Raw genomic sequence first — 72,089 nt, forward strand, 5'->3', positions numbered from 1 at the left:
TTTCTTGTATATTCTGTATTCACGATATCTGTGATCAAGATTGTGGAAATCCAGAGTTTTGTCAGCCTTGTGATAACTCAAGGGTTGAGTGGTGTGAGTGTCCCTCCTAATGATGTCATAGCGGTTGTTGCATGCCAAGCCCGCTATTCGAAGAGTGATAGTAGCAACCCCTAGAAATTCCGATCCTGATGAAGATCGATGGTAATCATGTTCCAATCATGTTCTCAGGATTGGTATCCCCTTGCACTTTATGGTAATCATCTTCTAGAGATGAGCATGAGGTGCATCTGTGGAAAGCCCATCGCCATTGGCAAGGACACCATTATGATGCCGGAGGCAGCGAAGCTTGCATCGTTGATGGGTGATAACTGGTGGATAACGACCAAAACAAATATTAATAAATGTAAAAAATACTAATATAATTGTAACATTGCAACTTAGAATGAATTAATTTCAATAATTTCAGTTCATAAATAAATAGGAAATTTTTTAAAAAAAAGTTCAAAAATGAATATCAAGTTCAAAAAATTTGTGAATGGACTCCCAAACATTGTTACCATTACAAATTTCTAAAATTTTCAATACCTTTAAAAATTAAAAAGCATATTCCACGCCCTCAGGAATAGCCTCCGTGAGCCACATAAGATACGTGTTGCAAGTGTTGCCCTTATACCACACAGATGACATTCCCACCTGGTGCTTCTTCATGTCCTCATCCAATAAACCTACACCATAGAAGACAATTTGCAATCTACCTTACAATTTTGGTTTTGATGGGTGACAAATAGAATATGGAATTCATGAAAGAGAGAAGTAGAATAAAATAAGGAAGAATTCTAGATGATCACAAGAGATAAAAAGAAGAAACTTCGATTACACACATAACATAATATCATACCTCAAATGAAATATAAATAGACTCCATATCATCCTAATAAATAAATAAAAAGAGACAATAATAAATAAAAACTTATTAAGCAGTTACAACTAACTCCTAGATCTAAACAACTAACTCCCACTTTAAACTTGTCATGTCAATACCCTCCCATCTCATTACTGCTAATTCCCACTCATTTCCTTATCCATGAGGAAAATTGGGAAAGCGGGCTTGGATCTCATCAACCCATTCCCATGTAGCTTCTGATGGCGATGTGTTCTTCCAGTGAATGAGACACTGGGTAGTAACCTGATTCCGTCACTTGACCATTCTCTTGTCAATTACTTCTAAAAGTTGAGGTTGTAATTACTTGAAGGAAGCAATTACCATTGTTAAAATAAGATTGGAGTGATAGGGACAAAGTTGGGAAACATGGAACAGATTATGGATTTGAATTTCAGGCGACAACCTTATCTTGTAGGAAACTGGACCAATTTTATTCTCCAAAACAAATGACGCATAATAATGGGGCTGCATCTTCTGATTGCCTTAGTGGGTTGTGGTATGCTTATATGCTTGAGTAAAACTTGGTCCCCAATATTGAAAATCCTCTTAGATTGTTTCCAATCAACCATCTTCTTCATTCAGTGCTAGGCTTTGAGTAAACATTTCTTACGGAGTTGATTAATTGACTCCCTTTCAGGCAATAACTGGTCCACTACAGTAATCCTAGATTCCCTTGGAAAATAGGATAGTTGCAGTGGTGGCGTATAGCCATACAAGGATTTAAAGGGACTTGTCTTGATAGAACTATGAGAAGTGGTATTATGCCATAATTCTGCTAATGACAACCATTTCATCCATTGCTTAGACAAGTCCCTTGTCATACATCTCAAGTAATTTTCAAGGCATCAATTCACCACTTCAGTCTATTTGTCTATTTGAAAGTGGTAGGTTGAAGATAATTGTAAACCCACTCCCTAAAACTTAAATAATTCAAGCCAAAACCCGCTAATAGAGATGGAATCGATGTTTGAAGTAATGGTATTCGGCAATAGATAGAGTTTATAGACAAAGTCTAAAGACACCTGAGCGATCAAATGGGCCGAGTAAGGATGTGAAAGCCCCGATGAAGACCCATATTTAGTGAAGCAATCCAATACTACCAAAATAATAGTCTTGCCATGAGACCTCAAAAGACCTTCTATAAATTCTATAGTAATATTTGTGAAAACACCTTATAGAATAGGCAATGGTTGTAATAAGCCAGGTGTAGAATTGGCAAGTGCTACACTCTCGAATATACTCCAACACATTTTTCCATAACCTTTTCCAATAAACAACTTGAACAAGCTTCTACCTGGTCGTGAGAACTCCAGAATGACCACCAACGGTTGAACCATGAAAGTGTTGAAGCAGTTATTATCTAACGTCAGCAATATTGCCTACTACCAATTTTCCGTTTCAGCATAATCCCGCATTATACCAAATATATTTAGGAAATTTTTAAGAGTCTTATTCTTTGGCATCACAGATGTGCTTCAATTGTGCATCTTCTTTTCCTGTATGCTTGATGCGTGTTATGATTGTTATGCATTAATCCGCAAGTGTACGGGTCATCAGCTACTGAAGATCACTAGTACTGACTGTATCTTTGTTACCTAACTAAGAATCAAGTTGTCAAGGAGTGAATTGCTAAACTAAAATTCAAGATCACTAAGAACTAAGGTCGAGGTCTCAAAAACATGATTAACCAATTAAGAGAAGGAGGCATAAAGATAAGATTTCACTTGGGATCTAAAGTAATTGTAATTAACATAGATTGAACCCTAGTAGTGTTGGACCAAGGGGATTCAAAAACGTACCGAGTACTCTCAGGAGATGCCTCAATATCTAATCCTCTACTATGGTAGAATTGAATATCTTCTAATTCTAATTTAATACAATTGCAATGACATCTAGGAGACCTCTATGTAGAAATAGGAGCTCTCGTTAGAATAATTGTAATTAGGGGAATCTATGTGGTCAATCTCTAGTGCACCCTATTGATTCCCTTGATCTATGGATGATTATAAAGTAATGAATCTCTCGATGTCAATCTCACAATCATAATAAAATAGCCACTCTCGTTATGCTAAATCAACAAGATAAGAACATAGATGAACCCAACAAACCGAAGGAAATCTATATTAAAAGTAATATGAAAATAAAATTATCCCAAGATACACCAAATCCAAACACCCAAGGAAGTTATCCCTCCATTGCGATGATGTTCATCTAAAACAAAGAAAGTAATGCCCTAGAACAAACTCCATGAAAGAAAAATACCCCTCTCTATATCCTTAATAATGGAATCGATGTGAGCTGATATAGTCACCAAAGATTGTCATTCCAACGACTCCTTCAAACTCCCTCTTCTTCATTGACCTTGCTCCAAAACCCTAGCCTCATCGAGAAATCTCCCAAGAGGCAGCCTTTCCATTACCTTCTTCAGCTTTCTTTTTATACCCCCAGGAATCAGGTAATTACACGGGCAAGTATATGGGTGTGTACTTTGTCCGTGCAATTCTATGCAAAACTTCAAAATACCGGCCATGTAAATCAGCATCTGCCCATGTAATTTTCTAGAAAATCTTGCTACTAAGCTCTGAAGTTTACACTAGCGTATAGTTTGCCCATGTATTTCTCTGGATTCTTGTTGAACTTGAGCTTGGGGAGTACATGGCCATGTTCACCGGTAGTTCTTCGCCTATGTATTTCTGTGGAATTCTCCTAGAAGATGCTTGAGAGGTACACGGGCAAGTACACACCATGTACTTTGCCTGTGTATACATCTGAATGGTAAATTTGGCTCCTTTTAACTCTCGATTTCATGCTTTGGTTCAAGTTGTGTTTATAATGGCCTGAAAGTATAAATGGAATAAATTGAATATAAAATCATTCTTAAAAATAATTTTTAGGACAACTTAAGTGCAAAAGATAGCATTAGAATTTATATGATATACCCCCTTGATACACCCCTTGCGTGTGTGTACCGCAAGTGTATGGGTCATTGAAGTAATAAAATACCCCGGTGAGTGGGTAGTCGAATCCCCAGGGAAAAGTTGTTCAGAAACAAGAAGTGTTGCTATTTAGCTAGAGTGAAAACCAATTTGTGATTTGATTCAAGATATTAATGCAAAAAAAAGTAAAAGAGAAATGAGAGCAAGCACGAGTAATCGGAAAGGACAATCAATGGTAAAATGGGTTGCCCAGACAATGCTCGCCTTAGGACTAATGTTTCTTGCAAGATTAATATTATGTCTCCTAATTGAAGTTTAATGAGTCGTAGAGATCCAAAGACACATGGTCCCAAACCTAAGGTCAACCATGACTAGCCCTCTATACTGTATGGGACTGCTTGAAGCTCTAGAGATTCCAAGTGATAAACCCAATTTCGTAACCTAGATCTAACCCTTTGGTTCAGTCGAAAGTCCCCTAATTACGATTAAGCCCCAGCACTAAGGATTACTCAACACTTCACTTTGTTACTCGCGCAACAAAACCCCAGTGGAGTTTGTCCCTTAGCACTTCACTCTATCATGATTGTAAAGAACTCTTGGAATGTGCAGGTAGGATAAATCACGTTGGAGGGAAAAGGGGACATTCCGCTACCTCTCGACTCACCCTCTCAACCCTCTTCAATCTTACTAAGTCTAACCTTAATGAAGTGTCACTCATTCAAAAGGATTACCTAGATAGATTCTCAACCCTAGTGTTACTCTAAGGGAAAATAAAATCAATAAACACACAAGATTTAAACTCAATTAAAACATCAATTAAGAGAAACATAATAGAAGTCAATGAAACATAATCATCCTAGGGTTTACAAGTCCAAGCACCCACTATGGTTTTAGCTCTCCATGGAGCAATAAAAAGTCAAATATGAAATTAAAAATAAGTGCAAGCAATTAATTGAGATAACCCCCTTGCTAAAGTAAACTGCTACAGTGCTTTCACTACAATACTCCCGACTTCAATTTCTTCATCGAGGCCGCATTATTGGGCACACATCCATGCGATAAATCATGCCGCATCTTCACTTTCGAACACATTGACGAAGCTCTTGGCAATGTTACACAAGTTGGAACATATGAGTGTAACTGCCTTTGTGCCCCTCCAATTTGTGTATTCTTTTGAATATTTTGAAGGTTGGCACACACCCACATGTTTGGTCTAAGAGTTTCCTCAACAATTGCGTCCATGATTTATTTTTTCTTCCTTTCTTCCAAACTTGACTCCACAACCTTAAATGCACAAAAAAACACAAATACACACGAAGGAGCCATAAAATCTGATAAAAGTGATTCTCAATGCAAGAAAAGTATACTTAGTAATACTTATACACAAGCATTTATCACCCTTTATCAATGTTTTATGACCTCATATTAGGAAGAGGGAAGTACCTTGCTAATAATTGTGTGGTAAGAGATTGTAGGCTTCCAAGACAGCATCTGTCACAATATTTTGTTTCCCTTGTTTGAACTGTATCTCATGATCAAATAGCATCAACTCAGCAACCCAAGCTTGTTAAGAAGGAGTACTAAGTCTTTGTTCTAGCAAGTGCTTTAAACTTTGATGGTCTATTTTGATGATGAAGTGAGTGTTAGTTAGATAAATCTCCTACTTCTTTCTAGCAAACAAGTTGGCCAACATCTCTTTTTCATGAACTGATAGAAGCTGATACTTAGGAGCTAATACTTTATTGATAAAAGATAGCGGATGTCCTCATTGCTAAGGACTGCACCAATGTCGTCACCTGAAGCATTTGTTTCCACAATAAAAGCCTCATTAAAATCAGGAAGCCCTAATGGCGGAGTAGTAACCACTGCTTCTTTGAGACGATCAAAGGGATCTTGGGCAGTAGTTTTTTAATTGAATATTTCTTTCTTCATTAAATTAGTCAGGGATTGGGCTAATTGTCCGTAGTGAGCCACAAATCACCTATCGTATCCAGTGAGGCCCAAATATCCTCGGAGTTACTTCAGAATTTTGGGAATCGCCCAAGATTGAATAACGTCAATTTAATTGGGATCTGTTTGTATGCCGGCCTCATTGATGAGATGGCCCAAGTACTCAATTTGTAAATACAAAAACTAGCATTTCTTCATCTTAGCAAAGAGTTGATGCTGCTGTAATGCTTCCAATACTACTATCAAGTGTCGTATATGCTCTTCCCTTAACCTGCTATAAGTATATCATCAAATAACACAAGAAGAACTCATGTAAGTAAGCTTGGAATACAACATTCATGAGTTGTTGGGATGTTGATGGAGCATTTGTGAGGCCAAACTGCATCACAAGGAATTCATAATGACCCTCGTGCATATGGAAGATCATTTTATGAACATCACATAGATTAATACAAATATCCCAATATCCTGACTAAAGATCAATTTTTCAAAAATATGCTAGAACATCCCAATTCATCCAATAGTTCTTCAATTATTGGTATGGGAAAATTATTTTTGATAGTTGTCTAGTTAAGGGTCTTATAATCCACACACAACCTCTACGACCCATCTTTCTCCTTTACTAGAACAATAGGACTTGCAAAGAGACTGAGACTCGTTCGAATGATACCTGCATCAAGCATTTCCTAAGTTATTTTCTCAATCTCAACTTTCTACAACCCAATATGTCGAGAAGGCCTAATATTAATGGGCTTGGTTCCTCCTTTTAGTTTAATGCAATGGGCATATTCTCTATGGGGAGGAAGTAATATCTTAACATCAAAAACATGGGAGAATTCTTTAAGTGCTGCAACTCAGGCCAAGAGTCATCAAAACATGAGTTAGTCCCCATGATAGTATACAGCTCAGGAATGACCAATAGATGATTGAAGGCAATTTCTAATGTATGGGATAGCAACTTCTCCAAACGATGGTAAGTAATGAATTGTAGAGGGGGGTTCTTGTTTGCTTGCAACAAATATTTGAGATCATTAGTTAAAACTCCATCTTAAGGTCATTGAAATTCCACAAGATATCTCCTAAAGAAGAAAGCCATTGAACTCCAAGGATGAGATTAGAAGAGTCAAGGCGAAGAATGAAAACATCGATTGTAAATTTTTGCCCTTGTACTCGCCATGTAAAGTTCAAACAGACTAACGCGCAGCATAAGAACTGACCATTAGTCGCATATACCTCAATATTCAAAATTGGCTCCACATTACATGTAAGTCTTTAAGCCATCATGGAACTCAAGAAGTTGTGGGTACTTTCTAAATCAACCAGAATATAGGGTTTGTGCCTACCATTGGTTCCTTCCAATCTCATGGTCTCTGGGCTTTTATTCCTACATAGGGCATGAAGAGATAGTTGCATAGTATCATCTGTAGTGCTTCGTTTCCTAGGTCCTTCATTAAAATCACCTTCATCAGTGTTCACCTACAGCTACACTATAAAAAATTTTGCTCAGGTACAATTTTTTTATTGCATTAAAAGCAAAGTTCTTTGGCCCTCTTCTCTTCAAGTGTTTTAGCTGTCATGGATTTGAGGTTTTCTAGGGGATGGAATATATGGTTTGGTTGTTTCAAAAGGTGTTTGGGTAGAAAGTACGTAGGGAGAAGTCCTGCATATGGTGTAATTGTTTTAGGTGGAGGTAGGCTAGTGAGGCTAGGATTAGCAGAGATAGTTTTCCTAGTAGAAGCATTAGGTGGTATCGTGTTATGGAATAATTGGGTAGGAATTTGGCTAGTGGGATTCCGTAAGGCTTCGATGGTTAATTCTTGTAAACCAGCTAAAGAATACACCTCAGCCAAGGCCACCAATTTAAACATACGAACAACCATTTGGAGGATAACCATCAAACTAGATATAAAAAAAACAAATAGCTTGGTGTTCCTGAATCTCCACTCGTGGGTATAGCACATCAAATGTATCAATACATTCTTCCAAAGTACCAGTCTACTTCAAATTATAGAGATCTGATAGGAGTCATCATGAATGGGAGCACCAAAATATGGTCCCATGTTTTCCTTATCTAATTCCCAATTATCATAGGCCCCCACTCCACAAGTTCAAACATATTTTTGATGCCATTATAAGGCTCTCCCTCGCAGTTGAGAGACTGCAACCTTAACCTTAATTTGTGGCGAAGTCGCTTTAACTTCAAAGAAACACTCAGCTTGCATCATCCACCAGTGGAAATCATCTCTTTCAAACATAGGAACTTCAAGTTTATGAGAAGATCGCAGATTAGTTGTCGTAGACCTACTTGGCCCTTTTTGATCCATTGTATTACTGGTGGACACTAGTTCATGATATTGGATACTGAGCCCACAAATCAAATCTTGAGTTCTACGATAGATTTGCTCAGTTTGTCCTCTTGATGCAGTTCCACTTCCTCTCCCATATCTAGGAACTCTTGATGCAATTCCTCAGAGCGTGTGCCTTCTGTAATGGTTAAAGGATCGAAAGGATCGTAGCTCCGATACCAATTGATGAGTGATAAATAGAATGGGGAGTTTATGAGAGAAATAGAATAGAATAAGGAAGAATTCCAGATAAACACAAGAGATAGAGAGAAGAAACTTCAATTTCTTACATAAGATAATATCATCTTTCACATGACATATCAATAGACTCCATAACATCCTAACAAATAAATAAAAAGAGATAATAATAAATAAAAACTAACTAATTAAGCAGTTACACTTGACTTCTATACCTAAACAAGTGACTACCAATCTAAATGTCTCATATCAAGTTCCGTGACGTGGGAGTTATAGGGATTGAGCTTAAGAGGTGACACAGGCTGTGGTGGTGATGAATTGACCTAGCTTTGGTTTGGTGATCGAGACACAGATGGAGGAATGACGATGGAGAAAACAAGGGTGACCAAGGTTGGAATGTGAGGCGGCTAAGGTTAAAACCAAAGAAGTAGAGCAAATAAATTAATCGTTCATTTCAGTTAATTTTTTTAAAAAGATGGAGATTAAAAAAATACCAAATCAAAGAAAGATAGAATTTAATTATGATCCCAAAAACTTAGAATGAACCAATACGCATGTGACATTTGTGATAATTATAAGGATACTTTAAATATATTGTATTTTTCGTTAGTTATGTGTGGCGTTGTGTTTCTTAGTTGTTATATAAATTAATATTAAGATTTAAAATAATCAAATAATTAAAAAATAATATATTGAGAATGGCACACTTGTTCCAATTTTAAATTTTTATAATCTAACAACTTTAACCATTTAATCATTGAATCTTTTTATGAAATTCAATATTGATGAATAAGTTATAAGAAATAGAGTTAGACCCACATCCCTTCAGTCATGGGTCATCAATCAATTTTAAAACAATAAATCATGTAAACATACACACCCAAAAAACAGTAAATAAATAAATCAATAGCCATGCAGCAAATGACGTTTGGAGAAAGCCTGAGCAACTATTAACCAAAATTAATAATATGTATATATATTTACAATATATAGAATAATAATAATTAACAAAAATAGTTACTTTTATTTAAATGCGTACAAAACAAAAATATAGTTATGAGTGGAAGTGAAATTAAAAAAAAAAATTACATCCAGTATATATTATAAAAATAAAATAGATATTTTAAATAAATTAAAATACATGAGCCTTATATATACTCTAAAAAACTTAAAGTTTTAGCAAAAATAATATTTACAAAATTTTATTGTTTGGCTCTTTACATTATACAATGGGTTATATGGTAATAATTTTTTTTTACAAAAATTTATTATTTGGCCTTTGATTTTTTTTAAGTCAGTATATACACCAAAATATTTCTAGAAAAATATTTGTGAAAATATATTGTTTGCCTCCTTCACTTTTACTTATCCCCAGATATAATTTTTTGACCCCTCTCACCAAATTTCTAGCTCCACCCTTGATTCCTCAATTTTGAGTTGGTGATTGGCAAGGGAGCTCCCACATTCGCCCTAGCTCACCTTGCTTTTCTACGTTTAGTTGTACTTTGTCCAGATTCTATTCATTTGATTTAGTTTGTGTTTTTTTTTTGTTGCAGATATTTTTGTCTAGTTGGATCCACTCTTAGGGTGTGCTTGAATAGAGGTGATAAATTCTGTTGGAATTGAAATTATTGTCAGTAGTAATTTATACCCATGTTCACAATTGCTAGGATGAGAATGGAGTGGGTAACGAATGAAAAGTGGTAATAGAAGAATATTTATTCCGCCCAAAATTTTGGGGATGACACTATTTGTGGAGGAATGAATAGTATTAATTATTGAAATGACACTTTTGCCCCTTTCAATATTTAACTAAATAAGAATAATATAATTAATACTTAACTATAATAATTAAATTAAATAATAATTAAAATAAAAATTATTATATATATAATTATAATAATGAAAATAAAATGATATTTTTGACCATAAAATTACACTTTTATAATAATAAAGTTAAGTTGATAATGAATTTTATAATACTAAATTTTATTTAAGTGATAGTTACATACCAATTTTTCCGAGTTTATCTCCATGATATTAAAACACACACCAAAAAGGGTTTTAATGACAATTATATGATGATTTTTTTATTCAATAACATTAAGATTATAAATAAATTGGTGCAAAATATTTATAAAAAAACAATAGATTATAAAAAATAGATTATATAATTAAATCTCAATAAGAGGAAATATTACTACACTTTAATTATTATAATTAATAAATAAAATTTAGTATTATAAAATTTATTATGAACTTAACTTTATTATTATAAAAATTAAATCTGTGTGACATTTGTTCATCTTAAACTAAAAACTTTAATTTTAAATTTGGTTAGTGCAATTTGTGTTTCATAATCTCAGGCGGATATCTTTTGCTTGTTGCTGGGTACATAAAGGATTTACCCATATTTTAATGGAATTTTCATCACTTTTTATTGTGTTTATTCTTTCTCTCAGCTATTTATTATTTAGAGGTAGATATATTTAGTGATTTTAGAATTTGTATTATATATATATATTATATGACATATTCAAGTTAAAGAGACTTTGATGAGTGGACACTATTTTTAGGATCTTTACTCTAGGTAATTAAATTTTTATTATAAAGCTATCATATCTATGTTTACAAAACAATTAGATCATTACTCAAATGATGTTTCACATTTTTTATTATGATTTTTCAATTCTAGTAGATAATTCACATCTATTATCATTATTTCAATTTTAATTCCTCAATTTATGGATAAGACGTGGATGAATCTTACATCAAGAGCAAGTAAAAAGTACATAAATAGGGTTGCAAAATTTTAGACTAATCATTTTCTAGATCATCCCGAGATAATAAAATTTGGTGTCTTTGTGTTAAGAGTGTCAACATATATTGGGCATTCAAAAAAGATGAATTTGATCACGTTAGTTATTACTTGTGATGGCTTTGTCGAAGGATATGCTAATTGAATTTTTCATGGAAAATCCTTTTTTGCAACTACTAAATTGAGTGCCATCTATTTGCTATATATTTGTTAAATATTAAGTGTTTTAATGGATGGACAAATCAATCTTTCAATGCATGGTGAAACTCATTCTAACAAAAGGTAATACATTGCTAGGATCCTATTAAGAGATGAAAAAAATGTTTATACCTTGAGTTTGGGTTATTAAAAAAGTCATGCTTGCCACAATTATTGCATGCTATTTTGGAAGGATAATGCAAATGAAGAAAATGCACCAAATGTGGTGTATCACGGTGGAAAGAGAGCTAGAAAGATGGAGCAAGTGACGCTATGATATTTTTGCAAAGAAAAAAAAATTGGTATGTTATTATGATGGTGTCCTTTAATTTCAAGATTGCAAAGGTTATTTATGTCTTCAAAGACTACTACTCTGATAACTATTGTCACGCCCCGAATCCAGTTTTATGGACCAGGGACTCTGACAAACGGCCGTACACCTATAAGGCCGAAACCAAGTAGGCATATAAGGCCTCAAATCCTGATCCAAAACAGAACAAAAATCAAACTCAGTGGATTGCAAAAAACAATATAAACTTATTCAAATAAAACCTAGGCCCCACAACAATCGGGACTTATTACAAGCTAAATAAAACGACGATGACCCAACGATCCTTGCTAAGCTATCCGCCCATCGACCTCTACTCCCGATCCGAAAAAAATATCAACAAAAATTTATGAGCTTGACATCGAGAAGAACTCACTAAAAAAATATTGGGATCATTTACACAAAAATCATAATTTATCAAAATGAGAAAAATCGGTAACCGAATTATTTCGAGTAAACAAAAGATGTCAAAACCGAACATATAGGTCCCCCAAGCAACTACTGCCAAAAAACAAAAATCACAAAAATTCATATGTTTACCCTCGGTGACCCTAGACAAAATTTAACAAAAGTCATATTTTTACCCTTGGTGACCCCGAGCCAAAATTATCAGAGGCCGTTATTCTTCAACCACAGAAAGCGGTGGGAAACTATAGTTTCTAGAATAAAATACGTGTCGACACAGTCAGTGTTTAACCCCCAGTGACAGGGTTATTGCAAAGTAATTTGGGAACTAGTTTCTATGTCAAAATACTTTTCATTCACAAAAGCGATGAACTAACAAAAATTCAAAAACAAGCAAAGTACAAGAATTTACTGATAACATGATCCCATTTTTTTGTCATATCAAAAATACACCGAGTTAATGGAGTACAAACATGAACAGATAATAAAAATAATAATATTCTTTAATAAAAAATTAACTAAAAACATATATAAAATTCATAATTGGAATAATACATATTTAGATAAACTATCTAAAATTTTATAAATTAAATAATCCGAATAGAAAATAAATACTTAAACCTTTCAGATAATTCTAATCCAAAATAAAATATCATTAACTCAAAATTTCAAATAATTTAAAGTGATTTCAAAAATAATAATAAATAAATAATTCAAAATATATATGTCAAAATAATCAGTAATTTTCTTTAAAAATTCCAAAGTTCACAAAACATGAATTTTCAAGTATATACATATAATAGGGTTTATATGTGGGATACTTACCTGATTAACGCCCAAAAATACTCTCAAATTTTCAAGTATATACACCTTTGGCATGTCCTATTAGCTTTAAATAACAAAATCGATGCTAACAATCAATAGTATATATATATATATAAAGATTTTTAGAAAGGTACAAATGCAAAAATTTCAAACTATTATTCTACACCCCCAAATATTGATTATTGTGAGGGTACAATAGCAATTACCCACTCTAAGAGCCAAATCAATAATTCCAACATGATCAATGAGTACTAAAACCCTCAAAACTTCACTCACACTTTTCCAAATCACAAATTTAAAAATTCTGGGAATAATAGACACCTAAAACTATGACATAGCCGAAATTCACATAATTTAGAGTACTACTCAATTTATAACATTCAATTGAATCTCTAACTATTTCTGCAAAATTATAATTCAGACATATACTATTAAAATATGCATATCTCTTAACCTACAACTTCAAACTTAATGACATTTTACTGACAATCAGAAAACTCAAAAAGGAACGACTTTCTTATTTTTCACCTTATCTAATTCAATCTTCCTGATCATCAAAATTGGCCATGATTCTTCAAGTTCTGTACAGAAATATCATCCGAGACAATTATACTAATGAGGCTATATCTCACAAACTACAGATGCATAAAATCTGCAATTTTGCAATTATTTAGATAACATAAAAATCTACAACTTTAATATTTTACTCTCCTTCAAATTCTTCCTCTAAGATCTCTAAAATTGGAGAGGGATTTCTGCTATTGTCAAAAACGAAAATCTGAAACCTCTCAAATTAAATCAACTAACAATTCCTTTCTCATGGCGAAAGATTATACCTCAATCAACTATACTTCACATTACATCAAATATATCATGCAAAATCTCATCCTTGAGACGTGATTAAATCCATACAAGCATCACGGTCAAAGATCCTAAGAATATGCTTAGGTGCATACATCAAAAGAGAAACAAAACTCCTTCAAGCTACAAATTGGGAACAAACCCTAGAAACTCAAGGGCTAAATCTAAGGATTAAAGGTGAATCACAAATAAGAACAAATTTTAGGGTTTCAGAAAGAAAGAAATCTAGAGCCAACCGGTATTAATAATCATTAATATTATGCACAAAGCTCTAGGATCCTACCTTGAAAGAAGCGAACAAACTCTCGAAAAGAAGATCCACTAGTCCTTGCCGGTGGCACCACCATGAAGGGAATGGAAATGAGGGCTAGGGTTTTTTTTTTATAAGAGGTCGTGGTGGTGGAGCTGCAATCAGATCGTGATATATGGTAACCGTAAGGATAAGAGCAAGGGTTTTAAAATCTTATAAATCAATGGCTCTGATTGAAAAAGCTTGCATTGACGGCTAGGATCTAATTTAAGGGGTAGGGCTCACAATCTCCCCTCCTTTAAAAGAGTTTAGTCCTCTAAACTCAAATCTGATCAATCAAAGCAGACTTCCAGTATGATTCGGACCATATAAAGGTTTGTGTGTCATCAGATTAGCTGATAAGATTCAAGACCAATGGATTTAACAAAACTTGATTGATGATACTTCTAAGGATGATGGTCACAACAAGTAAACAATAAACCAACCTTAGGTTTGTCTCAAACTAATATCAAACATAAAATAGAATTCAATACCCTTGGCATCCTCTATTAAACATCAATCTGAGCATATATTATCATGTGTTTGTTGCCATTTGACTTCAAAAGAAATTAAAACCGCAAATTCATTGCCATCATCGCAATCTATCAAACCTCAATTAAAATCCCTAATTCCTGGATATGATGGCTAAATCAAACAAGTTTAGAAAATATTAAAATGCCATTAGTTTCTTTCTCATCCACTGGAAACCATGTTGCCTACTAAAATCGCTTGACATGATTCTTATAGATCAAACTTACACCCATTAAACATCAGAACATCAAAATTATACATATACTCCAGTCCAAAACAATATTTGAACACTCTAAAATTTTCTCATTGATTAAAAAAAAAACATAAGCAGATTAAAACCAACTAAGAGCCACCAAGTATCTACCAAGCTTAAACTTTCTTGAATTATCCACAATCAAATATTTGGAGTCTAATCATCAAAATTGCTTAAATCTTCCTAAACACTATAGTATGATCCTTTACATCTTTTTGCTTGTAGCATTACATCAATGGAGCTTAATTCACCTTCCAAGTACATAATGATTCTCTAAATTGACCATTAATTCACTAAAATCAATACAAATGAACACACAAAGATGTCAAATATATCATTCAGAGCCTCTTCTTAGTTTCAAGAAAACCAAAGAAAAGTATCGAATTATAAGAATTTTTTTTTCTCCTCAAATAAATTTCAATCATTATCTTGCCACTCAAAGCACCAAATACTACCCAACAAAACAAGCAAAGGGCAGGAACATGCACACATTAACATCTGGGAAATTTTTCTTTTCTTAATATAGCAATATTTAACTTGTCAAACATCATAATTCCTCTTCAAATAAATTTAGACTCACCAACCTACAATTTGATCAAGTTCCATAATATTCCTAGCCCATCTCAAATTATAGCATCAACATGAAATTCACCAAATTTTTGTACATTTAAACTTCAGCCAGCTTTTACCAAATCATGAATATCATCCAACACATACATCAAATTATAGAGAAATTTTACAGACATGTGGCTAAGATCACAACAAACTTTCTTTGTATTCCGTAATTTGGCCAATTAAACCTCAAAAATCATAAAAATACAATTCTCTCCTCGTGTCCTGCACAATAACAACATCCAAGAAGGGTCTACTTAAGCGAACATATTTCATCGGTTGCGAATCCCATAACTTCAAAAATTTGCAGGTTATGAGCTATGAAAAGTGATAAAATTTTTCTAGTTGTAACCTTCTCCAAATTCTATTTCTATGTCTTTGAATTTAGGGCATAATTTCAGGAAACTCAAATCAAAATCTTGAAAGTTACAACTCCGATGTTCTTTATATAACAATACAAGAACTCAACTATAATCATTTTTTTTAATCATCATAATGAAAATTTGAAATTATCCACGCCCGTGTGGAAATTCCGCACGGGCGCGTGTATCGTCCACGCCGGTGGAGTTGCCCGATTCCAGCCCTATTTAAAACCGATTCAGCCCCGATTTTGGTATTCTTTTCTCCATCTTTTCCCCAACTTGCGAGAGGGCTTCGGCTAGGGTTTTGAGGGGTATTGGCCAAGGTTTTGGAGAGGTTCTACAGCTCCGACATCGTGATTCCATTAGGAAGAAGGTTGGTAGGGGAGCTTCAATCGAGGCGTATCCTATACCGGACGAAGGAATCCTTGGACGACGAGTAGAGGACTTTCCACAAGACCATCGACACGACCATCGAGGGGGTTTCTTTATGGATTCATTGCTTTTACATTCAATTTCTTTGATTGTACTTAGCTCCATGGAGAGCTAAACCCCTAGTGGGTACTTGGGTGATTATGAACCCTAGGATGTATTCGTTTCACTGAACTTCTTTATTATGCTTTCAATAAATTGATGTTTATTATGAGTTCCAACCTTGAATGCTTGATTGTATGAACATTTCCCCTAGAGTGACACTAGGTTGAGAGTTCTTGTTGGTAACCTTGTGAGTGAGTGACACACCACGAGCGTTAGACAAAGCTAGGTTGGAAAGGGTTGAGAGGGTGAGTCGAGAGGTACAGGAGCGTCCCCTTTCTCCTCCGACGTGATAGATTCTACCTCCGTTCCTTGAGTTCTTTGCGGCCATAATAGAGTGAATGGTCTAAGGTATGAACCTCCGCTGGGGCCTAGTTGCGCGTGCAATGGAGTGAAGCGTTGAGGTGATCTTAGGGCCTATTTGGTTCAGAAGTGTCTGACCGAAGTGGTGGTAGTGTGGAAGTGGCACTTCAGTGGAAGTGAGGTTTTCAGTTGAAGATGTCACTTCTGTGTGTTTGGTTCAGAATGGAAGTAAGCCAACAGTGATCACTTTCTTGTGTTTGGGTTGGGGAAGTGAGCATCCTGTAAACCTGACTTCAGCAGTTCCTAATGTTTGGTTGGCAAGGAAGTGCAATTCCACTCACCACTATTTTACCATGGTGAGATTACCTCCCTAAACTTGATAGTGAGGATATTGTAAAGTTGGACATGAATTTAGTTTAGTTTTTATTTTTTTATAAACAATTAGATAATATGATTATTAATAATTTTTAAAAGTTTATCATGATATATTTTATTTTTTAGGTGTTGTGAACATGAAAGAACAGATATAGTAAAATTTTGTTTATTAAAAAAAAATAACTGAAATGAGAATCAAAATCCATAAATTTGAATTCCAAAAATTGAAGTATCCATTACAATATTACAAATTCTAGTTTTTACAACTCCAGCTTTACAACTTCCTATATAACTTCTAGTTTTACATATTAGTGCCAGGCAAAAGACTGTTCAATAATAAAAAAACAAAAATAGAGCGTGAAGTTGAATCCTTCATGCTAACATGGTCGCCGAGCGATGAAGACTGCAGTATGCTCCGACTTTTTACAAACCTTGGCTCGGTGGCAAATCAGTATGAAGCACTTCATGGGAAATAATATATATATATATATATATATATATACAATACATAAACACCAAACTGAATTTCACGAAGAAATGCAATGAGTAGGTCTGCAATGGAGACAAGTAATGCTCCATTGCCCCGCCCATACTAGTTACATGATAAGGGACACACGTGTGAACTGAACCCTCAAGAGACTTCATTTCAATTGGGCAACAACCATGGCTGAAAAAATTTTGCCCTCGAGTGCATCCAACTAAATGGAAGCACACATCGAGGATACATTCATATGAATAGTTACATTGCCTCAGTGCTTGTTAAAAACATTGCCTCATCATTGCCAAAATACCTGTACCTGCAGCTAGAAAACAAACATAAAGAAAATACAAAATATGAATACATGAACCACAAAAGCATGACAGAAGTAAATCAAAGAAACATTGGTGAAGAACATAAACAAATTAAACAAGACAAACCAAATAGGAAATAACCTGCAGAGGCAAATAAATCAAAACACAGCAGATTATGTCTACATATGTCTAGATAGCTGCATCATAGATAGTGTCATAGATAGAATACCATAGAACGAGGCCACATGCTACAGCCATGTCCACAAATAGTCAGTTGCATGCTAGGTCATCAGCAAACAAAATGTAACATGATTGTTTGACCAAGTGCATGGGATGAAACTAGTGCAAGATGCTTCCGAACCCAGGCCTCCCTCATATGGATGCAGATAATGCATAAAGCAGTGCAGATATTGCATAAAGCAGTCATGTCCCAAACAACCTTTTAGCTAAACAAGGTCCAGTAATCCCCTGCAGCAACCAACATTTAAGCAAGGTTGGCGAGATACTTCCGAACCCAGGCCTCCCTCATCTCTAACCGTTTAACCATGAACTTTCTCGCTTCAGCTTCTCTCTCCTGGAGATAATCAAACACATCTTCCAGCACATGCTCAGTGAAGCCCTCAACTTCCATAACCCTTGAATACAGTGTTTCTGACCAATGTGTAGGGTTTCTAATTGTCGCTGCCATTTCCCCGACAACTGTCACCAGATCAGCCATCATTGGAATGTCTTTGCTCCCCTTTGTTCGTTGGGACCTCATGCTCGATGACATTGCAGGACTACGCGCAATTGGAGGTGCTGAATTCCCAGTGCCATCATCATCACTATTACGTTGATCGACTGGTGAGTCCGAGTTCTCATTCTCATTATTTTCATCTCCAATAGTTTTCTCTCCAAAATCCGAATACAGAGATGTCGCATATGACCCTGTCGCACTATCCTCGCCACAAATAATCCGTAACCCTTCATAGTTTTCAATAGGTTTGTTGATGAAAGCTTTTGCAGCTGGATGTGCGCGCATACAAAATCCAAAAAAAAAAAACAACATGACTATGGTGAACACGAGATAACAAAGCATGCGAAAAAAACTAACCAACAAACAAAAAGAAATATACCTCCGTATAAGTGAATGCAACGATTGGGTCAAGGGTAATCATTTTCGTTTCGTTGTCCCATCCCGCCCCACTCAAGTCTCTTGCCTTTTTAATCTCCACGTATCGAGCCTTCAGTGTCCGGTAGTGGTTCTCAACATTTTCCGCTGTAAAGTCAGTGTTAAATTTGGTGTTCACTGCCGATGCAGCATGGGCAAAAGCAACTCTTTTGAAAGATTTGTCACACTTCAGCCCTTTGTTGGCTTGCTCAACCAACACCGGAATCAGAAAATTATCAAATTCTGCCTTCCATCTCTTATTGGGAGTTCCGCGTTTTCCTTTGGCAGCCCTCGCATTCGCACTGTCGTTTGCGCAATTTCCAACTTCCATGCTCGATGAAATTCTAATTATGAAAACTAATGATGCATGTCAGATGGTTCATGCAAGATACTAGATTGAACAAGATGGTATATGCTATATGATGCAGGAATATTCATAAATAATGAAAATGTTCATGCATGACAAAGAAAAAAACTACACAAACTCATGAAAACCCAAAACCCAAAACACAAAAAAACAAATACCCAATAAAGTGTTGAAGATAGCATAGCATGAATAACATTTGAAAAGAGCAGACATACATTGCAGTAATATAAAGCAATTGATAATTCTAGAAAAAGTAGTTAATACAATTCATCCGAACAACCATTGCTAGCATGTCTAATACAGTCAAATGCATGCTTGTACCGCATAAATTTAATACATGCAAGATATGAAGATGTTCATGGAAATCATTCTGGGAAAGCAAATTAAGCAGGCAAAGAAACACATCAACTAAAAATAGCATTCAGATACTGCCAGAATATTGACACCACATCTCATTAGCGATTTTATCTCTTAACTTGACCCACTGTCTGTTCTCTTCACGTTGTTCTCGCTGTGAACGCGGCTGCGATGAAAGAACCTCATCATCCTGCAATCTTCTGTCATGGAAGATTTGATCGCTTGGATCAACACCTTCTATGTAATTATGAATGATACAACACGCAAGAACCAACAAAACTTGAGTCTTAAAAGGGAAAAACGGGTGGGAGGTCAAAATTTTGAATCGATTCTTTAATGTGGCAAACGCACGCTCAACATGTGACCGCAACATAGAATGCCTTAAGTTGAATAATTCCTTTGGGTTCATTGGAGCCCTTCCGTTATGTTCTTTTAAATGGTATCGAACACCTCGATAAGGCGCAATGAACCCATTCATGGTAGTATATCCCGCATCAATCAAGTAATATTTCCCTACAAGAGTTTACTACGATGAATCATAATTTAATTGCAAAAAGTTGAGGATCTAAAAGGTAAAGACAAGATTGGCAACCTTCTATTATCTTGAGGCCCTCAGGTTGTGGTTGTGATATTGCGTCTCTTAATACGGTGAAATCATTTGCAGATCCTTCCCAACCAGCAAGTACATAGGTGAACTTGAGGTCTGGGTTGACTACCGCTAGCACATTTTGCGTTGGTCCTTTCCGACCACGAAAACGTGGTAACTCTAACGGGGGAACGGACGCATCAACATGCGTACCATCCAACAACCCCACACAGTCCTACAGGACAAGTAAGCGTTATGGACATATCAATTGGATGTAGTAATTATCTTCAAAATTTCTATAGGATTATGACATACTTACTTTGAAGTGAGGATACCAATTTGGGTTAGCTTCAATCTCGGGGTGACAGATCCCACTAGGAGGTTGTACTAAAGTCATCACGTAGTGCACATACCGCATGATTAGAACATTATTAAAATATCCGCTAATTGTTTCCCCGACCCGGAGAAACTCTATTCGCATTGTTCTATTCTTCAGTATTGTGCCCAACTATGTGTAGGAAAATTGCTAGTTGCTCCTCAATGGACACATGTCTTGTATCCACAAGTAAGTGCCTATCACGCATAATGGAGGATAAATGCATGAGCGACCCTACATCCATCCTAAGGTAACTAACACGATGAGTCTTGTCCACCCCTTAATATATGTTCCATGTGGCGCTTCCTAGTTAGGGTCTCTCGAAAAGAGAAGGTCGTCGAGACCTTGACACCCTAGGTTGGTGCATTTCTTCAAACAAAAAAACAACTACTACAACAATTGTTGTGAATGCGGCTGTGAGGGGTATGGCATGCTTATTATGAACCCAACTATCCATTTACTCAAATTTGTACACCCTAGCATTACATAAGAAGGAAAAATTAAAGCAGGCAAATAATTGTACATCATTCCAAAGGAGCATTGCATATATAAGAATAACAAAGCTGAGACACACTAGCATTGTATAAGGACAAAAATTAGACAGACATTCCAAACGAAAGCACACAATGAAAAAAAGCATAGTAGAATTATAGCATGCGAGTAAGGACATAGGAAAAATATCCCACATAGGCAATGGTTTTCGGAATGAAATTACCAAAAACCTGCATAAATATGGACCTCCTTGGCCACACATGCATAAATATGTATGGTAGTAGCACCAAAAAAAATAAATAATTTCATCACCTCAGAAATCTTATAGAGGAATAAATTACATAATAACTAAAGGCATATGATTGAATAACAAAGCGGTTTCATAACTAGCATTGTTTTAAAAACTTTTACTAAGCAAGAGATCTTAGACATGATAACTAAAAGCCATTGAAAAATCAAACAGGTTTCATAACTATTAGAGAATGAAAATACCAAAAGAAATATGATTGAATTAAACAACTAATTGCAACATTCTGCAGGGTTAAAAAGGATTATAAATCTGACATTAACTCATAACTATTAGAAAATGAAAATACCAAAAGAAATGTGAATGAATAACACAACTAATTGCAACATTCGCGGGTTTTTGACATTAACTCATAACTAGTCATGAATGAAAATACCAAAAGAAATGTGAATGAATAACACAACTAATTGCAACATTCTGCAGGTTTTGACATTAACCCATAACTATTAGAGAATGAAAATACCAAAAGAAATGTGAATGAATTAAACAACTAATTGAAACATTCTGGAGGTTAAAAGTATTCTAAATTTGACATTAACTCATAACTATTAGAGCATGAAAATACCAAAAGAAATGTGAATCAAGTAAACAACTAATTACAACATTACATGAGGTTAAAAAGGATTATAAATTTGTCATTAACTCATAACTATTAGAGAATGAAAAATACCAAAAAGAAATGTGAATGAATTAGACAACTAATTGCAACATTCTGCGAGGTTGAAAAGGATTATAAATTTGGCATTAACTCATAACTATTAGAGAATGAAAAACGCTAAAAAGAAATGTGAATGAATTGAACAACTAATTGCAACATTATGCAGATTATAAGGATTATGAATTTGACATTAACATACAGAAAATTCGAAGTCAACCACAATGTTAATCAACAAATCTAGTGTCATTAACTCATGAAGGTAATACTATTGCATGCAGCTTGCTAACAACCATAGTTTCAAAAAAATTTTTTTACTAAGCGACAGAAAACATAATATTAAACAAATATTAATCATAGATCTACCATGAAGAAAAACCCCAAAGAATATGGACTAAAAACATGGACATACATTGCGAGCGGAAGGAAAAAAATTAAACAAATATTAATCAAGCAACATAACATAGATCCGGTTTGCAAAAGCAGGGTGATTCGAGCAACATGTTATGAATAATTGTGTCCAAGCACACCGAAAAAAAGAACAAACAAATCAAAAATCCATGAAGAAAAGAGAAGATCACAAAAATTTTGCACGAACCACGATGTAAGACAACCATAGATCGGCCATGAAAAAACCACAAATTGAAGAGCATAACATCAACCCGTAGGGTTATAATCACATATGAGTTAGTAGTCAACTAAAAAAAGCAAATAAAAAAACAAAAAGGAAAAATAAAGATTGAGGCAAAAAAATCATAAACTCATCATCCAAATCAATGGAAAAAAATTAACAAATATAAAAATGCAAAAGCACGGCCCGATGAAGATATCAAAACCCTACCAAAAAAACCATGAAGCCAGCGACTTGACTTCCAAATTTAGTATCAAACAACATATCAGGGGCCTCCGAGTTAATGGCCGGGAAAGTGGAAAAATGAAAAAAACACCGAAAGATTGAAAATATGGTGAAAAATCTGAAGACGTAGATAAAAAACAGGGCTATAAATGATCCGAACGACAAAAAAAACCCCAACCCTGGAAAACCACATATTTCTCTATGAGAATGAGGATGTCGGAGATGCGAGGATGCATTACCTCAGGTGTGCCTCGGCTATGAGAAAACCCCCGACCGGAAAACCACGACAAATGAGAAAACTCCGGACTGTAAAACCACGGCAAACTGAAGAAGCGGTGGGAGACAGAAGAGCCTCTCAACGGGAAAATGAAAACCCTAATGTAGAAGTGACGATGCCATTACAAAGGGGAAAGTGAGGATTCGAAGCGATGGGAAAGACGAGAGGCCGAAGTGATGGATAAAAGCGGTGATCCGAGCGAGGGCCCCGACAATCACGTGGTACGTAAAGTCCACTTCACTACTGATGAAAAAAACCCGGAAAAATCCCACTTCCCCTTTTTTTTCTCTAAAGTGGAATGGGTGAAGTGGATGGATAATGGAGGTGTCACATCACCACTTCGGGCTCTTAACCGGTGAAACAAACAGGTTGAAGTGGGTTAGAAGTCACCACTTCGGTCACTTCGGGCTCCACCCCTGTGAAACAAACAGACCCTTAGTATCTAGGGCTTAATTGTGGCTAGGGACCTTCTGCCTGGACCAAAGGGTTAGGTCTAAATCTAGGAAGAGATTTATCACTTGGAATCCCTAGAGCTCATTGCAACTCTATGCGAGTGCGAGGTGTTGAGATTGTTCGATTTCTCCTCCGGGACATGTATAGAGTTAGGCATAGTTGACCTTAGATTTGGGATTATGTACATAAGGATTTCCATAACTCACCATTGCATTGATTAGGAAGCATAATAGAGAGTTCTTGCACTTGAAGCGATTATCCTAGGTGAAGCATCATCCGAGTACCCCATCTTTATCGATTGCCTTGCCTCCTCCTTACTTTTGCTCTCTTACTTGTTGCTTTTAATTTCTGAGAATTGAATCATTACCACACTTATCATTGTTGATACTCCACATAGCTAAGAATCAAATTAAGTGTCTTTACTCCCTACTCCCTATAGATTCGACCCCGCTCATCCGGGATTATTACTTCGACAAACCCGTGCACTTGCGGGATATATGCAAGGAGACCTTGTCAATATCGATTCAAGAAAACCCCTTATAGTTTATTAATGATCTAGTACATGTGAGTAGGTCACATTTACAAGTACAACTCAATAAAGAACTAAGGATCTCTCTATGTTATAGTTCTAGACATGAAGAATAATGAGCCAAACCATAAATCACACCAATGCACTCTAAATAGAAGTATGGCATCCACAATACATGATGAACCCCCTAAGGTTCACCTACATCAAGTCGCCTTGAGGGTCTAGTGTGCCATCATACAAACAAGTATCACAAACTCAAGAAAAACAAGAGACAAATGCATAAATCGCACTCCCTAGTTCGAATGATGATGAAGAAGAACAATGCCGGCCGAATGACGCTTCCTCTAGCCCAAGGAATGCCGAATGCTCCTCCTCCCTTGATGATGAAACTTTCCCCTTGAGATCCAAGCTCTTGATCACCTCCAAGCTTCAAGCCAAGCTCTAACAAGATGATGTCTTCATTTCTCCTCTTCTCCCCCAAGTGTTGGCTGCCAAAAGTCCAAAAGTCCCCAAAAGAAGAGCCTCTAAATGCCCTCATATGCCCCGATATATCCTCTCTCAAAAACAGCCCGTATGCCCATCAAAATAGACTCAAAAACCCCAAAATGGCCTCCATACTGGCTCCATACTGGCTTAATGAGGACCTCCATACTGTCTTAATGACCGGTGCATTGAGGCAGTATGAAGTAGGAAAACTCTATTTTAGCTCTAGTAACAGTATCCATACAGGCTCAATGAACATCTCATTAACCCAGTATGCCTTCAAACAAACTCTCCTCTTCTCTAGCTACAGTATTTATCCCGGGGTCAATCCAGGGCAGCATTAAGGCCGTATGGCCTAGATCAAATCCGGACTTGAAAACACTCCAGGTGCTACAGTGGCAGCTATATTGTTCTTGCTACAGCACCACTGCTACAGTACTCAATCTGCAGTATCTGCTACAATGAATATGCTACAGTACCTCGATCTGGTTTTCTTCTCTTTTTCACCCAAATCATATCTTCGTGTCCTCCATGGCTCTCTCATGCCCTGCAAAGCAAATAATACATGATTAAGCATGTAATAGGCATCAATTCTTATGAAAATACATGCTAGAGGTAACAAATACTTATACTAAAATATGTACATTTAGAAACTTATCACCATAGCACTTGCAAATCCATCTTCTCTATATTTTTGGAAAAAGAGATAAGACCTTTTATTTGATCTATAGCAACATCAATGCACATATCTTTTGACTGTAAATTTTTGCTAATTGAATTAATAGCAAACAATATATCATACCAAATAGTCATACCCAATAAAACTAAAAATTTTCAAGCTCATATATTACTAAACAATTAGCTTCACTTTTAGTTTTTGGATCCTCCCTAACTTCTACTAATTTCAATAAAGCATTTATTATTTGTGGAGTTTGAAACCTTATAGCTTTAACACTTTCAATACGACTTTCCCAACGTGTTTATGATAATGGTTTAAGAGTTAAATTGGGTATAGTATCTTTTAAAATTTTCCATCTTTTAGTAGAAGAAGCAAATAATGAATAAATATGTTGTATTACTCCAAAAAATGAGATAGCTTTAGTGCAAGAACTAGCCATATCACATAGCACCAAATTTAGATTATGACAACCACATGGTGCATAAAATAACCTAGGATTTATATCTATAATTCTCTTTTGCACTCCTTGGTGTTTTCCCTTCATATTTGATCCGTTATCATACCCTTGTCCTCTTAAGTTGTTAATATCAAGACCTATATTTTTTATTTCATCCACAATAATTTCGAAAAGACTTTTTCCACTAGTATCATGTACTTCTAAAAACTCTAAGAAATGTTCTTCTGTTTTTATTGGAGTTGATGAAACATCCACAATTCTCACAATGAAAGACATTTGCTCTTGATGACTTATATCTGGAGTACAATCAAGCATAATCGAAAAATATTTTGCTTCTAAATTTTTTTTAATAATTTTATCTTTAATTTCATTTGCCAACAAATTTATTAATTCATTTTGTATGTTATACCCAAGATAACGGTTATGAATTTTATCATGTTTAATGCACCGAATATGTTCTTGCATCACAAGATCAAATTCTGCAATCATTTCAGTTAGACTTAAAAAATTTCCATTACTTTCTTGATTGATTTTTTCATTTTTTTCCTCTAATGCCAAATTATTTTTACCAAGAGTTTTTATCACAGCAATAATTCTTAATAATACATTTTTCCAATGTTCCCTCTCTCTATTAATTTGTTCTTGGGCAAGCTTATCGATTGTTTTGTTTTTAAATAGCCTAATTTCTAAATCAATCCATGAACTCATATTAATAACATGCTCATCGCTTGTTTCATGATTTTTAAGCTTAATACTTAGATTTCTCCAATCATTAGTACCTTCATTGGCTAGTTTACCAGTACTTAAATAGAGCTAAACAATGTGCAACAAAAACAAAATACTTTAAACTTTGGAATAAACCAACCATCGTCTTTCATGCTTCTCTCCATTTGCCAAATTTTGAATATAATGTGTTGCAGAAAAATGTCTTGATAATTTATCTGTTGGAAAATCTATATCAGTAACTCTAATTGGCTCCTTTTCAACTAATAAATCTCTCAATTTCGCATTAATATTTTTCCATTAACTAGGATCATATATATTCTTAGAAATGCAATCATTAGATTCATTCACAAGTTAGTCCTCATAAGGATCTATGTTAGATTTTTTCGCTAGCTTTTCCTTGTATTTGAATATCATTTAACTCAACTAGATTACTAACTTGTTCATTCATTCCATTTAAAGAACATTCTTCAGTTTCTTCTATGTTTTCTAACTCTGTTTTTGCATTGCTTGTTAAAAATTTATTAATAGCACCTTTTTGAGACTGTATTAAAGTTTCCATTCCTTTCTTTTCTTGAGTTTGGCATAACCATATTCAGACTTTCGAGTAGACATATTTAAAAACAATATAAATTAAAATAACATTAGAAGGTTAAAACAATATAATCTATTAACTTGAGTAGTATATATGGATAAATTGCATTTGCCTCAGAGAAAATATATGCATGGAACTCCTTGTCGCCTATCAGTTGTCACTTGTGAGTCAGCGAGTGATGAGTATCGCAAACAAGAACTCAATAGCAATTAGCAAAGATAAAAAAGTATAAAAAATTATAATCTTAATTTATAATAGAAATTAGAAAATTTGACCGTTAGTCACTCATGCCTATATATATTTTTTTTTATTTTTTTATTTTTGGAATAGATTGGTTAGCTGGGAAAAGATATAGCATTAATTATATTTTTTTGGAAATAGGTTTGTTTGTTGGGAGAAGAAGAGAAGTAGTTATACATTAAAGTAAAAAAAATTAATTTATTAGTTTTTATTTTAAAAAGCGAGTTGGTGAAAGATTTGAAATAGGTGAAATATTAAATAAAAAAAATTCAAATATTAATTATACAATAAAAAATTATTATAATTACAAAAGATAGGATTTTAAAATTTTTAAAAATTTAAAGTTAATGATGAGGCCTCAAATTAAATTCATAAGTTGTTGTGGACTTCGAGTTATTATAATCATCTTGATAATTAAGATTTTAAAAATTATAGTGGTTTAAATTAAGATGAGGCCCTTAATTTTTGGGGCCTAAAGCGATTGCTTGTTTAGCTTTACCCTTGAGCCGGCCCTGGGTTAAAATGCTAAGGACCAAGACAGTTGTGCAACTCCCTCCAAAGAGACCAAAGGGAAAGAGTTCTTCTATATAGACTTTACCAGAGTTATAGTTTACGGCCTCAACCTATCTAGAGCAGTGCCAATGGCTACAGACTAGGCTATTTATGGAAAGTTGACAGATTAACTATGCCATATTAGAGTAGATAGAGCTAGTCTAGAGGTGCAGGACCTTATTAAGTTCCAAGTATAAGAGTAATTTTCTAGATTGAGGAACCCATGTACTAAAAACAATTACACTAGAGGGGGACCACCTCAGCTAGAGTCGGGAGGACACTATCTAGTTTCAATTCTATTGAGAGATATGGTAAATGAGCTACACATAATTTTCTTTATATTTTTCTACCATGAAGGGTTTGTAGCCTCCGTCAAGTTCTCTATATTGAGGATGGATATACCTTTAGGGATGCCCATGGAGATGTATTGGAGGTGCATCACCCGTAACACACACTATGACTTGACTAGTTCAAAGACATCCACAATAAGATCTCCTGGTTTGTGCTTTATCTACCTTCTCAACTAGGGTACTGGAGATAGCAATAGCATTGTCAACATGCAAATTTCTTATACCTTCTCAACATGACTAAGAGGTTCTTTACTCATTTGGGACACATGCTTGGTTGGTTCATTCACAACTAGGCCCACTATGCTCAAGTCAGAGTTTTCTTTAACGGTTCATACATCACTTAGCTGGTGTGAGGGATTTGGGTCCTTATGAGAACAAGGTATATGCAGATGGTAAGTGGGATTGTGTCAATATCAATTGAGACCCTATGGGCTATAGGGATGGTACAGACACGATAGACCGCAAAAGGAGCTCTTCATATGCATCTGAAAGCACTAGAGTCTGAGTTTTTAGAAGAGAGCTATTTAGAAAATCCCACCTTACCTCAAGAGGAGGACCACAACAAACAACACTACTAAGCCATCATATAAAGTGAGACTGGATTGTGTTAAAAGATAGGCCAAGAAAATCTTGAGGGCCCATAGACAAATGATCACCATGTATCAAGACCTCTTGTCTAAGACCTAGAGGGTGGATGGCCTTCTTTGATGCATGCATTGGGGTTTTTAGGGGGGATAGTTTGTCCCTGATGGGGATGGAATTTTTCTCAATAGAGGGATAAATGACAACCAACACACTCGCATTGGAGGCTATGTACCTCAACATGGACAATCAAGAAGGAAACATGCCCGTCCTTTTTCAGAATGATTTAACTTCTTGTTTATAAATCAATGATGTACTAATTTTCTTTATCTTTATCTTTCTTCATAATTGTTCTTCATATTGTTTATATTAGTTTGTGCTATAGTGTATACATTGGGGATAATGTGCAACTTTTAAGTGTGGAGAAAAGGCCTGAAGGCTTACATAAAGTTTGCTTAATGGAATACACTCTTTAGTACTGACCTATGAAGACTTGCAATAGTATTGATTGAGAGCCTCTTATTCTAAGAAAATGACATTTGTTGAGTAAATTGTCATTTTCTTTGTCCTCATACTCTAATTGCAGCTTTTACTTTATTTATGGTTCTTTCATACATTCTTAGAGCACACAGTCTTTACTATATAGTAATCTACACATATTGGATGGTTTATATGAATGGGGACACATTTAGGTGGCAGAATTTTAGTTGTTTTCAAAACTTATTTGGAATAAAAAGCCATATAGAACTGTGCTAGGGGAATGGTTTGCTTCAAGGGTTCTGTGAAAGCTACTATTTATAGTTATGAGGACAGAGATGGAGCTTCCATCTTCGAAGTATAAAAGTCACTCTTGAGTGGTCAGACGCTATGTAGAACCATTATGTGGTTATGACCTACTGAGGAAAACGACTAGCTCAAGAGATGTGTGTAAGCTATTGTTCCCATTGTGATTCATAAAAGAAAAATTCTTATGAGGGTCTAATAAGTTCTTTCTTTGCATAACTTGAACTGAGTTGAAGGAAAGCAAAGGGAGGATTGAACATACGCGCGCACAGACACACACATGAGGGACCTTAAATAGATTGAAACTTGTTCCTTTATTAGAGTTGCATGCTTTGCTTAATGCTTTGTATTTTTTTCTTAAATTAATGATATTGCTTGCTTTAAGGCCTCAGGTCAAGCACTTGTCTTTTCTCATTTTCCTTTTTTATTTTTCTTGAGGACTAGTAGATGCTTAAGCTAGTGTGAGAAAGTTTGGCAAGTGCCTGATTATACATATTTTTAAATCATTATTTTAAACAATTTACTTGTTCTTTTGATGGTTTTAGTTATTCCCAGTATTTAATTTGCTTCTATTTTATACTCAGGCCATAATTTACTTGCGTGCTTAGAGCAAAGGGAATAGATTTCGAGCAAAGGGAATAGATTTCAAGAATAATAGGAGCTCCAAAGAGTTGTATGATCAGCTACACTATAGTGCTCATGGCCATGTAAATTTCAGTTCTTGATTTTGACTATGTAGAAATAAGTTAACATGGATACATTTCAAGAGATACATGGTTAGGTACACAACCCTGTATTTTGTAGAGAGTTTTTTCTCCAAATACCTTGAAGATCAAGTACATTGTCTAGTACATGATCGTGTAGAGCCCATGGTTTGCCTTATTTCTACAACTATAAAAGACAAAGACATGAGGGTCTTGGGGATTCATTTTGGAGATTTGCTTTAGGGGTTACAATTGAAGAATATTTTAGATGGCACTGCCTGAGGAGAGATCTTAGGTGGGAATAATTGGATACTATGCATTGATTGAAGGTCATGGATATTGTCTCCTTACAAAGAATTCTATTATGCTAAAGAAGATTGTGAAGATTGAGGGAGGTTATTATGTTTTTTGTGTTGGGATCTTATCAACAACGAAGGGAATAATCTTGATAAAAATATACATGCCCAAATGTAGCGGATAACAAAAATTTTTAACGGCAAGTAAACATAATAAAACCCTAACGCATGCCAGAACTAGCATTAAAATCTAAACAAATAGATAAATAAATGTTTTACCTTTGTTTTGATAACGATTCTGAACGTACCCTTGTTTCTCCAAAATCAAAAGGGACTATGAATTGCGACTCCCCTCTACAATCACGTACACAAGAACACCACTGGAAATCAAGCAAGTATGCTAGTACCTAAAGAAACAACGCTTGTTTCTTGGTTTGAATATTAAGCACCCGAGATCGATCAACAAGACACAAGATAAAAACAATTTCCTCTTAGTCTCAAGATTTGATCTGCAGAGAAGAGAAAAAGGGGATGTAGGCGCGGTAGCGGCAGCGGGTTCCGGTGGAGGGCACCAACGGTGGCGGCCAAGGAAGAAGAAGGGTGGGTGACGGCTAGGATTTGTAAAAGACTATCTCTCAATCACTTTATTGTCTCTCTCTCATATTAGGGTTAGACCATCTATTTATATTCGAAACCCAAAACCCTAATTTATGATAAAACACTTCACTCCTAATCAAATTAGAACTCTCTTTTTTCCTTGTTTAATTAAACCATTATAATTAACCAAATCGATTAGATTGAATTAACACTTAATAAACCCAAATAAGCTATTCGGTCCACCTAATTAGGTTTTTCATCAAAACCCTAATCAGGTGGTCCAATGAGTAACAATTACTGAACCTTGATTCCGGCATTCTATGTGTACGATCTTGTAGGTCCATTTAACATCGACAATGAGCTGAAACAACTTTAACGCTTATAAATCATAATTATTCTCTAGCAAGATAATATGATTACCCAATATTAAATGAAGGTCAATTTTGAGAATTAACGGAACCTATACCAACCTCATACAATCTTTTGCCACTAAATATCTTAATTAGCACAAGGCATGGAGTGAGCCACCCTCATTTAATGCTAATTAATTTTTTGATCTCTTAGTGAATTGACTAGGTCAAGTAAATGATAGCTCTTATCATTTCCCTTGAACATGGCTACACACTACTCAATCTCACTAATCAAGTGGCCAGTGGTATTCACTTTCTCTACAGAGAGGGGCAATCCCTTCACTTCACTCATGTCTCTCAGCATGAACCGTGACATACCAAAACATGCCCATACTTGCCACTCAATTACGAATGACGTTAGGCATAAGTCAAAGCATGTAAGGATTCATCTGAGATCTATAGTGATTTCAATTCGAAGGATTCGAGTATAAGAATTGCTTAAGAAAAATACTTGTGACTTTACAACCATGTAGTGTTTTCAAGAGCGGATTGATCCAGGTACACTATTTCCTAACATGTATCTATGTCCTTTGATTGATATCCCATATCCTATGACTCTTAAAACAAGGCCATCTCACAAAAGACATACTAGTCTTAATTTATTATCATTCCCATGAAAATAATCGAGGGACATTTAGAATATTGTTCCAGTTTATACTCCAAGGTTTTACTATCCAAATCACGCATTTGATAACTTGAGCAGAACCAATATTCAAGAATGTTTTATCTTATTAACTATGCACATAAATAACTATAGATAAAACGATGTCTCATAATAATTATCCAAATAATAAGAGTTCATACAATGTATTGGAGCTAGGGCTTACACTTACATTTTGTGCTTTATTGTGCATTCTTTGGATTTGATGAGTACTTTTCAATGATAACGAACTAAAACATCTTCCAATACTTGGTTTTCGATGAATATTAGGATGTATTTTGTAATTTGAATTCTTTTATATTGTTTCATATATAGTTCTACAGTCACTCGACTGTGCATGCTTACTTGTCTTGAATTAAATGTTGCGCTAGCACAAATTCATATAATTGAAATTGAGAAATTATTTTGTATGAATAGATATATGGAAATTAAAAAGAGTAGCATGCAAGGCTAGAGATAGATTGACACAAATACTCTAGATTAGGGTGAGACCTAATAGATGAATTTTGAAATTGAGTAACGTGATCTTAGGAAGATTAGATTAGAAAGATATTTCAATCATTCAACTTGAGTTAATTGTTAGTAGCTTTGAGAAAGGTATTAGTAAAATGTATAAATCTTCTGATGTCACACCCCGATTTGTTGGCCCTGGGATGTAATAATCGCCGCGACAACCTGAGGAGGGATACCACCCCTCAGCCCTCGAGTTGCCACAAGGCTGATGAAATACCTGGAATTCTCACAATCTTGAACAAAATTCACAAATAGACATAACCAATGCTACAGAGTACAAATATAAATAGAGGAAGCTGCACACTCCACAACAGAGTAAACGGAACTCAAAAGTTAAATAAGACATCATACAACCAAGTTGACCCATGAAGGAAAACAAGTAACAACAATACTAAATTTTTTAAACTCTACAGTACTAATGGATCTATAAATATTATACCATGCAAGTATGCTCAAAGACACAAATACATAAGACAAAAGATGAAGGAAGATGAATACTACAAGCCATGCCAAGCATTCAACCATGGAGCATCACCAATAGAACCTGAAATCTAAAAAGGAGAAAGAGAGTGGGTGAGCAACCTAAGTTACACAGTGAGTGGTTTAGCACATAACTGAATAGAATACAAAATCAAGACAAAATGTTTGTAGAATTTACCAATTCCAATCACAACATCAAACAACAACAAATAATAAACTCTAATATTCAAATCCAAAGTATAGATTTTCCACGAGGGGGGCTATGAACATAATAGCATATATAACAACATATGTAATATGAGTTTCCAAATTCATAAAACATAATACCCGTCATCAAATCAAATTTGTGAGAGACTGCCCTCCTAAGAGTGACAGCTGGGCTTCTTCCCTCCATCACAAATCAAAAATCAATTCATAAGATATACAAGATATTACTTCTCAAACACTCAATTGCATGTAAAACACAAACTCTTTAAAATAGCAAGATCGCAATGCACCCATCAGGTAGTAATCTAGAAATCCCTTTAAACTTTCACCGTGGTTGCAGCTATGTTCAGAGCTGTTAAGGTACTCATGTCCTTGACGTTGACTCATCAGTTCACCGTATAGTGTCTCCAATTCCCAGATGACCGTCCAATCAGGGTCCTACTCCTAGTCCGGAATTGGTCAGAAAGGATCAACCGGTCTTTCACACTACCTCAAAAAGCTAGTCAATAAGACTACCTACTGCAGGAAGATACCACCATGCATAATAATGCAATTCATACATCTCAACACAAAGTTCATAACTAGGACAACAAAAAAATATCAGGAATATACATCCTTCCATAATCATTCATGCTAGAAGCATGCCAGAACAATCAAAACCTTACAATTTAACTCATCTAGAATACAAGTATAAATATCATATTCTCAATCAACATCATCCTTATCCATATGAATCAATAAATTAGAAGTTCATTTTCAAACCAAATTAGAAACATGAACATTCTCAACAAATAACAAGGGTTTTCCGGTATATATCGGTAACAAGGAAGTTCTTCTCAAAACGATCAACAATTTGCATTAAGTATGATAAAACTATGCATAAATCTCAATTCAAACAAAAATGGCATTGGAATCATATTCTATTTTTGAAATATGCAACAACAAAACCCACTCACAACTTTGGCAATTTACAATTCCCCAAATGCTCTAATCCTCAACCAGCTCCTCGCCATAAGGCGAGCTCTAACCTCCTAGCCAAAACACACACACACACACACACACACACAAGCAAGAACAAGAAATTAAACAAAGCATTCAAATCAAAGAAAAAGAAATCTCTAGGTTACACTAGCGTGCAACCTTCAAACGACCCTAGGGTTAACTTAAAACTTGCATCTTAGGTTACCGATGAATTCCTAACGTCTTGGGCTTCAATATAAACCAAAGACTTAAGAAAAAACTAAAGTTCACTAGTGCTACAATATTACTACAGTGCTCCCAGCTGCAAAACCGCCATTTTCCTAAAGAAATTTGTTCTAGGATACAACAATTCTAGGAAAACAAGTAGTACAACCTCAAATCAGGCTTCCAAGACAAATTAGCATGAAGGAGATCAAACTTGAAGTTTTCAAGCAAACCAATACAAACCTAACCCATCATTCCCATCCAAGAAAACAAAGAAAATAACAAGGCTTACAAGTGCTTACCTCTAGTACCCAAGCAAGAAGAATGGACGATGGATCTAGGGGTTAGCTTAGCAACAAGGAGGAAGATCATCCAAAGTTCATCATCTTCTCTAAAGGAAAGCCAAGGAAATAAGAGGAGAATGTAAAACTAAGGAAAAGGGCTGAAGTTTCTAATAAATCCTCGGGCTTTTTTATTTTTTTATTTTAAGGTATTTTTTAAAACATATTTTTTGAGGTGTTGGTCTGTATATATCTCTCTCTCTCTCTCTCACACACACAATCTTAATATATATATATATGTTGTATTTATTTGTTTTTAAGTTTTGTTAAATACGTTCATAAATTTGAAATTTATGAATGTTGATACAAGCCATTGGATTGCAATCCAACGGTTGTGCATTGTGCAGTAAACAATAACACTATGCGTATAAATAATAACATAGTGAAAAGTAGGATGTCCAGTGTTTTGATCTCAACCATTCAATCCATTTCAGCACTGTATCTGAACAAATCTTAACCATTAAATCCTATTTCTACTAGACCTACAGTGAATCAACCAAACAAAGCTAAATAGAAAACTAAACCTAATTAACCTTTTAATCAGTCTATGTTGCTTACTGTGCCCAATTACGGACGTTCTTTGATCATCGCAGTTGATGTTTCTTCATATATATATGTGTGTGTGTGTGTGTGTGTGTGTGTGTTTGTATAGTGGTATATATTTGTTTTTTATTTTTTTTAAAGGTTTTTTGAGTTTTCTAGTGGTATATATTTGTATTTTATTGTTTTTTTAAGGTTTTTTTGAGTTTTATGATAAGTGCTTGTGCGATAAGAAACGAAGTGTTCTTTCCTTGTGTTGAGCATTAGTTTTCTTGGGTTTTGATGCTAATATGTGTGTATTTATGTTACTTTCATGTAGGTAGGGTTGTGAAGCCGAATATGAGAGAAAGAAGCCAATGTGGGTCGTAATGCACCAATTTGGAGGAAATCTTGCTAAGGTTCAAACGCGAAGACATAGGTTGGGTTTGAGATGAGGGAATGTGTGCCAACCTCGTATTCGAGTTAGCACAACTATTTGGAGGGGCACATGAGCAGTCACATTCAAGCATTCCGACTTATGCATATAGAACAAGATCTCCACCAACATGTCCGTTATTGAAGAAGCAAAGCGATCCACGATGTAAAAATGTGTCCGTTTGCGTTACCTCAATGAAAGCATGGATTCGGGAGTATTTCGGGCCGGTACTATAGTAGGGTATTGTAGCAAGAATACTGTACCAGCACTGTTCACAGCCGGCCCAAAAAACAGGAAAACAGAGAATCCACACGGGCGTGAAGAAATTCCACACGCCCGTGTGAAAAATCCATAGGGGCGCTTACACGAGCGTGTGAAATCCAAATTCCAGCCCTTTAAAAGCCGATTTCAGCCCCGATTTCAGCATTCTTTTCTCCATCTTTTCCCAAACTTGAGAGAGGGCTATGGCTAGGGTTTTGAGATGTATTGGCTAGGGCTTTGGAGAGGTTCTACGGCTCTGACATTGCACGCCATTTGGAAGAAGGTTAGTGGGAGAGCTTTCGTCGTTACCGATTGGGCGAGGTGTATCCTAGGCCGGACAAAGGGACCTTTGCGACAAGTAGAGGACTCTCCACAAGACCATCACCACGACTAACGAGGCGGTTTTCTATGGATGCTTTGTTTTTACATTCGATTTCATTGATTGTATCTAGCTCCATGGAGAGCTAAACCCCTAGTGGGTACTTGGGTATTTGTGAACCCTAGGATGTATTCATTTCATTGAATCTCTTTATTATGCTTTCAATTAATTGATGTTTATTGTGAGTTCCAATCTTGTATGCTTGATTCTATGAATAATCCCCTAGAGTGACACTAGGGTTCAGAGTTCTTCTTGGTAACTTTTGTGAGTGAGTGACACACCATGAGAGTTAGACATAGCTAGATTGGAGAGGGTTGAAAGGGTGAGTCGAGAGGTAGCAGAGCGTCCCCTTTCCCTTCCGGTGTGATCTATCCTACCTCCACGTTCCAAGAGTTCTTTGCGGCAATAGTAGAGTGAATGGGCTAAGGGATGACCTTCCGCTGGGGCTTAGTTGCGAGTGTAACGGAGTGAAGCGTTGAAGTGATTTTAGCATCTAGGGCTTAATTGTGGCTAGGGATCTTTCACCAGGACCAAAGGGTTAGATCTATACATAGGAATAGGGTTTATCACTTGGAATCTTTAGAGCTTATTGCAATTCTATACGAGTGCGAGGTGTTGAGATTGTTAGATTTCTCCTCCGGGACATGTATAGAGTTAGGCATGGTTGACCTTAGATTTAGGACTATGTAATTAAAGATTTCCACGACTCATTATTGCATTAATAAGGAAGCTTAATAGAGGTTTCTTGCACTTGAAATGATTGTCCTAGGCAGAACAATATCCAGGTACCCCATCTTTATCGATTACCTTACCTTCTCTTTTACTTGTGCTCTCTTTCTTGATGTTTTTACTTTTGAGAATTGAATCTTGTCACACATATCACTATTCATCTTCCACATTAGTTAAGAAACAACTTAAGTGTCTTTATTCCTACTCTCTGTGGATAAGATACCCACTCATATGGGATTATTACTTCGACACCCGTGCACTTGCGGTTTACATGCATATACGGACATGTCATTTTATAAAAATGATATATATATATATATATATATATATGGGTTTTGGTTGTATATAATAACATACATGCAATTGGTGTTTGGGTTTTTTAGTATATATATGTATTTTATTTTTATGATATACTATATATACACTTATTATTTGTAAATATAATATTGGTTTTGGGTTAGTTTTTCTTTTTTTTAATAGTGATTTTGTTTATTTATTTATTTAAACAATTCACACCCTAATTAAGTTATTAGGAAGCCTATAGGATAAGCAAGGTCACTTATGTTATTTACTATAAATGTTCAAATTATTTTTAGATTGCAAATATAAAACATGCAATAAAAAGAATGAAACTATACATGATATTTCTTTAAATTATTGCTTAATGTAAAATAACAACAATATTTTTTAAATATTTTTAAAAAAATTATCATGGCAATAGAAGAGTAGATATTTCATTTAGAAGAGTTAGATATTATTTTAGATGTCTAGGGGGGGGGGAGTCTTTTGTTTAACTGTGTAATATCAAAAAGTTATGACAACATGCTATTTAGTCAAAAATTCCCTCATATTCTTCTGGAAGTACCAACTTTTAACCTTGTAATGTTCAAAGATTCACTGTTTGGGTTTCAACGATCAATTATTTAAAATGGAGTGGCTTTTTTCATATTGCATTAGATGAATATTTTTAGGGAAATATAATCTTCAAGAGAACCTATTTGTTTTTTACCTCAGTCTCAAAATTGACTTTTCATTAACAAACCCATGTCGTTATATGATGCTTATTCGCTATGTTTCAGTTTATTACAACTTGCAAGACTTGGTTCATTATATACTTGGCAAGAATCAATGACCTAGAATTTAGCTCATTACTGTCCAAACCAAGGTTCTTAGACCCGGACTGGGCATCGACCCGGAGAAGGTTAAGTGTCAGGAGTCGATGGGTTCAACTGGGTTGAATCAAGGTTGAACTAGGGGTTAATAATTTTTATCAAAAATAATCTATATTTTAATTATATGTAATTAAAAAAATCAAATATTGAAGAATATGAGATAAAAACAATAAAACCATGACTTTTAAAAATTTAAGCAAATATTTTATATAAATATATGAATAAATATTGAAGTACACCACATTAAAAATGTGAAATACGCCAAATAGGATAAATATAAATTAGTACAAAATTAATTAAAAACATAAAAATATTCACCGAGGATATAAACAACTAAGAAATCCATAAAAAAAAATATAAAAATATTCCTTAGTCTCTCCCTTCCTTAGTTTTATAATTTTACATTTCAACCCCTAAACATTAGTATATTATAATATAAAATAAGAATTAAAAAAAATTGTTCAGACTCGGACTAATGACCCGGCCGATCACTTGGTCATCGGTCCGATCAACCTGGTTGTCGGTTCAATCCCGGTTTTATATATTAGGCTAGATTGGTTTTAAGGCCTAGTCCGGGACAACCTGTTCTGACCTGCCGTTATGGTCTGGATCTGAAAACATTGATCCAAACCATTGAACATGGAATTTATCATTATGAGAAATATTCAACATTGAACTTGGAAGTTAGTCATAGATTCTAGTACTATTCTTTTTTCAAATAGAGACTAGTCAAGTTATATGCATTGGTTTGTCATCCTTGCCCTGCATTGCCTTGCATTGTGGTAGACTCACAAATTGGTAACTTAGATGTGGCGTTTGTCCTTTTTTCCTTTAACTTATTGGGTGAAGGGCCTGGAGTAAAGCTTTGGAAAACACATAATAAAATATCATCTTTTAGAAATAATGACTTGTAGATTTGTGAAAATTAGTGGCTTGGAAATTCTTCGAGGGGTGTTTGGTTGGATGTAGTTGAAATTGTAATGGATTTGTATTTACAAATCCTTGTATTTGAAAATTCAGGAGAGCCAAAATCCAGTGTTTGGTTGGATGTATTTACAATATTTGATCACAGAATTTTGTGTTTGATTGGAGGGATTTGTAAATTTGGATTTGAAAAACATGTGTTTGGTTTGAATTTTTTTTCCCCCTGGATTACATGTTATGGTAATTAATATAATTAATATATACTTAATTTATTATAATAAAATATAATATATTAATTATTTATTAAAATAATTAATATAATATAATATATCAATTATGTATTATATTACTAATATTAATTACACGATAATCATATTTTATTTAATATTTTATAAAATATAATTATAGTGTAATTAATATTATGAGTAATTAATATAATTAATATATACATAATTTATTACAATAAAATATAATATATTAATTATTTATTAAAATAATTAATATAATATAACATATTATTTAGATTTTATATTACTAGTATTAATTACACTATAATTATATTTTATTTAATATTTTATAAAATATAATTATAGTGTAATTAATATAATCAATATATACTTACACGTGAATCCCTCATGTCCAAGTCATGTGAGGGATTCACTAAATGAGATTTTGAAATTCGGTCATTTTGGTCGAGTTCCATAATCCCATGACCCTTGGATTTTAAAATACAAAAAAAAATTCAAATCCTTCGAAACAAACAAAGGATTTTTCAAATCCAATTATTTTCAAATCATTGGCTTTCAAATCCAGTCAAACAAACACCCCAGTTGGATTAGGCGTAGGAAACACTTAAAGAGTGTTTTTCTTAGACTAAGTTTTAGAGTCGCATGTAACTTTTCTTACTAGGTCCTTATAAATCGATTGCGTGTTTGGTTCAATAGATTTTGAAATCCTAGTATAACTTAAGGTATACCAATGTAGTAAATATGGTAGATTTATTTTCACTGCCTGTAGAACCAAATTTCCATATTTTAAAATCTTTGAGAACATGCATGCATGCACACACAATGACACACCCCTTACGTGTGTGTAGTGCAAGTTCACGGGTTGTCGAAGTAACAAAGTACCTCCGTGAGTCGGTAATTGTATCCATAGGGAACAATTGTTATGAAGTAGTAATGCTATTTAGCTATAGAGTGAACCAATTTGTGATTTGAGTGAACAAAATCAATGCAAATGAAAATAAAGAAAAAATAAAAGAAAGGAATAGGAATAAGAAGAGGTAATCAATGGGAAGATGGGGTACCCGTACATTGCCCCACCAATAAAGATTACATCAACACTTCACTTTGTTGCTCACGCAACTAAGCCCCAATGGAGTTTGTCTCTTAGCACTTCACTCTATCATGACTGTAAAGAACTCTTGGAGCGTGGAGGTAAGATAAATCACATTGGAAGGGAAAGGGGACGCTCCTCTACTGCTCGAGTCACCCTCTCGACCCTCTTCAACCTTGCTTTGTCCAATTCTAATGAAGTGTCACTCATTCACAAGAATTGCCAAGATAGATTCTCAACCCTAGTATCACTCTACGGAAAAATCAATTCAATAAGCATTCAAGGTTGAAACTTAATTAAAACATCAATTAAAAAAACATAATAAGAGTCGATGAAACAAAATCATACTAAGTTTTACAAGTCCAAGCACCCACTAAAGGTTTAGCTCTCCATGGAGCAATACACAATCAACAATGAAATCGAAAGTAAATGCAAGCAATCCATAAATAAAACCCCCTTGTAGTCTATATGAATGGTCTTGCGGAGCCGCCTTGTCTTCTCCAAAGGTTCCCTTGTCAAACCTAGGGTACACCTCGCCGAATCGATGCCAACAAAAGCTCCCGCAATAGTTCTCCTCCAAAGGAACTTGATGTCGAATGCCGTAGAACCGCTCCTAAAACCAAGAAAAAGCCTCTCCAAACCCTAGCCGCACTCTGCCCTGAAGATGGGCAAAAAATAGGAAAAAGATCCCCAAATAAAACTCTCAAAGCGGTATTTATAGGGCCGAAATCGGGCATCCACACGGGCGTGAGGAATTTCCACAGGGCCATGCAGATTTCCAAAGATTTTTTTTGCGTGTTGTGAACAGTACTACTACAGTGATTTTGCTACAATAACTACTGAATTACTTCGCCGGAATGCTCCCGAATTCACTCTTTTCATCGAGGCCACATGATTGGGCACACATTCATGTGGTAGATCACGTCGCGTCTTTAATGAAACCACATTAACGAAGCTCGTGATAATGTGCATAAGTCAGAACATATGAGTGTGCCTGCCTTTGTGTCCCTCAACTTTGTGTATTCACTTAAGCACAGCGGAGGTTGGCACACACCCACATGTCTTTGAGCATAACTTGTGTTTTCACCTTTATTTGATCCAAGAACTTCATCAACAATCAGGTCCGTGATCTACTTTTGCTTCCTTTCTTCCAAACTTGTCTCCACAACCCTAAATGCACAAAAAAAACACAAATACACATGAATGAGCTATAAAATCTGACAAAAGTAATGTTCAACGTACCAAAAGTATACTTCGTATTACTTATACACAAGCACTTATCAAACTCCCCCACACTCAAGCTTTTGCTTGTCCTCAAGCAAAAATAATCATGCAAGCATAGAAGAAGGAAAATTGAAAGTGCTTGGCCTTAGGTTCACCAAAAGCATGCCAAAGGGGCATTCTACAAGTTAGGAAAAATTGAAACACGGAATAAAGAAAATCACTGCTCTAGCTAAAAGCTTGAATCAAAAAGGACAATAACCCGATATTGTGTAAGTGTGTGTAAACTCACTCAAGTCAACCCAACATGTACTTCTCAAAGATCTTATTGAATGAGACTTATTTATATACAAAAAGAAAAGGTAGTAGCTTCACACATCCTCTAATGTAGCCCTTTCCTAGGCGGCCGCCAAGGTGGCTTTCACATTTTTGAGATAGTAGCTCTTTCATCGGGATAGTAGCTTTCGCTCATCCTATGAGATAGCTCTTTCTCTCATTAGGAAATAACTAGTATGCGACTTATGAGAGTAGCTTCATACTTCATAGGTGGTAGCTCTTTCCACCCCCAATGTACAACAAAAACAAACACATATTTTTCTCTTTTGTTTTTTTTAAAGAAATTAAAACAAGAAATATACTAAAACAGCCCCTTAAATGATTAACTTGAGTTTTCACAAGGTTTAATGAATGAGTAGTGCAACAAGTGTTAATTGGACAAAAATTCCTAAAACTTCAATTAAAACTAGAGCATGATATTATTCAATGTTTAAATTATTTTCTAAACTTAAGAATACAACCATTGCAACTAAGGTGAACCGTCATTAGCTACATAAGCATGAACGGTGAATGCATAAGTATAGAACATATGTAATGTGAACTCCCCCTCCCCCCACGCACACACATTTAAGATGTACATTGCCCTCAATGTATGCATGCAAGCACAATAAAGAAGTATAGCAATCAAAACATGTGTGTGGAGATGGGAAATTGAAACAATACTCCCTTGAACTCCTAATGGTACATTTGATGGAGCTAATTTCATTGAGAGTTGAGTTTCAATGGGTTGTGGAGCACACACGACCATGTAAAATGCCACATGACCATGCCAATGACTATTCCTCAAATCCCAAGACTCACAAGACCATATGCACATATACACAAGGGGGTTCAATAAAGCTTAACAAACAAAATAAAATCAAGTCTATAAAGATATGGAAATGAAATACAACTAGAAACAACTAAAAAAAAAAAGATAAACGTAAAAGGAAGATTCTTTCTGAGTGATACAAGTCCAAACATAGAAAGAATACACCGCACCATAAAAACATAAACACAAATGAAAGTAAAAACACATCAAGCGTCGATGTCCTGCTCTAGTACCGCTGTTGCTGCTGCTGGAGATGATATTGGTTCTGCTAGTAGTGGTGATGCTAATGGGGATGCTCGAGATGACGGTGAAGCTCGGGGCCTCATCACAAAAGGTGAAGTCTCATCTCACTCAAGAATCTGTTGTAGGATGTCGAAGCGCTCCATCACCTCTGTGTGGTTCACAGTCTGTGTTGTGCGAACCTCAGCCAGCTCTATTTGTAGCACCCCTACAATACTCTCAAGCCTCTCAAAATGATCATGGGCTTGAAACTGAGAAAACATACACACTAGAGGTGGCTCCTGTGCTGCAGGTGGTGCCTCGGTCTCCATATGTTCCTCCTATAGCTGAGGAGCAGGCTCTGAACCCTCAGCGGCATCTCCCTCGCCCTCGGCTATCTTTGGCGGACACATAATCATCACATAGACGCCATCGTTGTACCTCCTAACCATCCCCATCAGTCTCATAGTCTCCAAGCCGAGGGGAGATGGTACAATGACCTTCTCGTCCATTCTAATCGCGTCAAGTAAACCCATCCCCATGATAAGTATGGTGATGTACAGGCCCGAGAAAATCACTCCCACTCTGGCATACTGGCCCTGGTGACGCAAGTACTCGGCTAAGATGTGCCCCAGATGGATCGGCTCACTCTGTACCATGGAATACAAGTAGAGCAGCTCCTGTCGACTGAGGACTCCAGTGTTATCACCACGTCCGTTCACTGATCTACTCAAAACGGCGTAAATATAATGGTAAACAGGACAAGAAAGGTACTTTGCCTTAGAGACCCCTGACTCATACTGACCTTGGCAACACAATGTCCTATAAGCGCGCTGAGGAGTCAAACTGCCTGGATAATCAGTCAGTAACTACTCATACTCAATATCAGTGTATGCCTCATCGTACAAATCGAGTCAGACTGAGAACTGTGTAACGCTCATACTTTGATACTGACTGAATGCCCCAAACTATATAGCGTCTATGCTATCAAAGCTAGAGTATGAACGGTCAAACTCGAGTGACGCAAGCACCTCTAATGTGAGCATACGGATAGCCAGCTCTCGCATGGACAGTAATCACCTCCAGCTACCCACAGCGAGGAGCTCCTCCATCTCGTCTGCCATCTCACCCCTAGCTGGATCTCCCTATGTGCACTCAAGTCCGGGAAACATGACTGACCGAACTTGAGCTTCGATAATCGCTCAAACCGAACTTGGTGTTTGGGGATCGCAAACTCTAATTGCTCTGGTGAAGGCTCACGAGGACACTTGCCAGCTACTTTCTTGGATCTGGGCTCCATTCTTGCAAAAATTGGAAGAGAAATCAATTAATTAGAACTTAAAAACCAATATTGTAGAAATCCACACGATTGTGTCAAAATTCGGGGCGTTAAAACTGTACGGCCAAGTCGCAAAAATCCTCCAAATACATTATAAAATCATTCTAAAACCATTCTAAAGTCATTCTCCAACCATTTAAACATGAAATTGATGCAACATTGACCAAATAAACCAAAGAAAATAAGATTGGCGAAGAATAAAAGGGAAAAAGACTTACCGACAAACGAAGGATCGAAAACTTTGAGAATAGCAGGAAAGCAACCCACAAAACCCTTATATAGGCGTAGAGAAAGTCGGGAAAGTGAATGGAAGCATTCTTTGAGCGTTTAGGAGTTTCAAAGTGAAGAGGTGTGAGTGGGTTTTAAAGATAAGTCCCAGCTCTTGAAGGTCTGCGCATCCACACAGGCGTGTGGAAATTACCCACGCCCGTGTGACTCCATAGGAGAGCTTCACAGGGGAATCCACATGCCCCTGTGTGCTCTCAGGATGGATCTGTTTGCATCTGAACGTATCCAGATGGCCGTGTGGAAATTTCCCACGTCGTGTGCCTGATCCACAAGGGCACCGACACTCCCTTGTGGCTTCTTTGTTCTTCCTAGAAAATTTCTAAATATTCCACACATCCTTGTGTAAGTTGCACACTGGCGTGTAGATGTTCACAGGGGGACTGAAAAGGGTACTCACATGCCCCTGTGTGTTCTCGAGTTGGAGAAAATATCTCTGCAGAGTTTCACACAGGCATGTGCAAATTACCCATGCCCATGTGCCATTCACAAGGTCATCCATAGAGGCATACACATACCCCTATGTTTTCTTAGGATGGAGACTCGGCACTCTGCAGAGATTCACACGCCCGAGTGGAAATTATCCACGGGTATGTGATTGTCACAAGGTTGCTCACAAGGGCATTCACATGCCCTTGTGTCATGTCAGGATGGAGATGTTGAGCTCTGAATGAAAACATACACCCGTGTGGAATTTCGGTCATGTGTCATCTCTAGATGACTCAGAAAAAATTTACAGACTCTGTAGAAAAATTTTGCAACACTTATGCGCATTCAGAGACTGCAAAAACAGTGAAAAACTGGCCAAAGATACATGAAAACATGCTCAAACAACCTAAAACTTCACCAATCACAATAAAAACACAGCAATAGTATGTAAAAATTGAGACACCAACACTTAAGCTCTTCTTCATGCAAACCCTAAACTAAAACCTAGAAAAATAGTAAAAACTTGGGTTGCTGCCCAAGAAGCGCTTGTTTAATATTAATAAGCTTGGCATACATGTCCTTATCTCACGAGGGTTCATGAGTGAATGTTGCCCTCTTACCTACAACTTGAAAGCACGCTGAACATAATTTTTGCAAAATAGAGGGAGAGTTTTTGAGTTTGTTACCACACAAGAATTCGTCACCGTTACATCGTGAATGCTCATCCCCACTAGCATTGGGGCGCTTCTTGTAACATCTCTTTGATCTCTTGAGCATTTGGATCATGTTCTTCATGACTCCCGGGGTAGGTTTTACCTTGTCCTCTAGACCAAGTGATAAAATTTCTTCATTCTCCAATTCTGATCTAGCCACCCCTCCAATGGGTCCGAGCACAATATTTCCTACACATAATCATCAATCAACTCATTAGTGGTGTCAAGAGAATACAAAGTATCGTCAAAATCAAGAGAATGATGCATGGTCTCGGCAAGGCGATATATCAACTTGTCATCTCCAACCCTTAATGTCAATTCCCCACCGTCCATGTCAGTGAAAGCTTTGGAAATGCACAAAAATGACCTCCCAAGTATCAATGGAACCTTGATATCCTCTTTAACATCTAGCACAACAAAGTCCGCAAGAAAGATTTACTTATCAACTTTCACATGTGATTCCTTAATGATGCCCTCGGATGTCTAATTGATTGACCAGCCAATTGAAGTATCATCCAAGTGGGCCTAGGCTTTCCCAAGCCTTAATTCTGAAAGAATGTATAAAGCATGACATTGATGCTAGCCCCTAAATCCACCAATGCGTTGTCTTCATCCCATGTTACCAATGTTGCATGGAATGATGAAGCTACCAGGGTCCTTCTTCTTATTAAGTATATTCTTTTGCAACACTGCCGAATATGAAGCATCTAAGATCACACCTGTACTCTCCTCCAACTTTTTTTTTATTGGTCAAGAGGTCTTTCAGAAACTTTGCATAACGAGGCATTTGAGACAACACCTCCACAAATGGGATGTTGATGACTCAACCATTGTCTTCTCGGTAGGGAGCCTACTCTCAACTTCATGACCAATTCTCAAAGTGATTGCCTTCACATGCTCTCTTGGATTGGTCTCCGTGTTGCTAGGCAACCTCCCTTAAGGTCTTTCCGATAGTGACTTTATAATTTGACTGACTTGATTCTCCAAGTTGTTCAATGATGCGGTGTGGTTACGAAGTGTGGCTTCAACCCACTGAAATCTCTGATCTGAAGATTGAATGAACTTGATCAAAGTCTTCTCCAAATCAGTCATCTAATTTTCTAACCATGAAACTCTGTTCTCCATGTTCGGGGCTTGTTATTGTTGTTGGAAACCCGGTGGTGCCATAGTCTTCTATTGCCCTTGATTACTCTAGGACAGGTTTAGGTGGTTCCTCCATCCTGGATTATAGGTATTGCTATACTGATTTCCCTGACCTCTCATTACATTGCCTACAAAATCCACCTGATCCACTAAAGTTATACCACCAATAGCAATCGGGCATTCAGATGGAGCATGTCCTCTCCCACACCCAGTGCAACTCATCACTGTGGCCAATCTAGGAGAAGTTAGAGTGTCTAACTTCTTGCTCAAGGACTCAACTTGGGCCACCAATGATGTGACCTCATCAATCTCATAAAATATTGTAACCTTCTTCCTATCTCGTGTATTCCACTGATAACTGTTCATAGCCATCTCTTCAATGAGCTGTCGGGCTTCTTCGGGGGTTTTACTGCCTAAGGTACCTCTTGCTGCAGCATCAAGTAATTTCTTTATACTTTGGTCCAAACCATTGTAAAAGGTTTGGATAATCATCCATTCGGGAAACCCATGCTAAGGACATTTCCACAGGAGATCGTTGAACCTATCCTATGTCTCAAAAAGATACTCTAATTCTGTTTGCACAAAAGAGGATATTTCATTCCTAAGCTTCACAAATTTTCCAGGAGGGAAATATCTGGCAAGAAAAGCTTCTACCATCTCCTCCCAAGTAGTGATCAATGCTTTACGTAATGAATGTAACCATTACTTTACTCTCCCCGTCAAGGAAAATGGGAAGGCCCTCAACTTGATGGCATCATCCGTAACTCTATTAATCTTGAGCATGTTGCACATTCCTAAGAAATTCTTGAAGTGGTTGTTCGGATCCTCATCGGCCAAACCATTAAACTATGGCGACTGCTATAACATCTAGATAAAGCATAGCTTAAGCTTAAAACTCTGATCTGTAATCAGTGGCCACATAATATTGGACTGCGTGCCAAGAACTGCGGGTCTTGCATAATCTAAGAGTGTCCTCTACTGCTCATGCTATTATGCCATATTATTAGACCCTTCAACTTCTATCTCAGCTTGATTTGTTTGTTCTTGTACAGGTTCCTTTCCCTGTCTATGAGTTTTCCTTCCAATGTCTGGATCACCTTAAACCAATGTCGAGGGATTGCCTTGGGTCAAAACTTGGAGCTGCAATCAAAGAAACAAAATAAAACAAATCAGAACGATGGAAGAATAAGAAAGTGTGAAATAGAACAAGTGATAAATAGCTAAGAATAGCAAAGTGTAGATGCTTCCAAAACACCTATTCTCTGGCAACTACGCCAAAATCTTGATACACCCCTTGCGTGTGTGTACTGTAAGTGCATGGGTTGTCAAAGTAATAAAGTACGCTGGCGAGTGGGTAGTAGTATCCACAGGGAATAATTGTTAACAAGCAAGTAGTAATGCTATTTAGCTATAGAGTGAACCAACTTGTGATTTGTGTGAACAAAATCAATGCAAATGAAAATAAAGAAAAGATAAAAGAAAGTAATAAGAATAAGAAGAGGTAATCGATGAAAAGATGCGGTAATCGGACATTGCTCATCCTAGGACTATTGTTTTAAGTGAAAGACTACTCATTAGGCATCCTAATTTAAGTTTAAAGAATTATGAAAATCCAACGACACACAGTTTCAAACCTAAGGCCAACCGTGACTAACCCTTACACTATGCCGCTGCAAAAAGGTATACTCTCGACTCCTCACATTGTCTAGGGTTGCTAGAAGCTCTAGATATTCCAAGTGATAAACCCTATTCCCTAATATAGATCTAACCCTTTGGTCCAAGCGAAAGACCCCTAGTAACGATTAAGCCCTAGCACTAAGGATTACTTCAACACTTCACTCTGTTGCTCGCGCAACTAAGCCCCAGTGGAGTTTGTCTCTTAGCACTTCACTCTATCGTAACCGCAAAGAACTCTTGGAACGTGGAGGTAGGATAAATCACATTGGAAGGGAAAAGGGGGTGCTCCTCTACCTCTCGACTCACCCTCTCGATGCTCTTCAACCTTGCTTTGTCTAATCCTAATGAAGTGTCACTCATTCACAAGGATTACCAAGATAGATTCTAAACCCTAGTGTCACTCTAAGGGAAAATCAATTCAACAAACATTCAAGGCTGAAACTCAATTAAAACATCAATTGAAGAAACATAATAAGAGTCGATGAAACATAATAAGAGTCGATGAAACAAAATCATCCTAGGGTTTACCAGTCCAACCACCTACTAGGGGTTAGTTCTCCATGGAGCAATACACAATCAACAATGAAATCGAAAGTAAATGCAAGAAATTCATTAATAAATCCGCCTTGTAGTCTGTATAGATGGTCCTACGGAGCCGCCTCGTCTTCTCCAAAGGTTCCCTTATCAACCCTAGGGTACACCTCGCCGAATCGATTCCGATGAAAGCTCCCCAATAGTTCTCCACCAAAGGAACTTGATATCGGATGCGGTAGAGCCACTCTTCAAACCAAGCAAAATCCTCTCCAAACCCTACCCGCACTGCCCTAGAAGATGGGCAAAAGATAGAAAAAAGAACCCCAAATAAAACTCTAAAAACGGTATTTATAGAGCTAGAATTGGGTATCCGCATGAGCGTGTGGAATTTCCACACGCCCGTGTGGATTTCAAGAGATTCTTTTCCTACGCGCCGTGAACAGTAACTGCTACAGTGATTTGCTACATTTCGTTTTACAACACATGCTATAGTACTTCACCGTAATGCTCCCGAATTCACTCTTTTCATCAAGACCAAACGATTGGGCACACATCCATGCAGTAGATCACATCGCGTCTTCAATGAAACCACATTGACGAAGCTCTTGATAATATTGCACAAGTCATAATATATGAGTGTCACTGCCTTTCTGTCCCTCCAATTTGTGTGTTCACTTGAGCACAATGAAGGTTGGCACACACCCACATGTCTTTAAGCATAACTTGTGTCTTCACCTTTGTTTGATCCAAGAACTTCATCAACAATCAGGTCCACGATCTACTTTTCTTTTGTTCAAAACTTGTCTCCACAACCCTAAATGCACAAAAGAACACAAATACACATGAATGACCTGTAAAATCTGATAAAAGTAATGCTCAATGTAAGAAATGTATACTTCGTATTACTTATACATAAGCACTTATCACACACCACCTTTCTCTCCTCTCTTTATAATTCAATTCTTTCGATACCTTTTGTCTCTCTCTCTCTCTCTCTCTCTCTCTCTCTCTCTCTCTCTCTCTTTCTCTCTTTGTTTATTGATGATCAAGTTTCTTATCTTAAAAAATAAAGTGGAACATCATTTCCATTTTTCCGATGAAGTCAACTTCAGTAATCTCCTTTCTATGTTTCTTTTGCTATTTCGTCTATATTTTTTTATTTGTGGGTTACCCATATCTTTCCTTGCACTTGTACTTTAGGGATTATGGATTCCTTCTTTCTTTTGCTTTCCTTGTGTAGATCCAAACTCAATAAGCTTTCATGGTTTGGAACAAGCGACATTCTATATTAGTATTCATCAAGCTTTATACATTCCTTTTAATGGCTTTGGTTTTTCTAAACCTTAGTAGCAGGTTGGGTTTGTTTCAAGTTTATCCTAACCTAGATAACTAGCTGAGGATCATATACTAGAAAACATTCTTAGTCGAGGAAAGTTGGTAGGCCACTAAAGTCTCACCATTTCAAGGATACTTTTGCAAAGAAGATTTATAGCAGATACACCTCCTATACCAAGCTGCAAACTGAAAAGATGACACCGAAGAAGTTTTACCTAAGAAATAGGAACTTACTCTTAGAGAAGCGAGCTTCTGTGTTCGATAGGCTTACACTGCCGAAGAGGTTAGCGTACAAGAAGCCAAATGCAAGGTAAGTAATTGCACAATTAACTTTTCGCCCAAAATTTCAGTGGAGTAAAAAAAATAAAGAGATGGAAGACCTTGAGGTGCATATTGTGCGGGTGATTACTGACAGATCAGAACATCCAACTGAGCTAGAATGTCATTTTAATTGGTTGAGAAAGAAGACAAAAATCAGTACAAGTGGTGTGTCAAAAGAGATTCTCAATCAACTGACACACCCCTTGCGAGTGCGTACCACAAGTGCACTAGTTGTCATAGTAATAAAGTACCCTAGTGAGTGAGTAGTCGTATATACAGGGAATAGTGCTTGGAAACACGAGAATTGCTATTTAACTATGGTGAAGATAATTCAAGAGTGGTGTGAACAATATCAATGTAAATAGAAATAAAGAAGATAAGAAAGAAACGCAAGAGAATAATAAGAGAGGCAATCGATAGAAGATGGGCCACCGGGACATTGTTCATCCTAGGACTATTGTTTCAAGTGCAAGACTAATCATTATAACTCCTAACTGATATTTAATGAGTCATGGAAATCCTAAAGCACATGGTCCCAAACTTAAGGTCAACTGTGACTAACCCTCACACTATGCCCTAGTGGAAAGGGATACTCTCGACGCCTTACACTGTGTGGGGTTGCATGAAGATCTTTGGACTCCAAGTGATAGACCCTATTCCCTAATATAGATCTAACCCTTTGGTCCAAGCGAAAGACACTTAGTCACAATTAATCAACAACACTAAGGATTACTTCAACGCTTCACTCTGTTGCTTGTGCAACTAAGCTCCAGCGGAGTTTGTCTCTTAGTACTTCACTCTATCATGACTGCAAAGAACTCTTAGAATGTGGAGGTAGGATAAATCGCATCGGATGGGAAAGGGGATGTTCCGCTACCTCTCGACTCACCCTCTCGACCATCTCCAACCTTGCTTTGGCTAACCCTTATGGTGTGTCACTCATCCACAAAGATTAGCAAGATAGATTCTCAACCCTAGTGTCACTCTAATGGAAAATCGATGCAACAACAATTCAAGGTTGGATCTCAATTAAAACATCAATTAAAGAAATATAAAAAAAAGTCAATGAAACAAAATTATCCTAGGATTTACAAGTCCAAGCACCCACTAGGGGTTTAGCTATCCATGGAGCAAGATACAATCAATAATGAAATCGAATATAAAAACATGTAATCCATAAGTAAAACCCCCTTGTAGTCCGTATCGAAGGTTTGAAATCACGGCTTTTATAAGGGCTGGAATTTCCCAAAATGTTTAAAATCACGGCTTTTATAAGGGCTGGAATCGGGCATCCACATGGGCGTGTGGCGTGTGGAATTCCACACGCCCATGTGAATTTCCAAAAATTGATTTTTTGTGAGCTGTGAACATTAACTACTACAGTATTTTTACTACAATGATTTACCACGGTAAACTACTACAGTACTTCGCCAAAATACTCCCGAATCCACGCTTTTCATCGAGGCCACATGAATGGGCACACATCCATACGGTAGATCGCCTTGCATCTTCAATGAAATCACATTGACGAAGATCTTGCTAGTATTGCACAAGTTGGAACACATGAGTATGACTGCCTTTGTGCCTCTCCAATTGTATATTCTCTTGAACAGAATGGAGGTTGGCACACACCCAAATGTCTTTGAGCACAACTTGTGTCTTCACATTTGTTTATTCCAAGAACTTCATCAAAAATTACATCCACGATCTACTTTTGGTTCCTTTCTTCCACACTTGTCTCCACAACCTAAATGCACAAAAGAACACAAATACACATACATAAGTGATAAAATCTGATAAAAGTAATGTTCAATGTAAGAAAATAATACTTTATATTACTTATACACAAGAACTTATCATCAACCTATACAAGAAAGGAGTAAAGCTATATCCTTCCAAATTTCTCCTAGAAGGAACAATGACTAGATGTGAGAAAGATCGCATATCCATGATGCATATTGTTGTATATTTGACTGGTGTTATCTCTCGTTTAAGTGATCAAATCCAAAATCTACTCCAAGAAACCTCAAAATGTTTCCATAAACGAACTTCATTGTTCAATTTGGCGAAGAGAAGGAAGAAGATGACGAGGAAGTTTTTAGGTTACATGAGCTAGATAGAACATAAGCAGCCCTTGAGCCGATGATATCTCGAGAAGAAATCTAAAAAATAGTTGATACATAGTTGAAGCAAGCGGAAAGAGAATTACTCAAAAGTGATGGTGATAAGCCATACCCAAGCTTTCATGATCAAGTTGTTACCCTAAGTGGTATAGTGTTCCTATGTTTAAGAAAATTAATAGCTTAGGAAACCGACATCATTAATTGGCTCATTTTGTGATGGCATGTAGCAACCCTTCTATTTTGTTAAGTCAATTTGTTGCTAGCTTGACTAGAGTAACTTTTGAATGGTACACGAATTTGAAATCTGAATCCATTCAAACATGACTATAGATGAAAGACTACTTTAGGGTCTAATTTTGTGGAGTGATTAATAAAATTATTATAGCACATCTGGCTAACACAAGGCAAAATAAAAATCAGAAAGTTATTAACTATGTGATGAGGTGGTGTAACTTGAGCATCAAGTATCAGTAGCCGCTTGATCCAGTGCAAGCGGTGGGTTTGCTAGTGGGTAACATCTAATTCGATTACCCAAAAAGCCTTCGATGAACAGGTTTCCGGCTCTCAGACATCCCTACGATTGCAATGGGCATAAGGAATCTCAAATCAAGGGTAGAACCCTAATGCGAAAGGTCATTTACAGCCAAAACCTTCGGTGTGTAAGTACAATAAAACTCATTAATCTAAGTATGACCTAGTATATGTCAACATCCAGTTTTACATATACAATTCAAAATTAACCTAGGGAATTCATCCATTGTATATTAAACATGAATTATCATAGATTAAATCCAAAGAACAAGGAACCAATCATTAATAAAGAAATTACTTATCCTTACAAAGTTTTTTCCCCAAGATTCACTAGTGCCTGGTGGCCTTGGGTGTTTAGTTCAACATGAATAGAAGAAGAATCACAAAATCAACAAAAGATAAATAAAAGTTCTTTGTAAAACTCCCTATACATCGATTAATAATGAAGTCAATTAGCTCATCGAATCCGAATGACCCTGCCATCCAAAAATCCCTAAAACACGATATTGCTTTGATTTCTCTTCTGCTGAAGTTCAAGAATAAATCCCTTGAGATTTACATTCCTCTCCCTTTAATTTAAACTCAAAGGAGGCTCCTCTCAATGAAATTTTAAAATAGAAGAGTGAGGAGTTTAATGCTGGCTAGAGATCTTTCTAAAAACCCTAACTTCATCATTTTATACTTTCCTATGCATGTGGGCACTATACCGGTGAATAGGTGCTGCATGGATTGTGAAATGATTTATCTGACAAAGTCTAGGGTACATGGAGGGCGTATGGCCCTCTGTACTGATCATGCGGGTGCTCTACGAGTGCATGGAGGATGCAGGCTTTTTGGACAAGTCACGTAAGTACCATGTGGGTACTATTGATTGATATAGTACTACTACAGTAAACACATACATAATCTACTATAGTCCTTCATCTCTAAATTTCCTCCGTTTCGTTTAAAATTTGGCCTAAAAATATTCTTGAGCTATTGCTGACTTTTCAATTTCCTATGAAGCAAATAAAACTAAATAATGCCTAAAACGGGTATTAATCCAATGAAAATACATGCATAGTATATGAAATACATATGAAGATACGTATATTTAGGCACTCATTATAACATCCCAACACTTAAGTGGTTGCTTGTCCTCAAGCAAACAAACTTAAAGAACAAGGGAAGATGATAACTAGCTAAATATACGGCCTTCGGCTCAAAAATAGAGAATGCAATAATAATGGTAGAACTCAAGATCCTAAACTATAGAAAACCAAGAGATAGTTTTGAGCCAATTGAAGGCGATAATCATGAAGTGTGTGCAATCCACCTATTTCATCACCCATGTTCAAAGTCAGTCCGGTGACTCTTTATGAACCGTTCCTGATGCCAAAGTCATGTCACATACAATGATAATTAGCTTTAAAATGCTAGATAGATCTCCATTGAACTCCTAAGCTACCTCTCGCTCTAAACTTGAAGCTTTCTGCCCAATATATGAGTTAAAAACCTATAAGGGATCAGTAGGTTGTTTTTAGACTAATCTGAAGTATAGATTTTATTTCTAAAGGATGAATATGCTAATCAGACACCAAAAAACCCCAACTTAGTCAGAGAATTACAAGTTCACATATATAAGTTCGTAGTCCCGTAGCGTTTGGCTTAATTATTTTTAACTACTATCTATGTTATCTTCCTTGATTTAAAAAAAAATTAAAGGAGCCTAAGCTCTTGTTAGAGTAAGAAATCCTTAAGAGTCCATTGGAGTTGGAACCTAACACGTGAAAGCACAACACCAAAGTAATGAGTTATCATCAAAAAAGGGTAAAATATCGTCACCCTTTTCTAACTTAGATGTCCGAGGTTCAACATAAAAGGGTTTTGTAAGGTCATGCCTAGAATGGGGCAAAACTTTCAATTAGTGAAAGGTTATGAGTGATACTTGGCAAATGCGGGCAAGTGTCCAGCTTGTGACATTAAACAATTGCTTAGTGGGAGGCAACCCAATGTTTTAAATTTCATATTTTACTTTATTAGCTTGTTTTTCATTAGTTGGGGGCTTCATTGGTTCTAGGAGGTTGAATATTACTTCTTCATCACCAGCCCAGACTATCATCTTCCCATCTTGAATGTCTAAGAGAGCACGGAAAGTGGCTAGGAATGGCCATCCCAAAATGATGGCACTTCCATATCCTTATTAACATAAAAAAATCACAAAATTAGCTGGGAAGGCAAGTTGTAAAGTCATACCCGGCAACTCCAATTCTTATACCCATATTTTAAGGAAAGCTTGAAGGGAACGACATTAATAAATGCTTGATCGGGAATCAGCTAAGGCCTTCTCCACAATCGAATCCAAAATCTTGCATTTAACAATCAACCTGGCAGGGTCCTTAATCTTTCTTGCCAACTTTCTTTGGAGGATTGCCATTTAATTTTTATCCAAAGAGATAGTAGATGCTTTTTCCTATTTGAGCTTGTTGGTTAGAAACTCCTTTATAAATTTGGCCTACTTGGCCATTTGAGAGAAGGCTTCCACAAGTGCCAAGTTGATGTGAAGTTGCTTAAAAATATCCAAGAATTTCTTGAATTGAGTATCCTCTATGTCTTTCTTCAATATTGTCGAGTATGACACTTGGAACCTCAACTTCTCTACCACTCCTCAAAATGATAGCCTCAAGTTGTTCTCTCGGGTTGGCCTTGGTGTTACTTGGAAGGCTACCTAGCGATCATTCAAAATTTGCCTTAGCCAATTGCGTGACTAAATTCTTTAGATTTTGAATCAAAACTTGGGCATTCCTCAAAGTAGCATTTATTGCATCAAACTTCACATTGGTGCTAACCATGAATCTTGCCAACACCTCTTCAGTTGAGTATTTCCTGTCTTTTGGTGGTAATGGCTGAAATTGAAACTGAGGAGGATGTGGTGGTCATTTTTGTCCTTGCTAGCCTTAAAACCCCATATAAAGTTTGGGTGGTTTTCCCACCTCAGATTGTACATGACACGGTAGGGATTGCCTTGAGGCCTTGGTCTATGATGAGTGCATTTCATATAAATATTTTTATACCCTTTTCAAGTATTTATCTTGACTTTAAGGGTTTATTTGTTGTGATTCGATGCTACTATGGGTATTGTTGTGTATTTGTTCAGGAAAATAGGCTCTTGTGCAAAAGAACATGATTCAACACAATTAAAGTGTGAAAATAGGTCAAACCACAGTGTTACAAGTGAAGCACGGTCTAAACCCGAGCATGCTTCCTCCCCATGAAAATCTCTGGAATTCTGCATCAGGTCAATCACTTGCATTGTAGGAAAAACACTATAGCTGAGTTACTATAGTAATTTATTGCAGCAAATCACTGTAGCACAACTTGGAGGAAAAGCATTGTTTTGGCATCCTAGATTACGAGCATGCTTGTGGGAGCATGGACCAAGCATGCCCTTGCTCACCCCATGATTTTCTTTGTTTTGGAGAAATCGATGAACATGGTTTTATTTTCAGAAGCACGGCCTAAGAACGCCTGTGCTTAGGGCGTGTTGAGCCCGAAAAGCACCTTTTAAGCTAGATCTAGGTCATTTCTTTAGGATATCCTTTCTTCTTCTTCTTAGGACTGCTAACAAGGTCTTTCCCACACATTTCTGGAGCTAGAGTAAATCTATGGTGCAAGAGCACAAGTGGAGCAGAGCTTATCCAATGGGATTTCATCGGAGCACCGTCGGAGTGGTTTGCAAGGTAAAGAGGGGAGTCTTTCTTGGCTTCTATTTCTCTTGTTTTCCTTAGTCTTGTATGGATTTCTAAACCTATTAGGGGCTAACCTTTCTTCGGTGCCCCAAATCTCTGAACTTGGATGTTTATGTGTTATGTTGATATACTTGCATTTAATGTCTACGGAGTCTTATTATGTTCTTGTGTTTATTCAAGTGTTTGCATAACTTGGCGTACTTGATTTGCGTAGATGCTTGTGTAAAACTTAGCATATGTGGATTACGGTAGTTGTGATTACCTAGTGTAGTTGCAAAACTTGGCTTGTATGAACTCTTTAGTTATACATGCAAAACTTAGTGTATTTAATAGCCGTAGTTGCAACATTACTTTTGAGCACATGCAAGGATCTTAGGATGTACCTGGTAGACATCACAAGCAAGTCTATACACATTTCTCCAGGGGATTAGTTTGGGGCATTACTCTATCTCTATGTTTCTCACATAGTTCATTTCTAGACCTTACCTGTAATCCTTCCCCCTTTTAGATTATTTAGTTATCATCTTTACCCTGAAATAGTGATCTAGCTAGAGATTAGAAGATCAATTAGTTCTAGGAGTCCAGTCCCTGTGGTTCGATAACCCTATCCCTCATGGTATACCACTTTATTACTTGTTACGATCCATCCATACACTTGTGGAGAGTGCATCAAGTTTTTGGCTCTGTTGCCAGGGACTGGCAACTCTTAGGAACATTAAGATTCTAATGATCTAGCCATTTATTTCTTTTGTATATATTTCTTTTGTTTTTATTTATGTTTTATTTTCTAATTCTTTGATTCTTAGCTTACTTCAGGAGGATCAAGATATGAATGAATTGCTTTCAATCTAGAGGAATTATACAAGTCGCTCATTTGATTATCATCCTAACCATTCCCAAGAATAACAAAGTTTGCAAGATCTGCCAACAAGCTACACGCAAGACAATGTTACAAGGATGCAATAGCTTGAAGAAATATGCCCTAGTATTCTGGAAAATCTAGATTGGTTTTCAAAATTTATTGAAACTCCTGCATTCTACGAAGCACCTCCATAGTGTCAAAGAACAATGAGTTTGGGTAATGGGATACCTCCTACAAGCAAAGAATATCCAGATTGGTTTTTGAGGATTATTGAAACTCATGCACCATATGAAGCACCTCTACTCACAACTCCAAATTTTTCAATTCCATCTGAGATAATTCTACCATGTACAGTTGGAAATTTTTGACACAAGGGGATGTTTTGACACGAGAGACACCCATTCCGAAATCAATTGCCACAGTTGAGAATCAATATTTACATTGTTCTAATAATAATGTTTAAGCAATTGGGAGTAGCACATTTCATGATTGGATTGGATTAAGTTCCTTGAGGGAAGAAGCTCCAATTTTGGTTGAGACTCGGGACATGCAAGGAAGTGAATGGTACAAAGTTCATATTCAGAATTTGATAAATGCACTTCATGATCCTATGCCAGAAGAATCTCTTGAGACCTTATTTAATTCTGATCAAATAATTGGGGGTAAACATCATGAGACTGAAGTCCCACAGGTAGAGGAGCATACCCTTGTAAAGGAGAGACTCCCCCCGGATAAAGAGAATAAAGAGTTGGTCACGTCTATTGTAGAGCATACAGCACCAACAGTTTGAGTGGGGAAGCATTGGGAATATGCCAAAAGTGAAGAAGTGAATGAACCATACTTAATTGAATTTGAGCAAGTAGCCTCTTTTGTAAAAGATGAATGGGTGTCTAGAAAGAGATCATTCCAAGAAGAGGATATACATCTTGCATAAAGGTTGAAGCAATCTTTGGACCTTGCATCATTGAATTTGACCAACTCTTGTCCTAGGTTGTTCTCTTCAAGGCCTAAGCATCGATATTTGAAGCTTCTATCTTTGGTGAGAGCTTGAGGGAAGGGGCATAAGGGGTTTGATTGTGGAAAATTAAAGAATATGGAGATAACCCCTAAAGCCATGCTACATATCTTAGAGTTTGACCAAATATTTCTCAAGGAATTCCCAAGTGAGCTCACACACTTATCATTTTTTGGAATCAACTAAGAAAGCTATGGCCGGAAGGAACACATGTGCTTTCAAGCCAAAATATTAGAAGAAGAAGAAATCTCCAAGACAATGGAACACAAAACTTCTTGTAAGATTGATGAACTCATTCAAGGAAAGAAAAAGAGGTTGGGAATTCAAGAGAATGTGGGTAAGAAAACTAAGCCATTTAAAGGCCCACATGTGCATGTACTGAGCTTGGACAATTCTTGACCCAAATTATTTCCTTGGAGACCTAAAACAAGATGGTTCAAGCCTTTGACATGTAACCCTCTAATAAATGCCTAAATGTATGTATTTTATATGAATATGTTGTGTATGATTTGTGTATTTTCTTGATGAATCGATGCCCTTTTATAGTTTAATTGGTTTCTTTTGTGTTACAGGCATAAAAGAAGCCTAGGTGAGCTCAACAACGTAATTCAAAAAGAAATCGACACCAAAAATAGCACGAAGACATGAAGAAAAATGCTTAGTCTGGAATTCCTCATGAGCAATGATACTGCCGTGAAGACGACCGCATGCCGACTAAAGAAGCAGTTTTACTATTGCAATTTACTGTAGCAGATTGATTTTAACAGTATTACTATATCAAAAGGTTACTGAAGAAGTCACTGTAGTAATATACGAAAAAATCGGCAGAATGATTGAGGACCTCACGGCCCATTTGCTGACCATGAGCCAGACCGTATGCCATCCTGAGAGGAGTTTAAAAGAACGGTTAGGGCATCATTGACGGGGTCTTTGGCCACCCTTTCTCCATCATCATCTTTTAGAGCTTTAAGGCTGCGGGAGAAGATAGATATGAGGGGCAAATAAAAGGGAAAAGAAGGTTACACTCAAAGGCAAACATCAAGGAGCTTGCCTGCACGGATCTGACAAGTTCTCATCACCACCTTCTAGTTAAAATTTCAAGGGAGTTTCTTTAGTTTTTCTCATGTTCTATATGTATCTTGTGATATCTCTTTTATTCATCTTGAACTAGACTCTCAAGGTCACCGCCCATCTAGTGAACCTTAGGATGAACTTGCTTGTATGGATGTTGTGATTTACTTCTAGTACTTTGTGTTTGGTTTGTGGTTCAAGCTTGGTGTTTTTTGATGTGTTGTTTTGCATGAGAACTCTATGATTCAACTTCTAGGTTGTACTTAGTACGTGACCATCGCCCTTGTGTTAGACTCACCTAGCTTTGTTGAGATTCATGTATGAATGTGCCTGGATCATCAGGTATTTCATACCCCTCCAACCATTAGGACTGGACCTAAGTATTGAGTATCGGCCCTAATTAGAGATTTTCCAAGTTGTAATGCGATCGTAGGAGGATTTGGGCTTAAGTGATTCCAACCCAATCCTTGTATGGGATTAGGGGTTATCGCCGTGACCATTGGGATAACCTACTTTAGGATGTCTCTTGGCCCAAAACCACCATTGCCTGTGTAATTCTAGCATCCATCTAGCTTTAGTAGGAGTGCATCAGTCTACCACTCACAAAGTCCACTTGCTCCATAGGAGCAATCAATGTCCTCGCAACAGGGCATTGAGAAATAGTATGCCCTTCTTCACATGTTTTATATGAGACGACCCCTTCTTGAACTTGGACTTTCTTAAGCCCATGAGGAGATCAAACTTCCTTGCCAATGCATCCACCTTTGCCTCCAAGGTGGTGGTGCATCCACTTCATAATTCCTTGCCAATGCACCCACCTTAGGGAGGAAGTTGATTAGGGCCACTTTATATTTGATAACAAGGGAAGTCAGTGGCTAGGTCACCATTGCTATCTACTAGGATTAGTTTATTAAGTATGATGTCATTGAATTATCGATGTTCTTCCTTGGAAACTTAAGGTCTTGGTGAGCTTAAAGAAAAATGCATGAAAAAGGAAGGAAATTTTTGAAAATAAATGTAACAAATGTGAAATGTGACAGAATTTGGATTTATATGGAAAAATTCATGGAAATATATGAAAAATGAAATTTACTAGGATTTTACTGTAATTGGGAAGTTTAGTGGTTTATTCAAATAAATTGCAAAAGTATGATAAAAAGTAGAAGTTTGTTTTATTATGTAAAAATAGTTTTGGAGGGGTTAAAAATGCTAAAAATAAAAAAGAGAGACAAATGAGGATTTTAGTAAAGTCAAGAGACATTCTCGTAAATTTGGAGGTCCACTTCCATGAACTCATTGTTGAGTCCAATGCATTAGTAGACTTAGATGAGAAAAAAAAAACTCCGATGATCTGATCACGTATTTGACTTTTTTGACCCGAATCTTGTTGTTACCCGATCCCAAAAAACGGATTGGTACAATTTTTAAGATGAAAACCGGATTGATCCGGTTTGGGAGAAAATAAAAACTGGGTAACCGAATCCCATCTGATTTTCATTATATTCTTATATATATATATATATATATATATATATATATATATTAATTTAAATTTTACATAGGCTAAAAAATAAAAATAAAAATTCATAATCTAATTCTTTAATAGTTATATATATAGATTAATTAAATTAATTTTTGAAGGGCTAAAAGTTAAAAAAATTGAGAATCCCTAATCTATTACATTTAAGAGTTATATATATATAATTTTTAATTTTACAGGGGCGAAAAAAAAATTATCCACTTCCCTAATCCAATCCCTTTAAAAACCCTTTAAAATATTTTTGTTTTTCAATTATTCTTTTCTAGTCCTCATCAACCTCATCTTCTCTTTAGCTTCATTATTGTATTCTTGATCAAATTTATGTGTTTATGTAGTTCTTTCTTTTTTTCAAATCAATAAATTAATTTCTTCCATATGCCCATTTATTTTTCATTCACACTTGTTGTTAATCGGATATTCCCATAACTTAGTCTGGCATAATTAATATTAGGGGTTTGCCCCTAACAAAAGCCATGAACCCACAATCTCTTCAAGTCTAAAAACAAATTAAATTTGATTTGTTATTTCATTTATTTTTAACTAGACAACCCTGTTAAAGGCTAGATGAGAATAAAGGGGCCCATACATAAGGTAACCCATCTGACTGATATTTTTCTTTTCTTGTTTATCTTTTTTTACTTGTCAACTCTTTTCTCTATGTTTTGAAAAGTTATTTTAAAAAACTAATAATCTTATAATTTAAATCAGTAAAATGTAAGAAAAATATAAAAACTTATATGAAATTCATATTTATACATAAACTATACATACAAATCATTAATGAGTGGGCAAAATTTAAGTTTAATATATCATAAAATAAAATAACTTACCTTGAGAACTTAATTTTAAAAATATTCATCTAAGAAATTAAATATTAATAATATAAAAAATCATAGACAAAAATTAAATTTAAGCTATATTTAAAAAAAGTAATCTCATAATTTAAATCAGCATTGAATCAATAAATAATTAATAGAAATTAATTTTAATGTATTACTTTTAAGAATATATTAATCTCATAAACTGAAATTTAATTAATAAAAAATATTTATGGATTTGTTTATGATAAGGAAACCTATGTAACATTATTTAAAAAATTAATCTCATAAATTTAACATTTACATCTTAAATAATAATATTTCAATATTATAATAATATACACATTAAATAAAGTTCGAAGGAAAAAATTTCCCATTTTGGCAAACAACTTTTTTTTACATCATGTATATATATATATATATATATATGAATACTTGATATGTTATTATCAAATTAATGGAAAAATAATATATTAGGGAAAATTATTGTTTACCCCTCGCAAATTTCAAATATTCTTAAAAAGCCCCTCCAACTTTGGCAAACCCAGGACAAACGTTTCGTTATTGTTTAAGTTCCCTTTTACCCCTTACCGTTCACTTCAAATGGGTCCATGTTATGAAATTTGATTTTTGCCCTTGAAAATGGTGGGAAAAAAACCGCCCAATCACATCATGTCCGACCTTTATACATACAATTTTGCATTTTTTTTCCTTTCTGCTTGGTTTTTGTCAAACAAAGTTTAGAAGGCTCATCACATCTTCTTCTTCTTCTCCTCATTTGGTTTGTTCGATTTGAGTTCTGCCGGGTTTCTGATAAAGTGAAAATTTCTTTGTTGCTCTCACTTGATCATTCTGCGGGAGGAAGGGAGGGAGTATTATAAAATTGCAGGTATATTATGGAGAGTTTTTGTGGTATTGCTAGATACAACAGGGAGGGACGAGTGCTAATATTCGCTGCGCTGACTTCTTGGGAATCGGTGTTAACTGAGATATGTGAGCGATGGGGTCTCGATGTTTCCCATGTCAGGGTGAAGTTTATCACACCCGATGGATATAAAACGGTTTATCCAATAGAAAACGAAGTTGACTTCCAACGGATGTGTCACATGTACTCCATCTTCAAATGCGTTGTACTTGATCTTGTTGTCGAGACAGACGATGTGCCATTGTCGAACCTACTGAAAACGAGTTCCTTTCGTCATAAAGTTCTTCTCTTTTATGTTTATCTAGTTGTATAAGTGAATTATTGTTTAATTATGCCTGCCCATGTGTAAATATATTATGTTTCCATTTAAACATTGTATTCTCCGTTTAATTTATTTTTTTCTCTATTTAACTATTTGACTTAACGTTTAAATTTGTAATTTATCATTTAAACACTTTATGTCTATGCTTAAAATATTGATCGTTTTCATTTAAACTGAAGTTTTGGGTGGAATTCAGATTCTGCGAGTGCTCCAGTCCCACCTCATGCCGCAGATGGCAAGTTTATGGTATCTCGCACACAAGAATTAATGACACCATTAAATTTTCTAAAATTTAACATAAATATCGGAAGCATATTTATTTTTCCTTGTTATCAGTCAAGCTCGGTCCCCCGTGCGTTTCCCTTTTTTCTCGGATTTGAAGCGTCAACCAACTTGTGGACTTCACACTATAAATGAGAAGGAAGAACCCTTCCGCTGGACACCCCCTCCTCCTCCTCCTCCCCCTCTACTTCTTCTCGGATGAGTTTCTTCTTCATGTATCCAGGATATTTGCTTAAAGGATGTGTCATGATCATCTTCTTCTGGAGAATCAATCAGCTGCAATCACACAATAAGTTAAACTTTCTTTTCCTGTTCAAGTCAGAAAGCCCCCGTTATTGCCTGAAGAGTAAGCAATTAAGTAGGCATTTCAACTTGGTTAGGAAGAGAAAGTTTTCACTTGCGGAGTATTCTCCAGAGGATGATGACCATGACACATCCTTTAAAACGGAGTTGATATTTAACACTTAAGAATTGTTATTATCATTCAAAATCTTTTCCTTACTGTGCAAACATCATTGTTTGTGTTTATAGTGTTCATTTAAAAATATTTTCTCTATTTAAATATCAGTGTCTTTGCAAAATCTTGTTTAAGTGTTCGTGGTCTACGTTGTACAGGTTCAAGTCAATTCACATGTTATGCAACCGCCGTGAGCGAGCAAACAAATGGGAGATACTTGTTGAGGGAAGCCGAGATCTTCATATTGGTCGTTTGCAAGTGTCTGATGTCCGACATTGCATTGTAAATGAACAAATATTTTAAAAGAAACAAACTTATTTAAGTGTCAACTTTTGATATGTAAATAGAGACATTCTCTCTTAATGTTTTACTTAAACATTTTGAGAAACAAAAATGGTATTATAAATAAACAAAAAGTTAAATAAAAACTCTTAGCATTTAAACAGAGACAACGAAATCTAAACAACAAAAAAAGATATTTACACAGCGAGTCAATGTTGTTTAAACAGAGAAACATAGAAATTAAACAATGACAATGATATTTAAACAAAATAAATTATATTTAAACAAGATAAAATGATATTTAAATGGTAATTCTGTTTTACATAATTACATATTAATTCGGCCATCAGAACCTAGCACGCCTGCAGCAGACACTCGTAACATCGTCACCAAGGGGGGCCATAGCTGTCAGTGGAGCTGATGCGATGGGGGGGTTGTTCTGGTAGGAGGGGATATTGCCGTCAGGGGAAGAGGTGTTTCGGCAGGGCGAGGTAGTGCGGGGCTCCTCCTTAGCACCGAGGAATTCGTGTGAGGATGGCCTCTCATCCTGCCTTCGCGGCAGTGGTTAGGGAGCAATAGCATCCCCCCGGCGGATGGCCTGAATGAAGATTCATCATCCGCATTTGCCCCGACCAGCTCATGAAACTAAAGTAGATAAACAATACAATGTCAGTGAAATCATTCAATTTAAACAATAACAAATAGTTTTAAACAGTTACCTTAAATATTTAAACTGTTTACATATGTTTTTAAACAATATCCAAATATTTAAATATATAACCAATAGTGTATATAATAAATCATAGCGTTTAAACATAAACGATTGATATTTAAACAGAGACTCATGATTTATTATCTCCTCTCCTTCGAGCGATGGCAATATGGCTTCTATCATCGCTTGCTTCCGGTAACTATTTTCACCGTAGCACAACATCCTCAGGGTCTTGCCAAATCTCATTCGATCGTGTACAAAACCCTAGATGAAAATGAAAATGAAAACAAACCTTACCCGATAAATCTCCCTGCAGACTTCAATATCATCCAATAAAAATAGGACCACAAAACAAAACCGAAAAAATCACTTTTTCTAACATAATCGTTTATAAAAATATCACTTTAATACCTCACACTACAAACTAATGAAATGCCGAATACTTGAGACAATGGTGGAAACAGAAGAACTTTGAGACAAAGATGCCCAGCCTAAAAGAAAAACTGAAGAGGGGGAAAGAGAAAAAGTATAATCGGCGCCAGTAATGATTGTCTCTAGGGATTGCCCGCTATCGGCCAATTCAAGTGGGTCCATGTTATGGAATTTTTTTTTACCCTTCCTATGGAGGGAAGAATGCCGCCCAATCACATCATGTCTAACCTTTATGCATATAATTGTGCACTTTTTTTTGCCTTTCTGCTTGCTTTTTGTGAAACAAAGTTTAGAAGGCTCATTACATCTTCTTCTTCTCCTTATTTGGTTTGTTTGATTTGTGTTCTTATTATGGAGAGTTTTTGTGGCATTGCTAGATACAATGGGGAGGGACGAGTGCTAATGTTCACTGCGGTGACTTCTTGGGAATCGGTGTTAGCTGAGATATGTGAACGATGGGGTCTCAATGTTTCCCGTGTCAGGGTGAAGTTTATCACACCTGATGGATATAAAATAGTTTGTCTAGTAGAAAATGATGTTGACTTCAAGCGGATGTGCCACGTGTACTCCATCTTCAAATGTGTTGTAGTCGATCTTGTTGTTGAGACAGACGATGTGACATTGTCGTATCCTACTGAAAATGAGTTTTTCTTATTGTAAGATTCTTCTTTTTTATGTTTATCTAGTTGCATAAGTTCATTATTGTTTAACTATGCCATTCTCTGTTTAAATATATTACGTTTCCATTTAAACATTGTCTTCTCCGTTTAATTTATTTTGTCTCTATTTAAATATTTGAATTAATGTTTAAAATTTTAATTTATCATTTAAAAACTTTATGTCTATGTTTAACATATTGATCGTTGTCGTTTAAATTGAAGTGTTGGTAGAAATTCGGATTCTGCGAGCTCTCCGATACCACCCCATTGTGACCCTAACAGTGTGGGATGCCTTCCTTCCTCGTCAAATTAATCTAAAGTGTTGTCGTTGGATATCGAACAACATTTTGAAGGCGTTGAACATTTCAGGGATGCACTTTGAAATTTTACAATCAAACGGAATTTTGACTTAAAATTCATAAAGAATGAAAAACACTGGGTGACTGTGGAATGCGCTGCCGATGGTTGTCAATGGCGTCTTCATGCATCAAAAGAATATAATAAAAATACTTTCAAAATCAAGACAATCAACCCGTCACACACTTGCGGTGGTGGAATAGGATCGGTATCACATCTGAAAGCATTTAAAAAATGGTAAGCACACGAGTGATTCAGAAGCTCTAGGACCGGCCCTTGTACAAGACCATCGACATTCAGAAAGACATGCTACGGGAACATGGTGTCCACATTCCATACAAGCAGACTTGGTTGGGAAAAAAGCATGCTCGGGTGATCCTCGACGGCAGCGGCATCTCCAGCTATGATTTGTTGCTTTGGTTCATGGATAAGGTGGTTGAGACGAACCCTGGCAGCATTGCGATTGTCGAAAGAGACGGTGAGCGTTTTAAATGTGCATTCTTTTCTTTCAGTGCGTGTATTGTGGGATTCAAGAAAGCTTACTGGCCGCTGCTATTATTTAATGGTATCAACTTTCTTGGAAAGTATCTGGGTACTCTATTAGGTGCCACAGGCAAAGATGAAAACAATGGTTTTTTCCACGTCGCCTTCGGTATTGTCGAGAATGAGACTGATGCCAATTGGACTTGGTTCATTTCCAAGTTAGGTGATGCTTTATACGATGAAGGAGATTATAAGAGATAATTACATTCGTATCGGACTGGTCCAAGGGCCTTGTGAACGCTATTGTGAGAGTCTTCTCTTCTTCCCCACATGCATACTGTCTTCGACACTTGGAGTCAAATTTTATGAAAGCCAACGTCAGACTTGGGAAGCCATTGAGGAAGGACTACTGGTCTATATACTTTTATATTGGGTGGGCATCAACAGCTAAAGAATTCGATGATACCGTGAATGAACTCCAGGCCACATCACCCGTAGCCCATCACTGGTTGATTAATAAATCGGATATGGCACATTGGTCAAATTATCTCTTCCGAGGTGAACGTTGGGATAAGATGTATTGAAATGTTGTGGAGTCATTCAATATGTGGATCAAAGAAGCTCGGCATTTACCAGTGACAAAAATAGTCGACTCCATAAAGTATTCGAATGTCGATTTTATTTAACGCTTAAGATTTGTTCTTATCCTTTAAATTAATTTCATTATTGTGCAAATTGTCTTTAACACTTGGAGTCAAATTTTATGAAAGCTAACGTCCGACTTGGGAAGGCATTAAGGGAGGACTACTGGTCTATATACTTTCACATTGGGTGGGCATCAACGGCTAAAGAATTCAATGATACCGTGAATGAACTGCAGGTCACATCACCCGCAGCCCATCACTGGTTGATTAATAAATCGGATATGGCACATTGGTCTTATTATCTCTTCAGAGGTGAACGTTGGGATGAGATGTATTGAAATATTGCGGAGTCAATCAATGCGTGGATCAAAGAAGCTCGGCATTTACCTGTGACAAAAATGGTCAATTCCATAAAGTATTCGAATGTCGATTTTATTTAATGCTTAAGATTTGTTCTTATCCTTTAAATTAATTTCATTATTGTATAAAAATGTTTGTCTGTGTTTAACTTTCTTACTCTTTGCTTAAATAATTCTCCTACCATTTAAACATAATTGTTACTGTTTAAATATCAGCGTCTTTGTTTAAATATGTTCGTGTTCTACGTTGTATAGGTTCAAGTTGATGCGCATGTTATGCAACCACCGTGAGCAAGCGAACAAATGGGAGACCTAGTTATACCCGGACAGACATTCGAAGGTAGAGATACTTGTTGAGGACAGCCAAAATCTTCTTGTTGGGCATTGTGTCGATGATCGTTATGAAGTGATTGACCTGTGCAGCAACTTTGTAGATCTTGCCAATAGAACTTGCTCATGTCGTAAATGGCAAGTTTATGGTATCCCGTGCAAACACACTTGCGCTGCAATAATGCAAAAAGACACCAATGTTCATCGATTTATTAGCGGCTACTTCACCGTCGACAATTACAAACTAGTGTATAAGGAAGCTATATTCCCCATACCCGGCGATGACAAGCCTACGGCCAGAAATTGTGAACTGCGTTTGTGACCGCCTATGATGAGAAGGCAACCTGGGCGTTCTAGACGAAAGAGGATTGAGTCGCAAGTGTTAGAGGTCTGCGAGTTACATTGCAGCCACTGCCATGGCTCCGGTCACAATTGTAGATCTATCAATGAAAATGTCGCCGACAAGGCATTGTAATTAAACAAATTTTTAAAAAGAAAAAAACTTAATTGAGTCCCAACTTTTGATATTTAAACAGAGAAACTCTTATTCTTAACAGATAACACATATATTTAAATAGAGACATTGTTTGTTTAAACATAAACACTGATATTTAAACAATAAAATTCAAAGTTAAACAAAGAACGTCAATTACATAAGTATACAGACTAGTAAATTTACATTGAAAAATAACCGCATGACATAGACGACGTAGTTGACACTTCCTATTTTTTTGTCGTGGGGTTTCAATGTCGTGAACTAGTGGGTACTTTGTGGTCACCGTCTCGCCAAACTCCATATCGATACAAGTGTCGAATAGTCTCTGCTGTCGAGGTATACAATTTGATATTAGAATACCGATTATTTACCAAACACTATTAGTCAAACTCTATTTATCAAAGAACTTACGATTTCTAACGTGTCTTTATCGTACTCCTCACTTTGGCATGAAGAATAATGCATGTATTCTTGTTTGTTATTGTCAAGAACCACGACATGGAAATGGCCATTCATGATTATGGGAGGATGACAATGTCAACATCATGCAAATTGCACGCGGCATCTCCGATCATAGCGAAAGTCATGTTAGACGTGTCTTCCTGCTTTGACATAAACACCACCAGTGGTCGTGTGATGGAGGTGCACTTTTTATAAGGGTATGGTACTCTGCTCAGCGACTTTTGTATTACGCATACGAAAGCGTCCATCACATCGTCTGCCACCATCTCCTTCCCGCCAAGTAGCGTAAATAGTCTGGACCGTGTGGTGCTGAGAGAGTCATTCATCGAGACGACAGTGCTGCGGTTAAACAGTAATAGATATAATTAAACGATATTGTAAATATTTAAATGATATCGCAAATATTTAAATGATATTGCAAATATTAAAACAGTAACTACATGAATTAAAGGTTAACATATAAATTTAAACAATAACATAAATTCTTCAAACTTACTTGTCCATATAGTAGTTGAGGAAGATCTTTATCAACTCTTGCTCGAATTTGTTGAGTCGTGATTGTCCAAGGTATTTTTTCTTCTTCGGAATAAAGTCTTTCCGAACTTCTTCATATTATTCGTTGGCAAAGATCATATCTCCCGTTATTTTTTGTTGACGTTCCCTTGCCACTTGTCAACAGCTGTTTTGGGATCATCATGCGGCACTATTGTTGACGGTTGTTGGTATTTACCACCAGCAATATCTTCCTTCGATGCGGGCACGACGACAACATCAATCCAAGACATATCCTTATATGCTTCTTGTTGTTGTGGGATTATGTCTGCCTGCGATGCGCCATTATCGGCAATCAACGATTTTCTCAGCCGCGACCACGGCAACAGCATCAACGGGAGACACACCCTTAGCTGGTTCTTGTTCTTCAGGGATTGTGTCCACCTTCGATGTCGCACTATGGTAATGGCAACATCATCTACGATCTTCTCCACCGTGACAGGCATGCCATCAATGGCGACAGACTCAATAACAGTATCACGCGCCAATGGTAGTGATGTTGTTTCATCGTCAGCCGGTGGTGGATATAGAGATATTATTGTTTTCCTCTTTTTTGCAAGTCTCTTCAAACGTGGTGGTCTCGGAATGGTCATCCCGATGAAGTCGTCGTCATCAAATTCCGACGCCTCATTCGTCCCGGGTGCTTCATTTGTTTGGAGGGGCGGATCAGTCGATTGTAACCATCCTTCCAATGCCTCAACCTGAGCGACAAGCCGAGGGAACTCCGTAATCAATATCTGGTAATGCCCGCAAAAGAGTTGCAGTGACATCGTCACCTAGTACCGTCCGGGGGCTGCCACGGTCGGGGGGCTGTGGTGATCGGGGGCACTATCATTATAGTGGTCGAGGGGGTGGGGTATTGCAATCGGGCGGGGTAGGGGAGGACTTCTCAAGCGTCGAGGAATGCATGCGTGCGTTGGGCTAGAAGTAGGAGAACGACATCAAGCGCGCATGGAAGAGGTTGGCCTCTCATCTTGCCTTCGAGCAAGTGGTTCCGGAGCAATAGCATCCACCCGGCGGTTGGCCTGAACAAATATATCTTCGTCAACATTCGTCGGGACCAGCTCAAGAAACTAACATATGAAACCAAACAATCTCAGTGAAATCATTCAGTTTAAACAATAACAAATATATTTAAAATTTAACTAATATATTTAAACGGTATCGCATGTTTTTAAACATAAAACATATTGTTTAAACTCTAAAGAATAATTTTAAAAAGAAAATAAATACTGTTAAACGCTAGATACTATATTTAAACTTTAACTACTATTGTTAAACATATTGTTCATGATTTATTATCTCTTTTCCTTCGAGAGATGACAAACTGGTTTCTATCGTCGCTTGCTTCCGGTGACTATTTTCACCATAGCATAGCATCCTTGGGGTCTTGCCGAAATAGACTTTTTTTCTGGTTCCGGTCAGCTC

At 36.4% G+C, this 72,089-nt stretch overlaps 2 protein-coding genes and 1 non-coding gene across 3 annotated transcripts; 1 reads left to right on the top strand and 2 right to left on the bottom strand.

Annotated features, from left to right (window-relative positions):
- Positions 1 to 18,339: 18,339 nt before the first annotated feature.
- On the bottom strand, positions 18,340 to 19,336 carry LOC120267256. The gene is made up of 2 exons (XM_039274938.1): positions 18,949 to 19,336; positions 18,340 to 18,860 (listed from the first exon to the last, which is right to left on the bottom strand). The coding sequence occupies exons 1-2, from the start codon at positions 19,334 to 19,336 to the stop codon at positions 18,340 to 18,342; spliced, it is 909 nt and encodes a 302-aa protein (XP_039130872.1).
- Positions 19,337 to 19,793: 457 nt separating this feature from the next.
- LOC120267257 (protein ALP1-like) lies at positions 19,794 to 20,712 on the bottom strand. Its single transcript, XM_039274939.1, has 3 exons — positions 20,635 to 20,712; positions 20,322 to 20,550; positions 19,794 to 20,242 (listed from the first exon to the last, which is right to left on the bottom strand). The coding sequence occupies exons 1-3, from the start codon at positions 20,710 to 20,712 to the stop codon at positions 19,794 to 19,796; spliced, it is 756 nt and encodes a 251-aa protein (XP_039130873.1).
- A 27,142-nt stretch (positions 20,713 to 47,854) lies between these two features.
- Positions 47,855 to 47,961, top strand: LOC120268037. The gene has a single exon (XR_005538708.1). It is a non-coding gene; the product is annotated as a small nucleolar RNA R71 (small nucleolar RNA).
- The last annotated feature ends 24,128 nt before the right edge of the window (positions 47,962 to 72,089 follow it).

This window comes from Dioscorea cayenensis, chromosome 8 (genome assembly GCF_009730915.1).
Source record: "Dioscorea cayenensis subsp. rotundata cultivar TDr96_F1 chromosome 8, TDr96_F1_v2_PseudoChromosome.rev07_lg8_w22 25.fasta, whole genome shotgun sequence".
Classification (NCBI taxonomy): Eukaryota; Viridiplantae; Streptophyta; class Magnoliopsida; order Dioscoreales; family Dioscoreaceae; genus Dioscorea; species Dioscorea cayenensis.

What these genes read in the sequence shown, in the direction of transcription:
- LOC120267256 (XM_039274938.1), bottom strand. Translation starts at nt 19,336, where the DNA reads ATGGAAGTTGGAAATTGCGCAAACGACAGTGCGAATGCGAGGGCTGCC. An exon ending in ATATTTCTTTTTGTTTGTTG is followed by an intron (nt 18,861 to 18,948) that starts GTTAGTTTTTTT and finishes GCGCACATCCAG; the next exon opens with CTGCAAAAGCTTTCATCAAC.
- LOC120267257 (XM_039274939.1), bottom strand. Translation starts at nt 20,712, where the DNA reads ATGACTTTAGTACAACCTCCTAGTGGGATCTGTCACCCCGAGATTGAA. An exon ending in ATTGGTATCCTCACTTCAAA is followed by an intron (nt 20,551 to 20,634) that starts GTAAGTATGTCA and finishes CTTGTCCTGTAG; the next exon opens with GACTGTGTGGGGTTGTTGGA. An exon ending in GGGCCTCAAGATAATAGAAG is followed by an intron (nt 20,243 to 20,321) that starts GTTGCCAATCTT and finishes AAACTCTTGTAG; the next exon opens with GGAAATATTACTTGATTGAT.